At 38.5% G+C, this 72089-nt stretch overlaps 1 protein-coding gene across 2 annotated transcripts; it reads left to right on the plus strand.

Annotated features, from left to right (window-relative positions):
* Nucleotides 1-530: 530 nt before the first annotated feature.
* Nucleotides 531-54033, plus strand: LOC107966694 (arf-GAP with GTPase, ANK repeat and PH domain-containing protein 9). Of its 2 annotated transcripts, none has more exons than XM_054660111.2 (11): nucleotides 531-615; nucleotides 2143-2351; nucleotides 3250-3439; nucleotides 4713-4792; nucleotides 8453-8641; nucleotides 11759-11898; nucleotides 30667-30854; nucleotides 31224-31292; nucleotides 33421-33489; nucleotides 36150-36184; nucleotides 51941-54033. In XM_054660111.2, exons 4-11 carry the CDS (start codon nucleotides 4760-4762, stop codon nucleotides 51971-51973), a joined length of 756 nt encoding a protein of 251 aa, XP_054516086.1. In that variant the 5' UTR covers nucleotides 531-615; nucleotides 2143-2351; nucleotides 3250-3439; nucleotides 4713-4759; the 3' UTR covers nucleotides 51974-54033. The 2 variants fall into 2 exon arrangements, with proteins under 2 accessions (XP_054516086.1, XP_054516087.1); XM_054660112.2 differs by lacking the exon at nucleotides 51941-54033 and adding an exon at nucleotides 48209-51934.
* The last annotated feature ends 18056 nt before the right edge of the window (nucleotides 54034-72089 follow it).

Consider the following 72089-nt stretch of genomic DNA (forward strand, 5'->3'; position numbering starts at 1 on the left):
CCCTATGTTGCCCAGATTGGTCTTGAACTCCTGGGCTCAAGCAATCCTCCTGCCTCGGCCTCCCAAAGGGCTGGGATTACAGGCGTGATCCACCGCTTCTGGCCAAAAGAGGGCTATAGGGCACCCCCAGAACGCGAGATCTCCCTCGTCTGTCATCTTTACAGAGGAGGAAGTGGACTCCCAATCCAGCCATAGTCCATTCGCCCCGGGCACGGTGACTCCGGGGCGGCCAGAACCAAATGTGTCTCCTGGCTTTTGCACGGCATCAAGTAACCCGCGCCAGGCCGCACAGCTGCCCTGGCCTTCAGCAAGGACTCCGCGAGCGAGGTGCAAGCTGCTGGGGAGTGCCACAGCAGGAGCTGAGGCAGCGGATTCCGAGGGCGGGGTGGGGCTGAATCGGGAGGGACGCGGACCCGGTGGAACGCACTGCGCAGACGGCGCCGGCGCCAGCACTCGGCTGTTGACGAGTCTTTCTTCCAGCTGTCCCCTGAAAGTCGTCCAGGCGGCGGTCCCTTTTTTTCTGCCTTTTTGTTTCCCTCCGGCGAGTCGGCGCGAGGGTGAATTTCCGTTTCCGGCGGTGTCCAAGCGGACCTAAGGAGTCGCAGTTGTGAACAGGTTGGGTGCCGCGGGCTGGGGTAGGCGGCGGTTGGGTCCGTGGCTCTGGGGCACTGGGAAGATCGCGAGTCGTGCGCGTGGGAAGGTCCTCCCCCGGTCCTCCGGGTCATCTTTGCTCCCGAGGAGCGGCATATTTCGCATCTGCCTGAGGTGTGCCCGGGGGTCGTTGGGAGAGTGACGGGATGAATCCCTGCAGAGAGCCCGGACTGGGAGGGAAGGTGTCGGGGAGACGTCGTTTCCTGGCGACGTGGTCCCGGCAGGCGACTTAGACCTGAGCCGAATCTGTTGACCCCAAATTGTGCTTTTCCCACCAAGAAGAAAAGGGAGAGAAACAGTACAAGTTCGGCAGTAAAATATAGTAGAGAAGCAATATAACCTCTGAAATCACACAGCTATTCAGTTTCAAAGCGTTCCTAGTGCCCAGCTCTCCTAACTCCCGGCCAGTGTTCCTTGACATATGGTGATATATAAAGACTTTCTGTTTCCGCTCGTGTGTGTGTCTGTGGGAAGCCTCTGACTCACTTCTGTGCTCCAGTAGCACCCTGTGCAGCCTTGCAATGTAGCCCTTATTGCATGGCACGGAAGATACTAGTTTGGATTTCCTCTGCCAATCAGACCATAGCTATATCCATTTTCTGGCACAGTGGCTAGCACATCACAGACAGACACAAACGTTTATTAAACGGAATGAATACAGGACCTTAACTGAATGAAATGGCACCCTGCCCCGCTTTTTCTCAATCAAGCTGTCAAGATTTTATGCAGCCCGATATTCCAAAAAGACTCACAGATTCAGTGACTACCAATTTATTGGCCACAGATTCCCAGGTACCTCAGAAATCACTGGAAGGGTCTCTGTAAGTCCATGGGGTCTCCAGGCATCATCTAGAACCAGTCATATCTCACACATACAGATATTGCTATTTTTCAAATGTATGTAGATGAGCTGTAATTTAGAAGTTTTAGAGTCAACAGGTACTAAAAGTAATACTGCGATCCTATTGGAAGTTCATAAAAACGTTTTAAATTTTTTATTGAAATTTAACTTTTAGTTTAAGTTAGGAAACCACTTCGTTAGTCCAGTCGATGTCTAGGTCTGAGCTGTCCAGTATGGTAGCCACATGTGACTATTTAGAGTTAGAATGAAATTAATTAAGAATTCATTTTTTCAGTTTCTCTGAAGTACATTTTAAGTAACCACATGTGGCTAATGGCTAAATGGCTGAAAAGTACAGATATAGAATATTTCCATCCTTGCAGAAATAGGTACTGGTGATGTTGACACTTGAGATGAATAAAAAGTAACTTAACCATAGAATGTAACCTTAGCAGAGGTAACTCATCTAATTTATAGCATAACAGAGAGAAATGAAATTGGGGATGGTTAAGCAGTTTCTACCCTTGTTCAGTGAACAAATACATCATCTCTTCATAAAGAAATAAATGAAATTTAATGTTTTTCCCTGGGTATTGCCTGGATTGTAAAATGCTTCTCCCACCTCCTTACCCCAACCTTCTTCCTTGTAGGTTAGAGTTACTTGTTATTGGTAAATAGCCACTATGGAGACTAAGGACCAGAAGAAACACAGAAAGAAAAACAGTGGACCCAAAGCTGCAAAGAAAAAGAAGTGGCATCTGCAGGATCTCCAGCTAGGAGACGAAGAAAATGCCCAGAAGAGAAATGCCAATGCTTTTGCAGTTCAGTCTGCTGTGTGGATGTCTCGATCCTTTCACAGGTGTGTTTAGCTACAGTCTGATGGTTCTTCCATTGAATCTTTTTAAATAGTTAGGAGTCTCTCACGGGTGACATTTGGATTCACAAGTCTAGTCCAGCTCCAAAGGACATGGAGATGCATGCTGTGTGGCTTTTACTAAAACGTGAGAAGACTTGCCATAGAAGCTGCCTTGCCTCCAGCATCTGCACACTGGTTGGCGTTTCTTGCCCAAGATACAAGAATTTATAGAATTTGATTCTTCCTAAACTTTAAACTGTTTCTATGGTGATAAGTGTGCTTTTTCCCTCTGGATATGTTTTACAAAGTTGTAATATAAAATACAATAATTACAATATGTAATACTAACATAGCTTTATTTAGTGAGTCCTTATGATATTCTTAGCAGTGTACTTTAAACGTTATTCAACTAAATCCTTCCAGCAGCCTTACCAGAGTAGGAATCATTCTTGCCCTCATTTTATGGACAAGAAAACTGAGGTCAAGATAACAAGTTACCTCCAATCATACAACCAGTAAGTCGGAGAGCCAAATTTAACTCCAGAACCTCTGCTCTTATCTGTTATGATGCGCTGCCTCAGTATTTACCTTTTGGTTTTTAAAAAACTATAAAAATCACTCATAAAACAGTCAGATTTAAGGAGTGTTTAATTTTTAACTCTATACTATTGAAGTCATCTTGTTACATCTTTATTGAACAGCAATTGATTTGGATAGGGGTCAGAAGTTAATAATTGACAAGTTACTTATATTTTTATATTGTCTGTTGTACTCTCTATAAAATATACTAAAGTACTCATATCTGTAATTATACTAAAAAAAAGTCTACTTATAAGGTTGATACCTTTTACTCTATTTTAAAAGTGAGTTTACTTTTTTTTTTTCTTTTTTAAATAAATAGGACTCTGGATTTGAAGACACAAAAGCATCATATTCCAGTGGTTGATGGAACTCCACTAGAGCCGCTACCAATAGTGGTAGTGGTGACGGGGCCTCCAACGTTGGAAAGAGCACTTTGATATAATGCCTCATTCGGAACTTCACCTGGCAGAAGTTCACCGAGATCAGAGGCCCTGTGACGATCGTGTCAGGTAGGCGATGCCGCCACAGACACAGACTTGGCGTGGCTGTTGTCGTCTGAGGGACATGCGTGTGTTTGTTGTTTTCTTGAGTGGAACATGTTAAATATTGTCATATCATGTTACCTCTCTCTTACTTTTACTAAGTTAGCTATAACTTCATAAAAGGATAAGTTCCCAGAGATAAGGATGTGATACATACCTTATCCTGACTGCTCTATGGCTTTGCCAAGCATGTTCCTTGGAAGGGCCTGACAGGCCTGGTCACTGCGAACACACCATTTAACAGACAGCACGTACCTCCTATGTGCCAGGTGCACATGCTTGCCCTTATGAAGCCACATGCTGGTGGAAGTGCACGTTTTCTCTTTTTCCTATGAGAATTTGTCTGCTTTGGGAGATGGTGACCTTTCCAAGTTTGAGGGAAGATGAAACAAACGTCCAGTGGTAGAATGGCAATGTACGCTCTGAAATCTCTTATTATTGCAGTAATATAGTTGGATTGAGGCTTTTCTTTATCTTTGGCGCATCCATATTTTATTTTCCTTTTTTTGAGACAGAGTCTTGCTCTGTGGCACAGGCTGGAATGCAGTGGTGTGATTACAGCTCACTGCAGCCTCAACCTCCCAGGCTCAAGCAATCCTCCTACCTTAGCCTCCTGAGTAGTGTATGCCACCATGCCTGGCTAATTTTTCTTTTTTTTCCTTTTTTTTAATTTTTATGTTTTTGTAGAGATGGGATTTCCCCATGTGGCCCAGGCTAGTCTCAAAACTCCTGGGCTCAAGGGATCCACCTGCCCTGGTCTCCCAAGGTGCCAGGACTACAGGCATGAGCCACTGTGCCCAGCCAATATTTTCTTGATCATTTTCTTATTACCTTAATTTAGAAATAATTATCATTGTAAATATTCTGTTGCATTATGTTTGAGGATGTTTTTAGCGATAGTGGGAATACAGGAAATTTTGATAGAGGTGAAGACATTGGCCTGCAGCTGAACAGCAAGATCATGGTTATTGTGGAGCCTGTCTAGTCAGAATTTTCCCTGTTTTGAGCACTTTTATTCATCTGGGTAGGCTTTTGGTATTATCTAAATTTAGAACACAGGAAGAAAAACAGGATGGAATTTATTTTACCAGTTTTTGCCTATAAAAATGAACTTCTGGTACACTCCTGTAAACGTATGTGGTGTTTTACTGGATGCAATTAAAAAATGAAAATTAAGAGTTGATGGTTAGAGTTTTTTCAGGGTCTTTTTAAAGTAAAATTTTCATCTTTTCACTTATAGGTAAAAAGCGCAGACTCACCATTATTGAATGTGGGTGTGACATTAACATGATGATTGATCTGGCTAAAGTAGCAGATCTGGTAAGTCAGCAGGGGCAGCCTGGGGTGCTGATGGAGACTTACAGCATTGTGATAGGTTATTTACCCCGTGATGAAGGGAAGAGAATTTTATGATTATTAAAAGGATCATGGTCATTATCAGGGATATAGTAGATGTGATTGAATTGATGATGATAATAATAGTAATAAATGTTGTCATATTAATAATACAAATGGAATGTGCACAATGAAATGTGTTCCAAAATCTAAAAGCAAATCACAGGATGGAGAAAACCTTTAATGAACACAGCTAATAAGAGCTCATTTACATGCATACATATATATATACAAATATATCATAGTAAGTACCATTTCTTCTTGGATCCTTCCTGGCACTGTGCTAACTGCTTTCTACAAATTTAGCTTACATAAACCCTTGATACACCCTTGAGGTGAGTAGGTATTATCTATAGTTTACATAAGATGAAATAGAGCCTCCCAGCAGTTAAGTAACTTGTGTGAAGATGGGACCCTTGTTCCTGATGGTTCTAGAACCTTCATCCTTAATGATAATGCTAAAGTAAGTACATGAATTGCCTGAAGAAGTGGTCAGAGTTTATCAATAGAAAATTCAGACAGTACTCAGCGTGTGGAAAATGTACATGCTCTTGCATTTATGGAAATGATAATGTTCACTATTTCTGATATTCTATGAACTATCTTTTACATTAGCAAAAAAAAAAAAAAAAAAAAAAGGCCAGGCACAGTGGCTCATGCCTGTAATCCCAGCACTTTGGGAGACCGAAGTGGGCGAATCACCTGAGGTCGGGAGTTCGAGACCAGCCTGACCAACATGCAGAAACCCCGTCTCTACTAAAAATACAAAATTAGCCGGGTGAGGTGGTGCATGCCTGTAATCCCAGTTACTTAGGAGGCTGAGGCAGGAGAATCGCTTCAACCCAGGAGATGGAGGTTGCGGTAAGGCGAGATCGCGCCATTGCACTCTAGCCTGGGCAACAAGAGTGAAATTCTGTCTCAAAAAAAAAAAAAATTAGCAAAAAAATAAGCCATATTGATTAGGAAGTGTCGGGTGACAGATACCTTGTTTTTTTCAGTTTTATTTAGTTTTTTCTAGAGCTACAGATTTTATACTTTGGCCTAGGAAGACTCCTAAAATATAAAGGAAAAAGTAATACAGATTTTAAAGTTGTGCCATTGTAATGTCAGAAAACTAAATAACATTCAAATTTTGAACATGTAATGCTACTATTAGTAAAAATAAGTGTAATTAATGTAAAGTTGTGTGAAGATTACTAAACTTGTATACTTGAAATGATTGAATAGTTCATAGAAGTCATTTGTTTCTCTTTTATTTAAAATGTAGCAAGTTTCTAATTTTAAATACATACATATTAAGAGATGCATTTACATTTTTTTATTTTTAGTTATTATGGATACATAATAGTTGTACATATTTATGGGGTACATGTAGTATTTTGATAGAAGCATACAATGTGTGATGATCAAATCAGGGTAATTCAGAGATCCGTCACTTCAAACATTTATCATTTATTTGTGTTAGGAACATTTTAATTTCATTCTTTTAGTTATTCTGAATTATATAATAAATTATAGTCACCCTATTGTGCTGTTGGACACTAGAATTTATTCTATCTAACTGTGTTTTTGTACCTGTTAACCTTTCCCTCTTTGTCCCTCCCTCCCTGCTCCCCTTCCCAGCCTCTTAACCATCATTGAGAGAGATGCCTATGTAAATCTTAAGATTTTCAAAAGGAGCACACACATTTGGTAAAGCACTCTAACTGTAATGCACGGTACACACAATGCGCATTTTCTCTTTCCTTGCTGTAACCTCTGGTCTCTCAGGTCCCTGCAGAGCAGTATCCTTCCAGATACATATAAACACACATGCCACCCTTTAAAAACACAAACGGTAGCTTATTTTATACACTGTTCTATGCTTTGCTTTTTTCATGTAATATATCTTGAAGGTATATAATCAGTAAGTACTGTAGCTCTGCCTCCTTCTTTTTAATATAACATTCCATTCTGTGGATGCACCATAATTTATTTAGTCTAGCTTATGTTGATTGCTCTGCTCTGGGTTGTCAAAGCCTCCTGAGTACAGCAGAGGCACACACAATACGTGGATTTGGGTGTGTACGTGCGTGTGTGGATTAGGGGAGTAACACTGGCTTAGATGGCAAAGATTGGCAGCTGAGGGACTGTTTGCTCCCTTTTATTCCTGACCCTACAACCAGCTGCTTGTCCCTTGGCACTCTGGCATCAGATGTGGTGTGAGGATATTCCACCTGTTCTTTGAGCTGGTCCAGTGTTGCTGGAGAGCTCTGCTTGCTGCCTTGGTCTGCAGTGGCAGCTGTGCTTTCCTACAAGCCCAACTTCATATATTCTGTGGTTTTGGGTTTTGAATGTTTCCTAGTTTAATCAAGGATGGGCATTTCTGTTTCCATTTTGTGTTATTTTTAGTTATCCATGGAAAGATAAAAACAGAACTATCTTTAATATTAAAATTACAAGTTTCCAGGAATCAGTTCTGAAATTATTTTGCATCTTTGAAGTGTCTTAAATTTTAAAAATTGGTCTTGGCCAGGTGCGGTGGCTCACGCCTGTAATCCTAGCACTTCGGAGGCCAAGGCAGGCAGATCACGGGGTCAGGAGATCGAGACCATCCTGGTGAACACTGTGAAACCCCGTCTCTACTAAAAAAATACAAAAAAACTAGCCGGGCGTGGTGGTGGGCGCCTGTAGTCCCAGCTACTCAGGAGGCTGAGGCAGAAGAATGGCATGAATCCGGGGGGCAGAGCTTGCACTGAGCCGAGATCGAGCCACTGCACTCCAGCCTGGGCAACAGAGCGAGACTCTGTCTCAAAAAAAAAAAAAAAAAAATTGGTCTTATCTGCTTATATTTTCTTATAGACTACCATTCATCATAATCTTTCTGTTTTTTTACTTAATTCTAAACTGGTAGCTATTTCAAATATTTCTGAGCAATTGAGTTATACAAATTAACATACAAGATAGAGGTTTCCATTGCATACTTCCCAGCAAAAAAACAGATTTTTTTTTTCTGTGAGGAGATTGAAAGAAGAGGTTGGTTTTCTGTACCTATTTAATATATTTCATTGATTATCACTTTCTTCCCATTCTTTGGATGTCAGAGACCTGTTATTTGGCTTAAAAATACATTACAGAAAACTTCATTTCTTTAAATTAGGATTTCTTAGGTAAGGGCCAGGTTAGACCCAGCCTTTTCTGAGTTACTTCTCATGCATTAGAATTCTTAAAATGGATGTTTATATCCTAGTGGCCTTGTCTTATGGTTGCCTTTTAGAGCAAGTCAGAGGGTGGTGGTTTCTCTGTCTGGGTGATGCCTGTGTAGTCATTTGATTTAGTCTGGAGTGGGACTTTTCTGTCAAGGGCCAGATAGTGAATATTTTCAGCTTTGTGGATCATATCTTCTGCAGCTACTTAGCTCTGCAGTTGTAGTGCACAGGCAGCCATAGACAATATGTAAATGAATTAATGTGGCTATGTTCCAATAAAACTTTAGTTACAAACACAGGTGATGGGCTGGATTTGGCCCGTGGGCCAGTTGCCAACCCCTAGTGTAGGTGGTCTGTTTTGGTAGTTTCTTCGAGAAATAATGTGTTGTGCTTGTAGGTACTGATGCTTATAGATGCCAGCTTTGGGTTTGAAATGGAAATGTTTGAGTTTCTAAACATCTGTCAAGCACATGGCTTTCCTAAAATTCTGGGAGATCTCACCCACCTCGACTCCTTCAAGCATAACAAGCAACTGAAGAAGACAAAGAAGCGATTAAAACACAGGTTCTGGACAGAAGTTTACCAGGTAGGAAGAGAAATAATTGTTAGAAACTAACAGTATAATCCTTTAAAAACAGACTAAAGAGGCCAGGCACAGTGGATCACGCCTGTAATCCCAGCACTTTGGGAGGCAGAGTCAGGTGGATCACTTGAGGCCAGGAGTTTTGAGCTCAGGGCAATATGGCCAAACCCTGTCTCTACTCAAAAGGCAAAAATTAGTCGGGTGTGGTGGCATGCACCTGTAATCCCAGCTACTAGGGAGGCTGAGACGTGAGAATTGCTCAAAGCTGGGAGGCAGAGGGTGGAGTGAGCTGAGAGTGCACCACTGCACTCCAGCCTGGGTGACAGAGTGAGACTCCATCTCAAACAAACAAACAAACAAACAAACAAAAAGACTGAAGAGACATTACTAAATGTCTCTCTAGGAATTGCCTCCTGAATTCCCTTTGTGTATGTGTTCCCAGTCTCTGGAAGGTTCCCTCAAGAGAGTGGTTATTCTGGGCCTCTTGGTGTATCTCATTTGTCTCCGTACCTGCTGCACCAGGCAATGTCTGGGTGTTTTGGAGTCGGGACTTAATAGAGTACATCAGAAGTTTCTCCCAGTTACAGGACCAGGCACTGCCCCTTCCTTTCCATACTGCTGTGGTCCATCGGCCCCAGAACCGTTTCTGTGCTCAGAGGCCTCACCTCCCTCTCCTCACCATACTTAGATGGATGCCCCTGCTCGGCCGCAGAGCAGTCTGCCTCTGTGGGATTCTAATAAGTCCTGAAAGAATCCAGCAAGGCTCTGGAAGCCTCAGGACAGTAGCTTTGCTGGAAGTCTCCCTTCTTAGGATTGCTTCTTGTTTAGAGCTTTTATTTTGTTGCAGTATTGACGAGAATTTAATTGAAATTTAATTTTTAATTTTCCTTTAATGTTTAGGTTGCCAAACTGTTCTACCTTTCTGGAATGGTGCATGGAGAATATCAAAACCAAGAAATCCACAATCTGGGCCATTTTATTACAGTTATGAAGTTTAGGCCTCTCATGGCAAACTTTTCACCCTTATATCCTGGCAGACAGTTAAAAAGTGATTGTAAACTTTTTCTTCCTGGGCCATATATTTCAAAGCTAAAAAGGCTAGAAAAAGAACAGTGATAGGATTTATTTTGTGCCTATTTGAATAGTGGGGGTAGAAGTGTAGTTGATGGAAAATGTCTACTTATATCATTGCTCAAAGATGCTGTGCCTTTGGGAGTAAATTAATTATGAGATGTTTAGGAAAATGGGAGGACTTGGAAGCATTTAAGGCTACAGGATGTGGCCCCATCCTATGTTCAGCCTCAGTTTTCAGTGATGCCGCCTTCGTGCCCGGGTGCTGGAGTCCTTCGTGTGTGCCTTCAGTTTCCTTCCTTTGTGCTCTTCTTTGTGCTGTGATTTTCTCAGCCTGGAATACCCTTTTTCCACCTGCCAGAATCCAAGCCACAGTACAAATCCCAGAGCACAGGCTCACCCTCTTCCAGAAATGGATTTTCTGAATGTGTTCTTCACTCTTCCCTGACCCCAGGTGGACGTCATCTCCCATCTGGTGTCTTATGGAATGAATGTCACTTTCAGCCTAGAGACACAGTTGTGTGCCTGCCCCTTTTCCTCTGCTGGATGGTGAACGGTGCTTCCTTATTTCTGCACTTTCTAGTTCCTAAGTGATGTGCTTAGTGGACAAGAGTGTGATGAGTTATTGACACATGAAAGGAGGTATAGGAACTTTGGCATTCATTTCTGCTGTATGATTGAGTTTATTTTTCTAGGATGGAAGATTTGACAAACCCGGAGGATATCCAAACAAACATCAAATGTGACCGGAAGGTGTCACTTTATGGTTATTTAAGAGGAGCACACTTGAAAAAAAGCCAAATTCACATGCCAGGTATTCTCTTGTTGTAGAACATATGAGAATTGCACATAGGATTCTTGGGATGGCTTCATTTCTCAGGAAAAATGAAAAATGACCAAACAAGGGAAGATGGCCTTGCTGGAGGTTTTAAAAGTAAGCCAGCTATGTGTAGGCCTGCAAAGGTGTTATGAAATCCCTCTTCTCTGACCTCTTGTAGCTAGAGGGCCACTGTTCCAGTGTGGCACAATGCCCTTCTTTAGGGTCATGGGTTAAGCCCTTGGACTGTGGATCGTTTTTAACCCCCCAGTCAACAGTAGATACTTACTGACTTCTTGTCAGTTGAAGCTGGCTTTTTGGGTCCCGTCTTCCAGGGGTAGAACATTTTGCCATGAGTGACATCAGTTTCCTCCCAGACCCTTGTGTTCTTCCTGAATAACAAAAGAAGTGCTGTTTAAATAAGAAGGAGCAGCTGGTTTATGTGCCTGTTTCTGGAGTTGAGGGTGTGCTGTATGACAAAGACACTGTCTGTGTTGACCTTGGTGGCAGCCACGGTTTTCAGGCATCAGTGAGGCAGGAGTCTTTGCTCTGAACTCTCATTATTCTTTCCTAATCTATTTTTTAATCAAAAAAAGTAATGTACTCAGCCTTCATTTATTGAAGATTTTTCTCTTGTACTTATAATAAAGGCCCAAATGCATATTGTCAATATGTAGAATAAAAAGAATACCATTTTTTCCTTGTACCAAGCAGAAGAGTCCTGTCCTCCATGCCTCCTTGATCCGTGGCTCCAGCGCGGGCACTGCTGCCAGTGTGGCACCTGCACGGCTTATTTCCGTTTCTACAAAATCAGTGTGCTTTCCAGCTCTCGTTTGTCTTTTTCTTTTTCTCAATCACAGTGGTCTCCTCATTATTTTAAAGTGGATTTCCAATATTTATTTCTTAGTTCTGTAGTTGAATTTTATTGGGTTAAAAGCAGGGTTATTTAAAAATGTTAGAAAAGCTAGCACTGTTGTAGCACTGGAACTGAGGTTTTTCTAGCTAAGTGTTTAGGTTATCATGTTATATACTCACTGAGCTTTGGAAAAGTTTAATGGAGATGGGGATCCATTTCAAGTTTTGTTATAAGGATTTTCTTCTCTGGTGTCTGTGGCATTAAGAAAGGTTCTCAGGAAATGTGTCTAAGATAATTTTGAGAAACTGAGTGAAACCAGTATCTCTCCAGGATCTTTGTGCTTTCCTCACGTGCCCTTTCTTGGTGGCCTTGATAGGACAAGGTGGGGCTCACCTATGAGCTGGTCCAGAGTCTCATCTCCACCTACTCCACCATTGATGCCAAGATGGCTTCAAGTCGAGTGATGCTGCTTTCCAATTCCAAACCACTTGGGTCAGAGGCTATAGATAATCAAGGGTAAGTCTGCTTTTTTTCTATTTTTAATAAAAAGATATATTACAGAAGATCATATCACCCATAATTCTGCCATCATAACACATTTTGGTGGGATTCATTCTATGTTGTTTTGTTTTTCTTTGTGTGTGCATGTGTCTCTGAGGGCTCTTCACTTACCTGACATTACAAGGGAGTCTTATTTTGAAAAAAATACAGGATGCATTTTTCAACAGACTTCAAATATTCCTCAAATACCACGCCATCTTCCATAGGTTGCTTTTTTGGTTTTTCAGAGACCTGAGGCCACTTGGCTTTCTTTTGATGGCCGAAACACTAGAGCAGAGTCAAGGAGTTTGTGGCTGTCCAGAAGCCACATGCCTTGTCTCTGAAAGTTTTATTTAGATTATGTTGTATTATCTCCCATGGGTAGGTTTCCACTGATGTGTGGCTTATGTGAATTATTTTTCAGTCTGGGTTGGGAATTTGTATACCTTTATGCTTAGTGGATGTTTGCAAAACATTGATTTTGTTGTATTGATTTATGACTCCCAGTAAAATTTATCTGAAAATTTTGAGATAACGTAGTATGTAATTTGTTACAATGTGCATAAACTACCTACCACAGTGCCTGACATAATGAGTGTTATTAGCTATTTTCATTTTTGCATATCCTTCTAGTCATCCTTGTCTACAAGAATACTCTCTTCTAATATAGCTACAGGTAAAATACATAATTTTATTTCTATATTCTGAGGATTTTTTTTCTATACAGTCTTTATGTAATCATGATTTTATTGTTACCAGTGTTTTTTTGTTATTGTGGTTTCTTTGTTTTTGTTTTTGTTTTTGTTTTGAGATAAGGTCTCACTTTGTCTCCCAGGCTGGAGTGCAGTGGCGTGATCTTGGCTCACTGCAGCCTTAAACTCCCAGGCTCAAGTGATCCTCCTGCTTCAGCCCCGCAAGTAGCTAGGACTACAGGAGTGCACCATCACTCCCGGCTAATTTTTTTTGTTGTGTCCTAGGGACGAGTTCTCACTATGTTGCCTAGGCTGGTCTCGAACTCCTGGGCTCAAGCAATCCTCCTGACTTGGCCTCCCAAAATCCTGGGATTACATATGTGAGCCACTATGCCTGGCCTGGTATTCCTGTATTCTAACTTATCCATCTCTTATGGTATGATTTTTAGTTTTCTCTAATTTATGTTTTCATACTTTTATCTATTGTGCTATGTTAAAAAGCTTCATATAGTTTTCTTTCATCCAGTGATTTTAGCCCCCTGATAATCTTCTCTATCAGTTATGGCACTGGTGACTCAAAATGGATGTTATTCCTCTGTCATTCCTTCTAAGTTTGTTACCTGGCATTTTTAACAAAGAGCTTTCTCTTCTCCCCTTTGTTTCAGCATCACGGCTGACTAATGCACTTGCGTTTTATTCCATGGGTTATTTTCCATCACTGTCATTGTTCTTTCTGATGCCTATGCTGTCCCAGATTCAGCTGCGGGAGCCTTCGGCCTGTCTCCTGTGTCCCTTCAACTGTCTCTGTTAGTCTTTGAGCATTTCTTACTTTCTGACAGAACCAGAGGATCCAGGCTCATTTTGTCCTCTTCCTGCCTTGGGCCTGGACTCAGCCATTTCTCTTAAGGATCATGCGCTTTTAGCTTAGAAATTAATCAGCTTTCCAGAAGATCTACAAAACCCTAACTTCCCTTTTGAGCAATTTTTTTCTAAAATTAGATTTTTTTTTAAGGGTTATTCCTTTATTCTCTCTATAAGTTCTTTTGAAGTGTGGTGTTAGGGAACCATGCCTGAGTTTCCTTATTAACTCTTCCGGTGTTTATCAGATCATTTTTTCCCTACGCTATGTCATCTTAAACATCTTAAGCAATTCATTGACATTTTCTGTTTCTTTGTATTTTCACTGACTATATTGCCACTTCTAGATTAGCTGATTAATGTACAAATTGAATTATTTTGCATATCCTTGGTGATATAGGCTGTTGATGCCAAAGGAGGAAAAACAAATGGACTTGAAAACTGGTTGAATGCGTCAGAAAGCCATTTTTGGAGATGATTCTGTGCGAACGTCTTCTCTCCTTTCTCGATCTCTTAATTTTTTTTTCTTACCCAAATATATACCGGCTGATTTTGTCTTTGTAGAAGATCCAAAGTCTTTGGTTTAGAGATATATTCTCTTAATGTTAACTGGTATTAGAATACTCTTTTCTGTATTTTATTTCAATGCATTTAAAAAATAGAAATGATTGTATTTTCTTTTAACTTGTGAAGTAGAGCATGGCATACAAATGGTGTATTCTCATTATTTCAAAAAATTTCCTTCTTAGTGTACAAGTTGTATTCAGCACATAAAGTCCATCCAGCTTTGTTGTAGATGCAGTGTGATTATTACATGTTGATAAGGTGTGAATTGGAGATGGGATCCAAAAGTACTGTACTTATTGTAATTTTTATTGTAATTTTTAAGCTAATTGTAGATTTGGTGGTGAATATTTTACTACTGCAAAATGAAGACAGCATTTCATCAGAAGTTGTTTTATGGTCTTTCAGGCATTTTATTTTATATCTTTGATGCTTTTTGCCCATGAAGTATCTCTCTTGTGTGTTTGTGTGTATGTGTACTGATTTGCTGTAAATTTCACAGTGCTCATTGTCAGGGATCATCAGAATCAGGCCTAGGCAGAGAGCTGAGCAGTACTCTCAGTATGTCTCTGTGTCCTGGTTGCCACATATCTCTGTTGTTTATTTATAAATTGGAGAACTCTCTGATGTGTAACAAAGGTTGGATAGATCAGAGACAATTGGAAGATGAATCCTCTACTCTATTGTCACCTCTTCTTTTTCTATTCACACATGTCAGATGGAGACATGCGTGTTGTAAATTATTTTGTCAGAATGAAAGCCTGGCAGATTAAATGATTTCTTCTCTTTTTGCTGTACTTGATATCGATCTCTTGTTCATTTCTTGATAATATGTTTGGTTATTTTTGTTTTCATTGCTTTTAGTGTCAGAGATGGCTTTAGATTCCCTGTTCTGTGTGCTCCTGTCTGGCTCCTGAACCCAGCTGGAGAGGTATGTCAATCCCAACTGGTGAAGTACTGAGAGGAAGCTACACAAAAGGCAGCAAGGTGTTAATAAGTGTACCTCTGACATTTTAACCACCTCTGACTTTTCCATGGAATGGACAAGTAGTAGTCTCTGTCAGAGCTATGTTTTAAAGGAAAAAAAGAAACTTGAGGTCGTACACTGTTTATTAATTTATGCTGTTATTTTGTGTTTACTCAACTCATTTATATTGACGTGTAAATTAGTAATTTATGAACTACTATTCATCAATTCATTGCCTATATGTCAGCAAACAAGTTTTCTTCTTAATAAAGAATCCAGTGGCTGGGCACAATGGTTCACACCTGTAATCTCAGCATGTTGGGAGGGCAAGGCAGGAGGACTCCTTGAGGCCAAGAGTACAAGACCCGCCTGGGCAACATAGCAAGATTTCATCTCTACAAAAAAATGAAAACATTGGCTGGGCATGGTGGCTCATTCCTATAGTTCAGGCTACTCAGGAGCCTGAGGTAGGAGGATCACTTGAACCCAGGAGTTTGAGGCTGCAGTGAGCTATGATCCTAACACTGCTCTCCAGCCTGGGTGACACACCAAGAGACCATCTCTTCAAAAAAGGAATCTAGGGGCATCAGTGTGTGCACACAGCATGGCTTGTGAATGCGGAAGTGCCTGTGTGCATAGTTGTGCTCGAGAATGTGTTGATGATTATATCTTCTCAGCATGAAAAAAAGTTGTTTTTTTTTTTTTTGAGATGGAGTCTTGCTCTGTCACCAGACTGGAGTGCAGTAGCGTTATCTTGGCTCACTGCAACCTCTGCCTCCCGGGTTCAAGTGATTCTCCTGCCTCAGCCTCCTGAGTAGCTGGGACTATAGGCACATGCCACCACTCCTGGCTAATTTTTTGTATTTTAGTAGATACGGGGTTTCACCATGTGGGCCAGGATGGTCTTGATCCCCTGACCTCGTGATCGGCCCACCTAGGCCTCCCAAAATGCTGGGATTACAGGTATGAGCCACCGTGCCTGGCCTGAAGTTCACATTTATAAAGATCTCTCTATGTCTTAGATTTGATTCTTCCTTTAAATATTTTTCTCATTGACATTTGAAAGCACCTGACCTTATATAAAATGAAGAATTTTCATAACTCCATAAAAGAATTATGACATCATCTACTATTTATTTCTCTTGTCTCATAAATCTAAACCATCAACCTGCTTATTTTTGTATACTGTCACACTGTGTATTCCCTGCATTGAATGCGTTTCTATTAACATTGTCTGTAAAAATTGTGGGAAGTTTTCTGCACCCTAAATTTTCTGTTATGTGGATTAGATATCCAGTATCCATGTTTTTCCAAGTCTTACATCAGAAAGGGTAAATACAGCCCTCACAGCAGCCTGTTGTTTGTCCTGCAATTGTGTTTCCATCACATTACACAAAGCCTCTTTGTCTTCGTGGTTGTACCCTGCTAATAAGTTTTTTTTTTAATTATGTAATGTGTGTATATACAAATACCTATATGTATGTGTGTACACATACAGCTGATATCTACTGAGATTATGTATGCATGAACTATAGAATTAACTTGTAATTTTAAGAAAATAAATTATTTTGTAAAGATAAATCTCATGTTTAAGAAGGGGAATTACAATGGAATCATTTAGGGATGCCTCAGCCTAAACATAATATGGAAAAAGCCATAACCAAAAGTCATTTTAGAGTACTGCTAGGTTACTCAACCTATCATCACATTTAATTAAAATGTCAGTTTGAACCATGGCCAGTCGATTTTCGTTAATATGTTACTTAAATCAACTTGTGAAGTCTTCATTTTAGATATAGAATTTGTGTTAATGAACTGGAAAATAACATTCTATTGCTTGGAAGATGTGTTAAAGCCTAAATATTTATGACTTTGTAAAAGAAGAAAACCAGCTGGTGATCAGTTGGCATTAGTATATAAGGATGTACTCATATTTGGTAATAGCCATTTTTTTCTAACTAGAGTAAGGGAGTTGGGAATGGGAGGCAGAGACAGGGACACAGATATATAAAAAATCGTAGACAAAACTGTATTGCGTTCTGAGTATGGTTCTGTGATCCATGGTTCAGTTTGAGAGGTTCCTGTGTCCCTTATGAGAAGGGACAGGAAAGCCAGGAGGACAGGAGTATGTTTGGGCCTGTGCCTGTGCTTCCACCACAGAAGTCAGCAGCTCTACCTTTCTCTTTTCTCCTCTTTATCTAATAATTGTTTCCTCTTCAAATTTGGGAAATGAGCTTAATCAAAGATTTGTTGTGTTTTTTGTTTGTTTGTTTTTGAAATGTGGCCTCAGTGTGTTTGCCCAGGCTGATCTTAAACTCCTGGGCTCAAGTGATCCTCCCTCTCAGCGTCCTGTGTAGCTGGGACTACAGGCATGTGCCACCACACCCAGCTAAGTTAATGCTAATGTGTAGTTTATCTGATTCAGTTTTGAAGGGCAGGATATATATAGATAGTTATGTTGTGTGTGTGGTAGGGGGCGTAGTGTGTGTGTGTGTGTGTGTGTATATATATATATTTATATATTACTAGTCCATTGCTGCTACAGCAAACTACCAGTATGTCAGGGCATAAAACAAATTTATTACACTCCTGTATGTCAGAGTGTGATGTGGATCTCACTGGGCTAAAATCTAGGTGGTGGAAAGGCTACCTTCATCTCTAGAGGCTCTAGGGGATCTTTTTTCTCGCCTTTTCCACATTCTGGAGTCTGCCTGCATTTTTTGGCTTTGGGCTCTTCTCCACTCTCACCATTAGCAACCTTGCATCCCATGGACCCTTCTTCTATGGCCACATGTCTCTGTGGCTCTTTCCTTCCCCCTTCTCTTCCACTGTTAAGGACTCATGTGCTTACTTAGTCCTGAATGGAGACACCGTCATCATCCACATGAGCCCACTGTCCTAATCCATACAGGCTGCTACAAGGAAATGCATTAGACCAGGTAGCTTATAAATAACAGAACTTTGTTTCTCACAGTCCTGGAGGCTGAGAAGTGCAAGATCAAGGTGCCGGCAGTCTTGGTGTCTGGTGAAGGCCTGCTTTCTCATAGAGGCTTCCTTCTTGCTGTGTCTTCGCATGGTGAGAGGAACAAACAAGCTCCCTTGTGCCTTTAATAAGGTGCTAATCCCAGTCATGAGGGCAGAGTCTCCCGTAAGGCTTAACCTCCTAATGCCATCACCTTGAGGGTTAGGATTTTAACACATGAACATTGACGGAACACAGCGTTCATTCCATAGCACCAGGGTAGTCTCCTCATGTCAAGGTCTTTACCTGAATCACATGCATGAGGTACCGTTTTCATGTAAGGTTCTAGGAATCTGTGGACATCTTTGGGGGGCCATTATTTTGCCGATCACATATTACATATATTTTAATATTCTAGACTAGTATGAAAACAATGCTACTTCCATTGCTTTATATATGTATATATATACACATTGTCTAATGCTATAATTAAAAAAAGGTTGTAGACACAAATATACCCATTTAAAAAAAAAAATTTTTTTGCTATTTTACTTCATACTGCCAACTCCTTTTTCCTGAAACTGCTTCAACTCTGGAATTCTTTTTTGCTATTAGTTTTATTTTATTGAAATATTCATGAATGAGCATACACTTGTATATGGATTTAAAATTCACAGTAATGTTCTCATGAATTCATCTGTGAATAACATTTTATAGACAAAATGTCTGCACTAGGACAAGAGAAAGATCTATAATTCCTTTGTTCTAAGGTACCGCCATTCATTGTTATTATTTTAAAATATGAGTGTTGACTGATGTTAAAACCCAAAATGGGGCCGGGAGTGGTGGCTCCCGCCTGTAATCCCAACACTTTGGGAGACCGAGGTGGGCGGATCACCTGAGGTCAGGAGTTTGAGAACAGCCTGGCCAACATGGTGAAACCCTGTCTCTACTAAAAATAGAAAAATTAGCTGGGCATGTGTTGCACGCCCATAATCTTAGCTACCCGGGAGACTGAGTCAGGAGAATCGCTGGAACCTGGGAGGCGGAGGCTGCAGTGAGCCGATATCATAACAGTGCTCTCCAGCCTGGGTGACAGAGCGAGACTCTGTTCTTCCCCCAACCCCCAAAAAAACACAAAAAGGGATAATTGGCCGGGCACAGTGGCTCACGCCTGTAATCCCAGCACTTTGGGAGGCCGAGGTGGATGGTTCACCTGAGACCGGGAGTTTGAGACCAGCCTGACCAACATGGAAAAACCCCATCTCTACTAAAAATACAAAAATTAGCCGGGCATGGTGGCACATGCCTGTAATCCCAGCTACTCAGCAGGCTGAGGCAGGAGAATTGCTTGACTCTGGGAGGTGGAGGTTGCTGTGAGCCAAGATCGCACCATTGCACTCTAGCCTGGGCAATAACAGCAAAACTCTGTCTCAAAAGAAAAAAAAAAAAAATTTATAACTGGGCAGTGGAATTGAAAATCATTTTAAAAAATATCCAAAATACCTAAGGAACTTGTATAAATAAATAGGAAAAAAAAAAGAGAAAAACATCAAGAAGCCCACAAAAAAGCAGATTTGTAAATGGGCAATGGATTTGAATAGACATTTAGCCATAGAAGGCATCCAGTTGGTGAAAAGCCATATGGAAAGGTGCTCAGCATCACTGATTATCAGGAAAATGACAATGAAAACCGCCACGAGTGGTTTAGACCATAGTGGCATGCATGAAAGTTTTCAGACCTCCAGTTGTTGGGAGTGGCTGAGGAGATTGGGGAGCTTCTGTCTGAGTTGGAAGAGTGGAGTCTCAACAAGAACCAGTGTATTCTGGACATGTGTGCGCCCTGGAGTGTTCATGGCTGGATGCCTTGTCTACCTGTGCCTTACAGAGTGACACCATTGTGGTGTGGTCGATCAGAGGGGCAGGAGGCTTTCAGAGGGAGTGGGAAGTGGTGGGGCTTGGTTTGTTTGCCCATGGATGACAGCAAAAGTGAGTTGGCTTCCCAAGAACTTTTACCAGTAGCCTGTTTTGCTACAATTCTAGACCCAGACTGGGGTCCCAAGGCATCATAGCCCACAGCTTCTTAGCAAGTGCATGTTCAGTTGGATCCCCCAGCTCAGCCTGGGTCATCCCCACCTTCTGCCTCTTGGGCCATACATAGCTCAGCTCTGTACTGAGCCATCATCCCATGGTGAGCAAGACCCCATTCTTGGTCTTCAGTCTCTTTCCCTGCAGCATGCAATCAAGGTGGTGGCTGGAAGGGGCCAAGGAGCCACATGTCACAGTGCCCTGCTGCCTGAACAAGGACCAGAGGCCTGTGGAACACATGGCTCTCAGATTTCTCCCATTTGATGACTCATCAGCTGCCCCCACATGGCTTTCTAGCTCACAGCAGATCTAGCCTTCTCTGAGCAGTGAAGATGGGGATGTTTTATGGTCATTTTCCCTGGTGTGCAGAGCCCAAGTGGAGTTCTTCAGCACACCCTACACCATCCCCTCACTAACACCCCCACCTGTCCAGTCTTATCTGCCTTCATATCAAAAGCACTCACTTAACCCAGAGGGCTTCAGCCCTGCCCTGCCTGACTTTCTAGGAAATCCCTCTCTCCACCCACCCTAATCAGACACTGTCTGAAGGTTCCCCCTCATCATTTTAAAAGGAAGAGAAATTTTTCTGACACAGAGGTTCTGGTGAAGTGGCCAGCTCCCACATCACAGGGTGATGGCGGTTTGGACTGGACCAGGATCAGACAGTGCTGTCCTGGGGCTGGCCATCTGATAAGGGGCTCCAGAAAGGGCAGTGATGGACCCCTGAGAGGCTTTCTGATCTCCTGATCACAGGTTTTTGGTGAGAGGACCTATTGGCCACTAGGGTGTCTGCAGGTGTGTGTATGTGTGTGTGTGTGTGTGTGTGTGTGTGATGTGTGTTTACTTGGAGTGACTTCTTTCAGCATGAAGCCCACTGTTTTGCTGAATGTATCTCACTGTTTCCTGAAACTCAGTACATTCAGCTGGCTTAAGGGTCCTGGGGCCTCGCTGTGTCATATTTGCACAAGCCTAGTGTCTGTGCAGACTGTACACTGGAGTTCAGTTGTAAGACCCTTTTGATCCCTTATTCTGTTCCTGTAATAGAAAAGCCATTTCACTCAATGGAATAGAAACCCAGATCTAATGGAGAGATGTTCTAATCTGCCATACACTGGGGCAGTGGCCAGTGATTTGGACTTTGTGGCACAGATGGAAATTTCCAGGTTCTCTAGGTGGTAGGCAGAGGCCTCACTTTTTAAGAAACTCCCCCACTCCACCCCTGCCAATGAGGACGTTGCTTAGAGGTATTTCTATCAGTGTTGAGTAGAAGAGATCTTTTCTTGGTGTTGAATTTCAGGTAAGGATGCCAGCTTCTGCATATCAAGGGTGGTGATGTTTGGGCTGCGACAGGTCTAGACAGCAGTCTGAAAGGGGGCTCAAGGAAGTAGCTGTGAAAGGCCCCTGGGATGTTTTCTGCTCCCCTTTCTGCAAATCCCCTGGAGGGAGATCCTGTTAGTCACTACGGGATGTGTGTGTGTGTGTGTGTGTGTGTGTGTGTGTTCATCACTTGTTGCTTGGGGGTGGGAAGAGACAACAATAACCTACAGAATCCATAGTTCTCAGTTCATCTCCCATCCTAGTCCAATCATGGCCTAACATCCTTAGCTACCGATCGCAGAGGAGACTGCGCATTTGTGTTCATGTGGTCTTGGATGTTGGCAGATTCAGATTGGTGCCCCAGGCATCTGTGCCTGTAACTGCAGTTTCAGCGGGCTCAGGACCAGGCTAAAGGGCCTCCAAGCTTCCTCCAGTTTCCTGGTGCATGCATGTGCAATATGCTCCCCTGGCCTGGGTCTTTCCTGCTGCTTCTTGCCAGTTGGGTCAGAACTAGCTTATTAACCAGTTTTTTTTTCTGAGCTTTAATCGAACTGGCTCCAACCAGTTGGAGGCTTGAAAAGGGCTACATGATAGTTATAGATTTTTAAAGATATATTATTATTTTAGAGTAGTTTTGAGTGTACAGCAAAATGGAGTGCAGAGTCCAGAGATCTCATATGGCCTCAATTCCTGTACACTCTCAGGTCACTCCACCAACAACCTCCTACACCAGAGCCACTTTGAAACATTAGAAAATATATTTGAGCATTCAGAAATGTATAAACTAGGCAGCCCCAGACTGCAAGCAGCCCAGAGGTCCAACAAAGAGGCTTAGGGAGGGTGGGGGAAGAATTTTATATGGTGAATGTGGAAGAAAAAGAAAATACTTGATTGGGTAAAGTGGAGCAGTGGCCTCATTTGGAACATTACAGTGGAAGGTCTCCAGTTAGATGTTAGTTGGTGGTTTCTGATTGGTTAAGCTTAAGTTTCCTTTTATTATTTACACTGAGTCAAGTTTTGGTTTATTTAAGGAGGAATTGAGTGCACTGCAGCCACCTCAGCCTCATGGCCACCTGTTTATTTGATTATTTTTAACTGAGAAGATCCTTTTAAAAATATCTGTTACCCTGGCTGGAGTGCAGTGACGTGATCACGGCTCACTGCAGCCACAACCTTCCAGCTTAGGTAATCCTCCCACCTCAGTGCTCCCCACCCTGAGTAGCTGGGACTACAGGCATGTGCCACCACACCACCATGCTAGGCTAATGGTTTGTATTTGTTTGAGAGATGCAGTTTCCCTAAGTTGCTTAGGCTTCTTTTGAACTCTTAGACTCAAATAATCTGCCTGCATTGGTCTCCCCAAGTGCTGGAATTACAGGCCATCTAAACCTTTTATCTCAGATTTGCCTTGTGACAAAAGGAGGGGTACTTTTTCTGACATGATGAGGCAGAGAAAGGTGAGGTGGGCGCATCCTGTGCATGTGATTTTCTCAGGTGATGGGAATATGGTCGGCTCTTGCCTAATGGGATATATTTTCTCTTTGAATGATTTGGCAAGATATCAGATGAGAGAAGTTGAATACATGTTAGAAGAACATAGAAAAAATAGGTTATACACGTTGGGTTTCTGAAGAAATGATGTCACTGGAGAAACAAAACTTTTATTGATTTCTGGAAACATTTAGGGCCAATTTTTTGTGTAAGTAATTTGAATTTATGATGATATCTCTGACCACTTTTTGATATTTTTTCTGGTTCAGGTGAGTGGTGTCATTGAGCAAACACAAAGTCGGGCTCATCCAAGGATGAGATTTTGCCAGAGAAAGGACGAGCAGCAAGTTAGGGAGCTTAAGGTAATTATGAGAAAGTGACTATCTAAAATTGCTTAGGTAGAAGGAGACAGGTTGGATTTTTGTGTGTTTGGTATTTGGGATAAGAGGGATGTGGGTGTGTACTTGACATGGGTTGTTTATTCTCTCTCTCTTTTTTTTTTTTTTTTGAGAGGGACTCTCACTCTGTCGCCCAGGCTGGACTGCTGTGGCACAGTCTTGGTTCACTGCAACCTCTGCCTCCCGGGTTCAAGGGATTCTCCTGCCTCAGCCTCCCGAGTAGCTGGGATTACAGGCGCCTGCCACCACGCCCGGCTAATTTTTGTGATTTTTTTTTTTTAGTGGAGACGAGGTTTCACTATGTAGGCGAAGCTGGTCTCGAACTCCTGACCTCAGATGATCCACCCGCCTCAGCCTCCCAAAGTGCTGGGATTACAGGTGTGAGCCACTGCGCCTGACCTGTTTATTCTCTTAAGAGAGAAAATGAGGGGATTAGTGGACTGTAGTTCTGGACAAGGTGGAAAACTCTTAAAGTGGAAGTACTGGGGCAAGGGCTCTGACAGGCTAGGATGGTGCAGTCAGTCCCTTCCCCCCAGAAATCAGTAGAATGTTAGCAGTTCAGACTCAAACCTTGTGAAAAACAGGTGGTGGAAAGGAAATCCCTCACAGCAACTGGCACCATAATCAAGACAGAATTTTTGCAGAATAAATGGAGTTACCTGCTTTCAGCCCCAGGTCGTAGCTATTGTCTGCCCTGCTGATATGTGATAATAATTTGTGATCCTGTTGTCTTAAAATGGGGTCACTCATCTCCAGTAGAATTAAGTCCACAGTGAAGTTGTCCCCCCATCCCCAAAGAGATAAACATATATGAATGAACTCACGTGATAACAACTACTGCTGCCTGGGATCGTGAGAGACCTGAAATGAACTGATAGGAAGTGAAAAGTGGCTGAGATAATGAGAATAGACCCATCTGCAGAGGATCATAAAACCAGCAAAGACAAGATCTTGTCTAAGATGCCTTCACAAACTTTGTCCATGAGAACTCTTAAGGATTTCACCAGACCTGTTGGCTGCTGCTGTGATCTCTGCCCAAGAGGAGCCTCTGACCAACATCCAAAGGGCTTCTGGACCCACTGGACTCCTGGAGGTACATTGGTCTCCCGATCCATGGCTGTGGTTTTTTACTCCCTTTATCACTGCCTGTATGTAGAATGATAATTGCATAATTGATAGTGTGAAGACCTCTTGATAAATGGTAAATCTGAGCATATGTATTTGGCTGACATGTCATTATGAAACCTCACAGCTTCAGTCAGTGTCAACGCAGCTAGGGAGCATGTACCTAATGCACATATCACTGGGCATAGTCTACAGGCACCTAATAACTCAGGTACCTTAACAGTCACTAATGAGTGTCTCTCCAAGGACTAAACAATGGAAGACTGTAGAAGATGCTATTCATTAAGATATCTCAAGAATATGGAAAACTATTATTCGCTTCTCATGGGACAGGACTTTATAGGGCACCTGAAAAAACTCCCATGAAAAATCACTTTTACAAAATGTCAAGTTATGATATCCAGGATGAAACCAATGAGTCACAACATTCACATAATACAGTGTACAACCCTGATCTCTTGACTGTCATCAAATGTTTCTTACCTCTAAACCAAAGTTTCATTTTATAATTTAATTTTTCTCATTTTTTCTGTTCTCTTAGCTTAAGAAAAGATCATTACAAGCTTTTTGTAAGTTTTTCATATATGCTTGCAAAGGGTTATAAAACTTTATTGTGATTATTCTTGCTTTAAGCTGAAACTTCCCTAATCTTTAGAGATTGTGGCATAGCATGTTAGTTTCTTTTCCATATCCAATTGTTTTCTTTAGTGAATACAGAAATACGGGCTCTATTTTGTAACTTTAAGTAGATATCATCTCAAGTCTACAAGAATTATCCAAAATGGTATTTAATGACATTTCTAGATCTTCAGACACTATTAATGCAGATTGTAGCCTCTAGGTCCTGAAGATTTTACTAGATACTGGTTACTGAAACTGAGCTTTCTTGAATTATTTTTCCTTCCACTGTGGTTTCCCGCATTTCAACATATCACCTATTTTTGTCCTCAAACGTTACTTAAATTTTTTCCACAGAATTAAATTAAATATGAATCATCCCTCCTCTGATTTTTGAAATGACCCTTTGCTTCCTATGATAATGATTCTTCTGGTCCGTTTTGTAGTTATATGTTAGAGTTTGTAAATAGTCACACATTTTGCAACTGCATATAATTTTCTTATTATTTTTTCCTCTTCCTCTAAAACTGCTGTTATTTCTTTTAACTTTTTGTGGGAAAAATTAAACCCATCTTTCACTTTGTTGATATACTTATTTATAATTGAACTCCTTGATTTTTGCTCGAATTGCTTTTCAAGTTACCCACTTTTAGGGAAGACATTATTTGGGTTTTGTTTAATGTATCAGGCTTTTTTTAGTTAGTTGTATCAAGAAGTGTAGACTTTTCTATACATAATATCCTTTTTCCCAGAGTATTTTTTTTTTTTTTTAAGTCTGTAGCCGGGTGCAGTGGCTCATGCCTGTAATCCCAGACTTTGGGAGGCCAAGGCGGGCACATGACGAAGTCAAGAGATGGAGACCATCCTGGCTAACACGTTGAAACCCTGTCTTTACTAAAAATACAAAAAATTAGCCGGACATGGTAACGGGTACCTGTAGTCCCAGCTAATCAGGAGGCTGAGGCAGGAGAATGGCATGAACCCAGGAGGCAGAGGTTGCAGTGAGCCGAGATCGTGCCACTGCACTCCAGCCTGGGTGACAGAGCAAGACTCCATCTCAAAAAAAAAAAAAATTCGGTTAAAATAAAGGTCATCAAAAGATCTTTTCCTAAACCTTTCCTTTACCAGAAATATCTCTAGTGTCACATTGTCCTTTCTCCCTTCTTGCTTTTGTAGGAATCCAAAGCTAATCTGTCCCTGATCCGGATTGCATGCACCTGTGCCTTTTGGGGCCCTTCTGCGTTAGTTCTTCCTTCTCTTCTAACCTCAAAAATGTGTTTTCTCTATTGGCTCTTTCCCTTTAACATAGAAGTATACTCACGCTTTTGTTGAATCTTGAAATAAAAGTCTTCCTTTACCACATATCTCCCTTTAATACTACATCTCTCTTCTCAGCCAAATACTTGGGAAGAGAAGCCCTGAGTTTGTGTCATTGTTTTCTCACCTCCAGTCCACTACTTTACCCACTGCCTGACATCCAGCTCGCTCACACACACACACAAGCCCAATCACTAAGTTGCCATAGCTAATTTGTAGCTTTCCTGCCTTCCTGGCAAAATTTGACTCTGCATTGGGATAATACATGTCGAGTACCTATTGAACAGGCACTGTGCTAGGTGCTACTGTTATAGATATGAAAAGAAGGCATCATCTCCTTTCTAACAACTCACAGGAGCAGCCATTCCTGATTCATACATGTCTCTTGACTCCCAGTGCTCACTTTTGCAAGCTTCACTTAATGCCGTGTAAATCACCCTATTCTCCAGGTCTTCTTTCTTCCCAGTTCTCCTTACTATACACAACTTCTCAAGGCAGTCACCTCCACACCCATGGCTTCAGTTGCTTTCTCCATTCTCTGAGAACAATAGAATTTTAAATGGTTTTATTTCATGTATTAGCTTTATTTTATACAAGGTGCCTCACTTGCTGTAACCATAGATTCAAAGTTGCTCCATGAAAGTAATAAATGAAAAATGGTGATTTTTTAGCATGTAAATTTTAGGAAATTTCCCCAGTTATGCTTAATGGCTTGATTTAGTGTGTATGTTATTTTTGAAAACATATGTTGGGATGTCACAAATGGACTTAGCCTACAGAGATTTATATTCAACTTTTGACCAGAGAGTTCCATTTTAATGTGACACTGAGAGTAAAAAACTATCTTTTCCTCCTTACCTATTTCTCTTCCTACATTCTCGGCCAGGAGGAAGGCACTGCTACACACCCAGTCTTCCCCAGCAGAGCCTGAGCAGCTCTGTTTTCCTTCTACTTCCCCTCTTCTTTCACATCTCATGACCAAGCACTTCCTATTCTGTCTCCCAAATGATCACAGACTTTTTCCTCCACTTTTGTCACTGCCACTGCCCTTAGCATTACTCTGCCTTTAGAGAAAGTCTCTTAATTGGTTGGGTTGCTTCTTTCAGTCTTTATTATACAGACCACTACACGCACATCTGACAGAGACTTTTCACCTTTTTATGGTTGAATGACTGAAATTCCCAGAATAAAATTAAAACCACCCCAGCATCAAATTTGAGGTCAAATAGAGGTGGGTTTGTATCCCAGGTTCATATACTGTCCAGCAGTATGGTCTCAGAAAACTGACCTCCTTAAGCCTTTGTTTGTGTATCTGCCTACACTCATTGAGAGTTGGGACTATTTCACACATACAGTGCCTGGCATGTAGAAGGGACTTAATCAATGTTGAAAGAAGGGGAGGCATTTTAAAATCCACATCAAAAAAATGTTGTTCTGTTCGGGAGTGGTGGCTCATGCCTGCAATCCCAGCACTTTGGGAGGCCAAGGCAGGTGGATCACCTGAGGTCAGGAGTTCGAGATCAACCTGAACAACATGGTGAAACCCCATCTCTACTAAAAATACAAACATTAGCTGAGCATGGGGGCGGGATCCTGTAATCCCAGCTACTTGGGAGGCTTAGGCACTTGAATGAGAATCACTTGGACCCAGGAGGTGGAGGTTGCAGTGAGCAATGATTGTGCCACTGCCTGGGCAACAGAGTGAGACTCTGTCTCAAAAAAAAATAAAAAGTAAAAAAAAATTCTTTTAAAAATATACGAATCTGGCTGGGCACGATGGCTCATGCCTGTAGTCCTAGCACTTTGGGAGGCTGAGGCGGGCCTGACCAACATGGAGAAACCCCGTCTCTACTAAAAATACAAAATTAGCCGGGCATGGTGACGCATGCCTGCAATCCCAGCTACTCGGGAGGCTGAGGCAGGAGAATCGCTTGAGCCCGGGAGGCGGAGGTTGCAGTGAGCCAAGATCACGCCATTGCACTCCAGCCTGGGCAACAAGAACGAAACTCCGTCTCAAAAAAAAAAAAAAAAAATAGTGTTCAGCAAGGTTGAAGCATAAAAGGTTAATAGCCAGAATCATTTATCAATTGCATTTCTATACATCTACAAGACACAATCTGAAAATGAAATTAGAGAAACAATTTCACTGGGCAACAAGAGCAAAACTTCGTCTCAAAATAATAATAATAATAATAATAATAATAATCTACAATGTCATTTCCCATCCAAGCTTGACTTCTACCTTTACTTTCTGATATGGTTTTGCCATGTCCCCACCCAAATCTCATCATGAATTATAATCCCCATAATCCTGATGTGTCGAGGGAGGGGCCTAGGGGGAGGTGATTGGATCATGGGGGCAGTTATCCTCATGCTGTTCTTGTGATATTCAGTAAGTCCTCATGAGATCTTATAGGGTTTTGTTTTGTTTTTTGGGATGGAGTCTTGCTCTGTTGTCCAGGCAGGAGTGCCATGGCATGATCTTGGCTCACTGCAGTCTCTGCCTCTTGAGTTCCAGTGATTCTCCTGCCTCAGCCTCCTGAGTAGCTGGGATTACAGGCATGCACTACCACACCCAGCTAATTTTTGTATTTTTAGTAGAGACAGGATTTCACTACATTAGCTAGGCTGGTCTCAAACTCCTGACCTCAGTTGATCCACCTGCCTTGGCCTCCCAAAGTACTAGGGTTACAAGTGTGAGCCACCGTGCCCAGCTGAGATCTGATGGTTTTATACGTGTTTGACAGTTGCTCCTTCACATGTTCCCACTCTCTGTGCGGCCACCATGTAAGTCGGACCTGCCCTTCTGCCATGATTGTAACTTTCCTGAAGGACTTCCCCCTCTGCCATGATTGTAAGTTTCCTGAGGCCTCCCCAGCCTTGTGAAACTGAGTCAATTAAACCTCTTTCCTTTAAAAATTACCCAACCTCAGGTGTTTCTTTATATCAGTGTGAAAACAGACTGCTATACTTTCTGATACTCATGCTTAAGCAATTGGGGAATTCAGACTACCTGGGATCAAACTATGGCCCCACCCTTAGCAGTCATGTGACCTTGGGGAGGTTGCTTACCTTCTCCATCTCAACAACTTCTGTAAAATCTGTAACATGAGATTGTTTCTGAGGGTTAAATGAGCATAGCACAGTGGGGACACTGTCAGGCACACACTACTTGCCAGATGTCGAGTATTCATCTTTATTGAAATAGGACTGTGGTAAGCCACTTTATGGCTCTCGATTTTGTATGAGAAAATCATGCTTAGTGCCTTGTTAGTAAAAGAAAGAAAACCTGAAAGTCCCTGCCATGGAAGGAAGAAATAGCAGGGAGAAAAGGGAGTTGGTAAGTTTCAGCATTTCAGAGCTTGGAGGGGCAAGTTAGGTTTCTATTTTATGGAGAAGGAGGTGGAGGCAGGATGGGTCCTAAGGTGTCATTCAACACACACAGCCATAACTCTTTATTGAGAGTAGAGCTAGGGCCCCAGGGATTGCTGTGGTCAAGTTGCGGACAAAAATGACCACTCGTTGGAAGACAGGAGAGGAGTGTTTAGTTACAAAAGCAGTCAACAATTCAGGTGTATCTATATTCAGTCAGCAAATAAAAGTTGTTCAACTTGGTTGCTAATGGGACCCACTCTACTGAGGCTTTGTATAGAACTCATAGAGGAAGATGGCTTCAAGTAATGAACTACCCTGTGCTTTTCTTAGGACTAAAATCTCAGGAAGCTGGTGATGAATGAAAACCTTAGTCCCACTGGCACTGCACGAGGGGCCAGGAGAGCAGCAGCATCATAAGCCACAGGGTGGGGCAGCCAAGGCAGGGGCATTCTGAGCTGTTGGGGAGGGGTGGCAGGCAGGGTGGGGCACTGTGAGCTGTCGGGGAGGGCATTGTGAAGTGTGGGGTGGGGCATTGTGTGCCACATGCCTGGGCTCCCACCTGGGACCAGTGGGCTTCAGTCTGTAGGTGACTACAGAAGGAGGAGGAGCTCCGTCTGTTCTCTCTTCAGGCAGTTGTTGTGTCTCTCAGCGCTTGTTGGGTTCACAACCTATTAAATAAGCCGGCTGGTCTTCACCCTCCCAGACAAGTCAACTCAGGGGAGGCAGCAGGGTGCGGGCCTTGGCCCGCAGCCCTAGCCGGGGCCGGGGCTGGGGCCGGGGCCAGGGCTGGTGCCCGGGGCTGCGCTGTGAGGTGGGCAGGCGAGGAGCAGGAAGACCATCTCTGCAAGTGCAGCATAGCCTCGGCCTAGGACAGCGGGAGTGCGTGGCCAAAGCTGTGAGCAGAGGCACAGGTGGTGGCAGACAGTAGAGGCGCCCCATGGGGAACATACTGACCTGTCGTGTGCACCCTAGTGTCAGCCTCGAGTTTGACCAGCAGCAGGGGTCGGTGTGTCCCTCTGAATCTGAGATCTATGAGGCAGGAACTGGGGACAGGATGGCAGGAGCGCCCATGGCTGCTGCTGTACAGCCTGCTGAGGTGACTGTTGAAGTTGGTGAGGACCTCCACATGCACCACGTTCGTGACCGGGAGATGCCTGAAGGTAAGGAGGTGATAGGTGCCATCTACCCTCGGTTTGCCTCTGGCTGCTGCTGTCCCCAAGGTTCCCTTTGAGGCATCCCCCACTTCGAGCTCCTTTCTGCTTGTAGCCAGCTTTCCCGGGGGCTGGCCAGGAATAAAAGCTGGCTCTGCCTTGAATTCCCACCCCTTAGTCTTTCCCCACCGAGTCCAGTCAGTTTCTTTTCGCCTCCCCTCCCAATCGCCCAGTTCTTGCTCTCTCATCTCATTCTCCCAGGCTGGCATGGGACCATTTATTTATGGCTCTTGTCGAATAAGCAGCAGTTGAATAAATGAGTTGATAAATTTTTATAAATGATTATATCTTTTTTCTTTTCTCCCTCTATACATATAGCTTTGGAGTTTAACCTTTCTGCCAATCCAGAGTCAAGCACAATATTCCAGAGGAACTCTCAAACAGATGGTGAGACAACAGTGTCTGTAGCTCTGTTTATTATCCTGTGGGACTTTGTTTAGGCTTCTTTGAGCTACTCTCTTCCTTTTCTCAATAAAAACTCAAATATCCCAACTTTTCAGTACCCATCTTATTTTTTCTTTGTACCTATCCAGATGGTACCTAAGTGAAGAACCAGGTAAGTGCCTAATTGTTTCCTTTGTTAAAGTAGCCAAATCTCAGGACAGTTCCTATTCAAATATTTGGGGATTTCTTATTTAAAATCAGAATGGAGGTTGCCACGGGAGAGGCTATATGGTATTCTTAATGGGCCGCTTTATTACCTATGAGGCTCTGATTACTTTAAAATTCTTACTTTAACAGAAAATGTGTCTCCAGATTTATTCTGGTGACTTAACAGACTTTATTTACCTCCTTGTTCTAAAAGAGAGGTGGGGATTGGTTCATGGTCAAAACTTTCAAAAGACATGAAACGTCAATGTAGACTTTTAATGTGTAATATAAAGATTGCAGGTTAAAGTGTCAGACCTTCCCTGTAAGAGTGTTTGTTGCCGTGGCTCCCCCTTTGTCCCTTCCCCTCCTGACAATAGCATCTTGTTCAAAGATAAGAAAGTTACAGTTTTGGCTGGGCTTGGTGGCTCACGCCTGTAATCCCAGCACTTTGGGAGGCCATGGCAGGCGGATCACCTGAGGTCAGGAGTTCGAGACCAGCCTGGCCAACATGGTGAAACACTGTCTCTACTAAAAAAAAAATATAAAAATTAGCTGGGCGTAGTGGCGCATGACTGTAGTTCCAGCTACTCACAAGGCTGAGGCAGGAGAATTGCTTGGACCTGGGAGGTGGAGGTTGCAGTGAGCAGAGATCACGCCAATGCACTCCAGCCTGGGTGACAGAGCGAGACTCCGTCTCACAAAAAAAAAAAGGAAAGAAAGTTGGAGTTTTTTAGTCTCTACACTGCTGGCAGAGGCAGGGGATGGGAGCTGGTAGAAAACAGAAAACAATTAGTTGGTTTGCCTCTAAAATTTTGCAAAGAGATGAATCTAAGTAAAAGTAATTCTGGGTAATAATATGGTTCTTGAATAAAAACTGAAATTTTCAAAATAGAAAACATTGCATCATAAACATATTAAATCCAGTTGGCTTATTGGTTTCATTTAAATGCCAGAGATTTCATTACTGTAGAGGAAATGTCTTACAGCTCTTCTATTTAAACTTTGGTTGGGCTCTTAATTTTTAAAGAGGTAGGATAATTAAGACTCATGAGTGTGACTTTGTAACTTGGAAGTACTGTCTTCACATTTCAAGATATTTAAGGATTGCTTTAGAATAAACAAATGTATTATGTGAATTAATTGATTGTACCTTTCTACACAAAGCATGTAAGTACTTGTGTAAACTTATACTCTGCTTGGTGATGTTAGGAAAGCCTGATGGATGTCACACACGAGTTAGTAGATGGGTAGTGTTGGATGAGAGCCCAAAAATGGCTCTTTATTGTCATTCTTTAGGATTACAACACAGTTTATGTATGTCTCACTTGGCCCTTTCCAATACAAATAAGGCCTGTGTATGTTCTCCCTATGTATTGCTAATGAAGAAATGAAAACTTAGAGATATCACATGACTATGGAAGACAGCTACTCAAGAGAACTAAGGTTCTGTGTCCTCAGAATGAAATGGAAGTGACAGATATGATGGATTTACTTTTTAAAAATTTTAAAAGCTCTAGAATACATCTTATATTTTGCCTATAAAATAGACCTGTCTTTTAAAACTTACTGCCATCTTGATTTATTTTATGCAAAGTTGATTTTACACAACTCAAAGCCAAAATTTACCTCTTCTTTTTTTTTTTTTTTTTTTTTTAAATAAAGGAGGGTGTCATTGTGTTACTCATGCTGGCCTCAACTTCCTGACCTGGGTTCAAGTGATTTTCCCATCTCAGCCTCCTGAGTAGCTGGGACTACAAGCATGTGCCATCTTGCCTGGCTCTATCTTATGTCTATACATTGATTTCAATGGATAAGAATCAAAGTAGAGATAGTGAAATAGCCTAAATGCAGCAGTCGAATAAACGAGTTGTTAAATTTTTATCAATGGTTACATCTTTTTTCTTTTCTTCCTCTATGCATATAGCTTTGGAGTTTAACCCTTCTGCCAATCCAGAGGCAAGCACAATATTCCAGAGGAACTCTCAAACAGATGGTGAGACGACATTGTTTTTTCCGCCAAGAGAAAGAATAAAAGCTCTTGTTTTATCAGGTTATAGAAAGTGTTTAGAAAAACTCATATTGGTTTAAATTTTTCACCTTTTCACATGTTCACTTGTCTTATTTTAATATGTGATATACTTTCCTTTAGTTATGATGTTAGTGAAAACATGTAACCTTTTTGTTTATACATTTTGCCATCTTTTTATCAACACAATTAATTTGTCATGTGATGGAGGAGTCATGGATTTCTCTTTATAATTCTTGGATTTATCTTTATTTATAATTAATGGATTTATCTTTATTTATAATCCCTTTTCCCTTGCTCCAAAAAGTACATTTTAAAGATGAATGATAGAACTTAGGCTTCAGCTTGGTTTTCATTTAAACAAATTAAAAAACATAGTTGTTTATCATCAGGGATTGAATCTGTGATTTGGGCCTCCTCTTACACAGTCCTCTGACCACATTCATTTACCACATCCAAGTTCATGCTACTCAAAAGTTTTAGGTTATTAACTTTTTCATTTGATGTAATGTAAATTTAAACATGCCCTACTCCTGCTTATTTCCCTTAATGTTATGTTAAATCCTCATTTATTTGCCAACAAGCCATACACAGCCAAGTTTTCCAGTTGACTTAAACAGCAAGAATACAAGTGAGGGTTCTATAATAATATGTGAAGTAATGCAGCACAGTAAAACACGGGAGTTTGTAACCTTTGTTTTTATAGTTTGAGTAGACTTTGCCCATCTTGAGTCAGTTATTTCTGGTTAGAATTTGTCTTCATTTTTTACATTACTATAAAGAGATACCTAAGGCTGGGTAATTTATAACAAAAAGGTTTAATTGGCTCAAAGATTTTCAGGCTGTACAAACATGGCTTTAACATCTGCTTCTGGTGAGGGCCTCAGCAAACTTACAATCATGATAAAAGGCAAAGGGGAAGCAGGTGTTTCCACACGGTGAAAGAGGGAGGAGAGAGGGGAAGGGGGAAGGTACCACACTCTCTTTTTTTTTTTTTTTTGAAATGCAGTCTCACTCTGTTGCCCAGGCTGGAGTGCAATGGCACTATCTTGGCTCACTACAACCTCCATCTCCCAGGTTCAAGCAATTCTCCTGCCTCAGCCTCCCGAGTAGTTGGGACTATAGGTGGGCACCATAACACCTGGCTAATTTCTGTATTTTTGGTAGAGACAGGGTTTCACCATGTTGGCCAGGCTGGTCTGAAACTCCTGACCTCAAGTGATCTACCCGCTTCAGCCTCCCAAAGTGCTGGGATTACAGGCTTCAGCCACCGCACCTGGCCAGTACCACAGTCTTTTAAATTACCATAATGAGAATTTGCTTATTACCATGGGGATGGGACCAAGCCATTCATAAGGAATCCACTGCCATTACCCAAACACCTCCCACTAGGCCCTATCTCCAACATTAAGGGTCACATGTTAACATGAGACTTGGAGGGGCAACATATCCAAAACATATCAGAATTGTATTTCCCAGTTCCTTCCAGAGCCATGGGCTTCTCACACCTAGAGAGCATGGAAGCAGTAAAAGAAAAGCTATTCCATGTCCCTCACTCTTCAGTGGTAGGAACTTTTGCCTACAAGGCCCTTCCAGCATCAAAGGCAGAGGCAGTGTAGGAAACAAAGCATGGCCCAAGTCCCTCTTGGGGCTTTTATTATTCTGGCCTCTTTTTAGGGAAAAAAAAAAAAATGATTTTTTGTGCTGCAGACACCATGTCCAATTAGGTTTGTATACTCATTTTAACATCAAAATTTAGGCCAGGCTCTGTGGCTTACACCTGTAATCCCAGCTCTTTGGGAGGCTGAGGTGGGTGGATCACGAGGTTAGGAGATCAAGACCATCCTGGCTAACACAGTGTAACTCTGTCTCTACTAAAAATACAAAAAAAAAAAAAAAAAAAAAAATAGCTAGGCATGGTGGCACATGCCTGTGGTCCCAGCTAGTCAGGAGGCTAAGGCTGAAGAATTGGTTGAACCTGGGAGGCAGAGGTTGCAGTGAGCTGAGATCCCGCCACTGCACTCGAGCCTAGGTGACAGAGTGAGACTCCATCTCAAAAAAAAAAAAAAAAAATTAAGATAGGTTACTTTCCAGTTGTGTAAAGACCGTTTTTTAATTTTGTTTTGTTTTTAGTGACATATTAGTAGATAACCACTAAGTGTGGTTCAAGATGCTTACAGGGATTCTGTTGCATCTAGAGATAGGTGTCTGGTCAGGAAGTAGTTCTTAGAGCTGTTAGCTCTTAGAGTCTGATAATTAAAGTAAGCTATGTGTAAATGCAGAATGAGAGAATACTAATGGATCATGGCTCATATATGCAACAGTTAAACTTTTTATTAGCTAAATTTTTCATCTGGCCTAATTTTTTTGCCCTTTTCTTTTGTACATGAGGATTCTTTCATTTGTATGTAATAGAAACAAAAAGTAAACTAAATGAAAAACTAAGTTTTTAGATTTGACTTATGAAATTAATCATGCCAGGTAATTTAAATTATAAATTATTGAAAATTATTTTTTAAATGGAATTTTGTCTCATTTTACATAGGAGTAATCAGTAAGATGTTAACAACTACTTTTATTTTATGGTATTTGTATCAGAAGTGACCAGTTTTTTTTTTTATCCTTAGTTGTAGAAATAAGAAGAAGCAACTGTACAAACCATGTAAGTAAACACTCAAATAGTTAAGAAATTGATAGTTTGACATAAAAGGATGTCCTCTTGATTTCTTTAAATTACAATGTGGACCTGGCGGTGGTAGCATGGACCTCTTTTTGTGGATTTTCTAAATCTCTTCTATTTTCCTGAGTATTAAATTTATCCAGAAAAGTGTTTAGCTTAGCGTGTCCACCTTTTAAAGATTTCTGACATTTAAGTTAAATTTCAATAGTCTGATTCAAAAGATCTGCCTTAAGGCTGGGCATGGTGGCTAACGTCTGTAATCACAGCACTTTAGGAGGCCGAGGCAGGCTGATCATCTGAGGTCAGGAGTTTGAGACAATCCTGACCAACATGGTGAAATTCTGTATCTACTAAAAATACAAAAGTAGCCGGGCGTGGTGGTGCATGCCTGTAATCTCAGCTACTCAGGAGGCTGAGGCAGGAGAATCACTTGAACCCAGGAGGCGGAGGTTGCAGTGAGCCAAGATCGCGCCATTGCACTCCAGCCTGGGCGACAGAGCGAAACTCTGTCTCAAAAAAAAAAAAAAAAAAAAAAGTGCCTTAAATATTTAATCTTATTTTTAATGAAAGAACAAAAATAGAATAGCTAAGTTAATTGCCAGCACTGTCTATTGACTTTCTATCACAGCAGGTAAAAGCATACCTTCCCCGCTACACCATGATCTTATGTTTCTCCCTGTGTTTCTTCCAATTGTAGCACACTTTTTAATTAAATCAGTAATATTTACATGATTATGACTCTGCAAATATTATTCACTGCTAAGTCATATGGTGTTTTCACTGTGCCTCTGCATTCCATGTCCTTCATCCTGTCTCTGAAACAGTTCTGAAATCTGAGCACTTCTGCAATTCTCCTGGATCTTCTTTTTTCCTAGCCTACGTTAGTTTATCTATCCAAATATCGTTAAGTAGCCTCTGGGTGCTCTGTTTGCTTTCACATCCATTATTTTTTAGCATGAAGCTAATTTTCTGACTATATTCTTTTGCCTATTTTCTAACAGCTGTTTTTCCCCCAAGTATTGTAGCATTTATCACATGCCTTTCAAAGATATTTTCCATCTGCGAAAACACATCTGTTCCTTTTTATGTTTGTGTGGGGGGCAACTTTCTTTGGCCTTTTGTCATCCTAGTTCAATATAGCGTGGGTTTCCCTAGATATGCTCGATGTCTGCTTTTCTGGGCTAACTCCTTAAAGTCTTTTGGGATCTCACGTAACTGCTGTCTTGTGTGGGATCGCCTGAGTCCTAGATTCTGTGTTTCCTTCTGTCCTGTTATCGTCTCTAGTTGTACTTGAACACATTTTCCTAGGTGGAGATGTTAAAATCCCTTCTCTTTGATAGAGAGTACACCTCTAGGTTGAATCTAAATTGTATGGTTCTGAAGGCATTTTGCAGTTGTGCTCTTATTACAGTGTTGTTCTTGAATCTATTGCCAGTGTGTGATACGTTATTTACAACCAGGTTTTAGTTATCTGCGGAAGCTTTTTAGAATCTCTCTCTCTAAGGTTCTGAAATTTTATAACAGCTTGTTGGGGATCTTTTCATTTTATTGAGGCTACTAAACCTGCAGACTATCTCTTCTTGAGAATTTTTTTTTATTTTCTCTGTTACTTTTTTACTGATAGTCTTGTTATTCAGATGCTAGGCTGCTTAGACCAGTACACCTGCATTGATTTCTAATTTTTCCCCTTCTATTTTTTTCAGTTTGTCTTTTTATTCTAGTTCTGGGATATTCTGTGACTTTATCCTCTACTATTTCTATTGAATTTTATATTTTTTGAGAGTGTTTTAAGATTTTTTTTTAAAGTTTTGCTCCTGATTTTGACTGGTCCTATCAATTCCTTTTTTCTATTGTTTTGATCTCTTTTCTTGGAGGCTTCCCTCCAATGTGTGGTGGTCCCTGGCCTGCTTTATTTGGAAGCAGGATTTCTGTTAACTGATAGCACTCAGTGTGAGGCCTTAGAAGCCTGACTAGCTTTTCATTTGGGAGACCTCAGTGTATTATCTGGGGATCTTTATTGAAGACATTTCAGTTTCTTCTGAGAAAGATCTCCCAATTTTCTGCCTGGAAAGTAAAAGCAGGCCTGGAAAGGAAAAGCAGAGTTAGCGAAGAAAGTTGGAGTTCCATTTTTGGTGTACAGTTTTCTTTATATCTCAGGTTTAAGCCATGGTATCTCTGAGCCAGAAATTCTCGGGTTTGATATATCCAGAGAACACATATCTAAGTTTCTTGTCAGATGGAAGGACAGGTGGACTTGGGGCTCTAGTTAGAGATTTGCAACTGACCTTGCTGGCTTTTTTTTTTTACATTTTACCCTACTTTCCGAAGTGCCATTTGCCTGTAAGTTCACAACCTGCCTTTAGTTCTGCAAGACAAACTGGCTTGCTTCTGTTCCAGTCACTTTCTGTACTCACCAAAGTTGTGTTTCTGTGTTATTTACCACTCCTTTATCTACTTTTTATGTCTCAGCATTTATTAAAAATTATCTCTGTCAACCTTCTGTGCTGGTCATGGGTGTAACCTTTATTTTATGACTAATGAGGCTTCCGGAGGGAGACGAAATAAATTTGTGGTCAATCTATTATATTTAATCCAAATTTAGGACCTATGTTTAAATCAAAGTCTAATTTGAGTATAATGTTATCAAGCCAGAAAATTTTTTAAATTAATGTATCTATAATGAGCATATTACACTTTTCTCCTAAGGCCTTGTTTAATATTTTCATTCAAAGTTTATCCACTGCCATATGCTTCCCATTACTTCACAACATAGATGGAGCTGTTTTCCTGAATGCCCAAAATGTTAGAAATATTTAAGTTAATTAAGATTTGTTCATTTTTAGCCTGGTCAACATAGCAAGACCTCATGTCTACAAAAAGGTTAAATAACAAATTAGCCAGGCCTGGTGGCACGCGCCTTTCGTATTACCTACTCAGGAGGCTGAGGCATAGGATCGCCCAGGAGTTTGAGGCTGCAGTTAACTATAATTGCACCACTGCACTCCAGCCTGGGCAACAAAGGGAGACCCTGTCTCGGAAAAAGGAAAAAAGTTACTAATTCTTTAAAAACATATCTAAAATTTGTCCTGCCCAAAAGGAGACTGAAAAATATGAACTTTAGTCTTTGTTTTATTTCATGTTTGCTGAGAAAAATGCTGTACTTTAGTTATTTATTTATTATTTCCATAGGTTTCTGCGGGAACAGGTGGCATTTGGTGACATGACTAAGTTCTTTAGTGATGATTTGTGAGATTTAGGTGCACCCATCACCTGAGCAGTATCCGCTGAACCCAATTTGTAGTCTTTTATCCCTCACCCTCCTCCCAGCCTTTCCCCCAAGTCCCCAAAGTCCATTGTATCATTCTTATGGCTTTGCATCCTCATAGCTTAGCTCCCAGGTATGAAAGAGAACATGATATTTGGTTCTCCATGCTGAGTTATTTCACTTAGAATAATAGTCTTACTTCCATCCAGGTTGCTGGGAATGCCATGAATTTATTCCTTATTATGGCTGAGGTGGTATTCCTCATATATATATATATATGTATATCACAGTTTCTTTATCCACTCATTGATTGATGGGCATTTGGGCTGGTTCCATATTTTTGTAATTGTAATTTGTTTGAGTTCCTCATAGATTCTGGATAATAGCCCTTTGTCAGATGTATAGACTGTGAAGATTTCCTCCCACTCTGTGGTTGTCTGTATACTCTGCTGATTGTTCCTTTTCTTGTGCAGAAGCTCTTTAGTTAAGTCTCACCTATTTGTTTCTGTTGCATTTGCTTTTGTGTTCTTGGTCATGAAGTCTTTGCCTAAGCCAGTGTCTAGACGGGTTTTTCCAATGTTATCTTCTAGAACTTTTATGGTTTCAGGTCATAGATTTATGTCCTTGATCCATCTTGAGTTGATTTTTGTGTAAGGTGAGAGTTGAGGATCCAGTTTCATTCTCCCGCATGTGGCTTGCCAATTATCCCAGCACCATTTGTTGAATAGGGTTTACTTTCTTCACTTTATGTTTTAGGTGGCTTTGTTGAAAATCAGTTGGCTATAGGTATTTGAGTTTGTTTCTGGGTTCTCTATTCTGTTCCATTGGTGTATGTGCCTATTTTTATATCAGTACCGTGCTATTTTGGCGACTATGGCCTTATAGTATAGTTTGAAATCAGGTAATGTCATGCCTCCAGATTTGTTGTTTTTGCTTAGTTTTGTTTTGGCTATGCCGGTTCTTGTTTGGTCCATATAAATTTCAGGATTGTTTTTTCTAGTTCTGTGAAGAAGGATGGTGGTATTTTGATGGGAGTTGCATTGAATTTGTAGATTGCTTTTGGCAGTATGGTCATTTTCACAATATTCATTCTACCCATTCATGAGCATGGGGTGTCTTTCCATTTGTTTGTGTCCATGACTTCATTCAGCAATGTTTTGTAGTTCCCAATGGCATATCAAAAAGATAATCTGGCCAGGCACGGTGGCTCACACCTGTAATCCCAGCACTTTGGGAGGCTGAGGCGGATGGATCATGAGGTCAGGAGTTCGAGACCAGCCTGGCCAACATGGTGAAACCCCATCTCTACTAAAAATACAAAAGTTAGCCGGGCATGGTGGCGCTCACCTGTAATCCCATCTACTCAGGTGGCTGAGGCAGGAGAATCGCTTGAACCTTGGAGGCAGAGGTTGCAGTGAGCCAAGATCACCGCACTGCATACTCCAGCCTGGGCAACAGAGCGAGACTCCATCTCAAAAAAAAAAAAAAAGATAATCCACCGTGATCAAATGGGTTTCATACCAGGGATGCAGGGATGGATTAACATACACAAGTCAATAAATGTGATACATCACATAAACAGAATTAAAAACAAAAAATCACATGATCATCTTAACAGATGCAGAAAAAGCATTTGACAAAATTCATTCTCAAGAAGAGGTAGTTGTCCATATCTCACCATGTGGATGAGGAGGTGGTCAGTTCTCACTTCTTTTGCCATTAAGTGTACTCACCTTTGAACTCCAGGATGCTATTTTCTCTCACTTTGCTTCATTACCAAAGTGGCTATCAAGATTCCCTCCCCTACCTTCTTTTTCTTTTTTCAATGTTTAAGAGCTATAGTTAATTTCTTGACTCCTTTAGTAGCACATGCAGATATATACCACTCAAGGCCTTTGGATTAAACTGTTAAGTTTGTCATCTAGCTAATGTTTTCTCAGAACCAGACAAATTAAACAGATTCAATTGTTGAAATTATTTCAAAAGATAAACAATCACAGAATGGAAATAAACTACAGAAAGTAGGGAACATGAGTAACTAAATCTCCTAGGAAACATTTGCAGCAGATGGTAAAGTATCCAGTCTTGTTGTTATAAATGAATTTCAAAGAATCTCAGAGCAGCTTTACAAAATTTTGCTGCTCTAACAAATGGCAGCCATCCTCTGTAGTGAACACAAAATACTGTACCATCCTTTGTACCTCCTTAAATTAAGCCAATTTCTGCTTACACAGAAAATCTTCTGTGGAAAACACTGCTTAGATTATGCAAGCACATTAATCTCAAAGCCACAAGAGAAGCTTGCTTCAGAAAACTATTTAATATTTTTCTTGTGAGTTATTCTCTTTACGCTTTTCACATTACAATATTACCAAGTTATCATAGCATATTTTCTTCACTCCCAGAGCAAGATAAGACTCTAGTTGTTGCTGGGAACTATACATTGTCTAAATATGGGTTCACATTCTCTCACAGTGATTCTGGAATCATACACACAAATGAGATCACTGCTGTCACATCACTGGAATTAAGACAACCTCTCTACTCACTGGCCATGTAAATATAGATACAGTACTCAAATCCTCTGAGGCTTAGCTAATTATTGGTTGATTTGGTCTACACTTACCACATTAACTATTTGAAAAGATTCATTGATATAACATGTACTAAGAACAGTTCCTGACTCATAATCATTATTAAGGCAATATTTACCAATATGTGACATTAAAATAGATACTACTATTAGATAATAATTCATACTATACATTCAATATTTTAACACAGTTAGGCACACCAGCTGCTGCAGCTGGGACAGGCAGCTCCAGGTGCCAGCATGAGTGCTAGCTCACTATTAGGCTTTGGCTGGACCAGACACACCACAAGCAGCTTCCATGGCTGTTACAAGGGAACACAGTTGTACCTGGAAGCTTGCAGACTCCAGGAACCACAGGGTCCCATAGCGGGAGTCACAGCTCTGGCCTGGGGAGCTCCCAGGTCTGGGTTCCCATAGAGCCACAGCTCTTTTTTTCTTCTCTCTTCTTGTCATCCACAACATGGTGAGCAAGGGGCATGCTTCACCCTTGTTTGTGTTACAGCATTTTTAGTCCTGTCATTTGGCAGGTCCCAAGTTCTTGTGCTACCTCCAGGAAGAATGAGGTATATAGACAAGTGGAGGGTGAGCAAAGAGGAGCTATATTGAGTGACAGAATAACTCAGAGGATGTCCTGGAGTGGGCACCTCCATTCTGCAGCTGGGCATCCCAATATCTGCATCTCTCAGAAGAGATGAGGCCCTGGAGTGGGTAGCTGCTCTCTGTAGCTGGTTGTCCCAATGTCTGCTCAGTTCTGGCTGAGCCTGGGGCTTTTATGGGTCTCAGAAAGGAAGAAATGCACACTGATCGGTCGATGAGAGGCCATGGATGGCCCCAGAAAAGGCATCACAAGTTTACACTATGGTTCACGGGACTGGCAGCCCAGACCCCAGCCTTCACACCCATCCTGGCCTGAAGGAAAGGCCTCACCAAGGACCCACCCCCTTCTGTGCAGGAGCCTGTCTGCCTCCTGCTGCCATTCATGGCACCCAGGCTATTTGTGCCAAAGGATGCCTGCAGGCCAGTGCCAAGCTGCCCTCAGCATCTCCTCAGCTTCCCTCCCATGCTTGTCAGTGCCCAAAGCCTGGGCAGGGGCCAGAGGCAGTATGGTACTGGTGTATCAGCACTGCCTCAAGCATGTGCACACCCACCAGGCTGCAACAGCACCTGAGCCTACCCACAACCTTGCTTCAAGATCAGAGCAGATGTCAAGAGTGGGGAGGAGCCAGGCAATGGGAGCAGAAGATACCTCCAAGTCTGCAAGGGCCTGGGTTTTTTTCCTGTGCCCCCAAGAGTGTAGAGATGCCTGACTCTGCAGCCGTGGGTTGGGTATCTGTAGTTGCATCTTGAAGGACAGGTGTCCTGTGTGCTTCATGGAATGGGAGGCCCAGGTCTGCAGCCACTACTTGGGCTGCTGCAACTGTTCCCAGGAAGCTCTAACTCCACCAACTCAGAAGGGGCATGTTTCCCACTTGTATCCAGCTCCTTACCATGTTTCACCGCTGTAGCTGATGTGACGGCAGTGGCTGCTCCAGATGGGGTGCCACTGCCATCTTTATAGCAGTAGATAATTATACTACAGTGTATTTTTACCAGGTAAAGTAAGGTTTTTATGGTTCACTGAGGACAATCAATGCCTTCATAAACTAGAACCTGAAGACTGATCTTCTGAGAACATCAAAGAAAGACTGTCATTGGCATGCACACTACAGCAAAACTTCAGGACCTTGAACCTTGGGTTCATAATCTCACAACTGAGAAGGCTCCCTTTACACTCTTGGAACTGTACACCCATTAGAAGCCTTAAAGAAAAGCTAACCAGGGGGGTTTCTCCCCAGAAGATGGTATCCTTGATGTGAACAGGTTTTCCCAAGATCATGGATCAAGAATTCTCTACTATCATGAGACTCTTATCTTTGATTATTTGTCCCTTGCTTATGCTTCTATGAATAATAGAAGTGAAAGGGTTCTCTTGTGTGCATTTATGGGGTATACTTTTATTTGTGAAGGATTTTGCAGCCAGCCTTATACATGGATAACCTTATACCTTAATAGACAAAAATGAAAGCCCAATGTAGATGAGAAACTTTAATGGTACGTACATTGCCTCATAATCAGTCAGAAACAGAACATTGATTTACTCCTCTTAACCCACATCATGGGTTAAGGAGAACATCGCTGGGAGGCTTTCACTCTTCTAAAAGGGCATCATTTGTTAGGTCCTTTTTCCATAGTTTGGAATAAAAGCGGCAAAGATTAAAAATGTATTCCTCATGATAGGCTCTAAAGCAGATTCTACTGTAAAGGCTATGGTTACACAATAAAGTTTAAATTCTCTTGTGAAAGTTATGCTAAATAATAGAATTGATCTGGATAAGTTACTAGCTAAACAGAAGTATCTGTACAGCTGCTGGCACTTATGGCCTATGGGGAAAACATCACATATTATAGATTTAGTTGTAGGGGATTAATGAAGAGACTCCTTAGTTAAGTGAGTAGACTCTTCATGTAGCTCATCCTTTGATCTATTTAATTTTAGGTGGTTTGGTTTATGGGGACCCCGGGTAAGGAGCACACTCCAAACTCTTGGTATTATCCTACTGATAGTCATAATAATAGTCTTTCTGGTGTGCTATATTCTCTTTAAAAGTGTTAAATGTTTGCATGCAGACATCTCTAGAATGTCAAATGGTCTCTCTTTAACTGGAATGACAAGAGCTGAAAGAAATGTGCAGCCATGAGGACACCGTAACTTATGAATGACATGCTGAGACCAGAAATCCACAATGATGGTAACTGAGAGTGGTGCTAAGGCCCTAAGTTTGGTCACACTCTCACCTAAGTGAGAACATGACCTAAAAAAAAGGGGATTCTTTTAAATGAAATTATGGGAGGCCATTGTTTTGGACTGAGCTCATGCACTAGGCCCCAACAGACCAAACCAGACAAAACTGGGGTTGCTTGTGCTAAATGTAACATAATCAAACTACATTTGATCATGGAAAACATAGCAAACAGATTCTAGAACAGACCAGGTTTTGTTTTTCTTCTGTAAACAGAATGTTCCAACATATGGACATACCCTCTACTCGGTCCTTGTTCCCATCTTTGCCAAACTCAGTGTTCTGCTCTTTCCCAGTAAGTTTCAAGAGCCATGGTAATAGTAACATCAATAACTAAAGTTTTGGTCAATATCTCAAGATTGAGAAAATGACCCAAAGAGGGAAATTGTTAAATCAAGTTTAGCCTAAAGCTGCCTCCTTACATATTAAAGTTCAACCTAAAGGTTTTTCTATACATCGTGAACTATAACAAGTGAAGTTGTAAACCAACTGTAGCCCACATCTGTACCAATCACTGAGTTTTGGCCAAATGTAGCTAACAGTTCCAACCATGTTCGAATAAGGCAAAGACCCAGCTGCAACCAATCCAGTTGTTTCTGTACCTCACTTTCCTTTTGCTGTCCATAAATCTTCTTCCACCACGTGGCTGCGCTACAGTCTCTCTAAATGTGCTGTAATTCTGGGTGCTGCCTGATTCTCCCATCATTCATTGCTCATACTACTTTACATTTAATTTGGTTGAAATTTTTCTCTTAACGACAATCATAGAATCAGTGTAACAATCTGTCTTGAAAAGTAGTAAAGTGTGTTACTTCTATAGGAGAAAACAAGACATCTGTAATGATAAGCCAGAATGGTCACTGCAAACAGCAAGATGTATATTTAACTCAGCCTATTCTTTGTGTAAAATATATATATATATAAAATTTAAAGTAGTTTGAGCAATGAACGATGGGAGAATCAGGCAGCGCCCAGAATTACAGCAGATTTAGAGAGACTGTAGCGCAGCCACGTGGTGGAAGAAGATTTATGGACAGCAAAAGGAAAGTGAGGTACAGAAGCAACTGGATTGGTTGCAGCTGGGCCTTTGCCTTATTTGAACATTGTTGGAACTGTTAGCTACATTTATATATATATAATCTATTTATATATTATTAAATATATTTACATTTTTATATATTATATATTATTAAATATATTTATTTTTATATATTATATATTATTAAATATATTTATATTTAGATATATTATACATTTACATATATATTTATATCTTTTTATATATAATTTTAAATTTATAAATATTTATATATAATATATATAATATATTTATAACTTTAAATTTATAAATATTTATTTATATATAATATATAATATATTTATAAATTTAAATTTATAAATATTAAATTTATTTATATTTATTTATATATAATATATATTTATTTATATATTATATATATTTATATATATTTATTTATATATTATATATATTTATATATGGAAAACACATTTTTACTAGCTTCTGCACTCTCTCTTTTATCACTTTTTTACTTAGATTTAGAACAATGTGAATAGTTCATGAGCTCAAATGTTCTCCCAAGTTCAGTTAATAACACCAGCTTGAGGTTGCTGTACACACTTAATGAAATGTGCTAATATTTAATAAAACTAATAATAATTACCTCATAGACCCTCCACTCTTTCTCTTTTTCATAATAAGCAAATCTCCTCTTTTTATAAGACTCACATTGGAGGGTTTGTGCCATATTTATTTTAATACACCGACTTTGTGAAGATATCCTGCGTTCTAGAATTTTTTACATCAACATTTTTCAGATTGATTTGTCATGAATGTTATTCCCTGTCCATCTTTTTTTCATCTGTAACTGTTTATTAGGACTTGTTATGTACCAGACATTTTGCTAGCAACTTTATAAGCAGTATCCCATGTAATCCTCAAAATACTCTATGAGGAATTTTTGTTATTTATTCTCCTTTACAGGCAAGGGAATCTAAATCTCAGGGAAGTTCATTACCTGTTCCAGTGTTACAGAGGAGAAAGGTGATGGAACTGGGATGTTAGTTCCATCCAGGCAATCCTACATCAGCTCTCACTTTTAATCTCTTCCCAACTTTGTCTCTCTCTATTTCTTTTCAGCTGTTAATGATTTCATATGTATGATTGATTTTGCCTGACTGAGCCAAACTATATTAGCATGTTATTAGATTAGAATAACTTAATCTCTTTACTTGGAGAAAAAAAAACAAATCAATTAAACAACTGCACTGATGAGACAGAGGAACTGTTTTAGGCATAATGTAGTCTAGAAGTTTTTTAAGTGTGATCAACAGACCAACAGCATCCACATCATACACAAATGTATTAGAAATGCAAATTCTTGGGTACCATTCCAGCATGAATGAATCAGAAACTAAGGAAACAGCAATCTGTCTTTTAACACATCTTTTAAGTGAATTTTAAATTCTAAAATATATTAACCACTGCCATAATAAAGGGGTCAGCAAATTAATGAACATGAGTCAAGCTTAGGCACCTCCTATTTGTTTGCTTTTTAAAATTTCAATATGATATACATACATCATTTAAAAAATTTTAAGTGTATAATTCTATGGTAGTAATTACATGCAAAATGTATAAACATCAGAACTATCTATTTCTAAAATTAGCTCATCACTCCAAACAAAAACTATACTCATAAAACAGTAACACCTTTTAACTCTCCCCTCACATCCTAGTAATCACTAACATATTTTCTATCTCTATGAATTTTCCCATTCTAGATATTTCATATGTTTGGAATCATACAATATTTGTCCTTTTGAGTCTGGCTTATTTCACTTAGAAAATGTTTTTAAGGTTCATTATGCTGTAGTGTGTATCAAAACATCATTCTTTTTTATGGCTGAATAATAATCCTTTGTATTTATGTACAACATTTTTGTTCAACTATTCATTGCTTAAAGATTCATCTGTTAGGGTTTTTCTACCTTTTGACTATTGTAAAAAATGCTGCAAAAAAAAAAAAACACTGGTGTACAAGTATCTGTTTGAGTCACGCTTGAATTATTTTGGGTATATACCTAGAAGTGGAATTATTCTATGTTTAGCTTTTTGATTAACCTCCAAATTGATTTCCACAGTAAGCGCACAATTTGATATTCCCACCACCAATGTAAGTGTCTTTAACTTTATCCACATCTTGGCTAACCCTTTTTCCTCCCCCTATTCTCTCTCTCTATTTATGTATTTATGTATTTATTTATTTTTATTACTGTCATCATAATAGTTGTGAAGAAGGCCAGGTGTGCTGGCTCATACCTGTAATACCAGTACTTTGGAAGGCTGAGGCAGGCTGATCACCTGAGGTCAGAAGTTCGAGACCAGCCTGGCCAACACAATGAAACCCTGTCTCTACTAAAAATCTGAAAAACAACAACAACAACAACAACAACAAAATTAGCCGGGCGTTGTGGCATAAGACTGTAGTCCCAGCTGCTCGGGGGGCTGAGGCAGGACAATTGCTTGTTGAAACAGGTGTCCTTTCCTCACTTTGTTTTTGTTTACTTTGTTGAAGATCAGTTGGCTGTAAGTATTTGGATTTATTTCTGGGTTCTCTATTCTGTTCCATTGGTTTATGCTCCTATTTTTATACCAGAGCTTTTGCACTGCAAAAGGAACAGTCAGCAGAGTAAATAGACAACCCGAAGAGTGGGAAAAAATATTCACACTCTGTACATCTGAGAAAGGACTATATCCAGAATCTACAGTGAACTCTAACAAATCAACAAGAAAAAACAAACAATCCCATCAAAAAGTGGACTAAGGACATGAATAGACAATTCTCAAAAGAAGATACACAAATGGCCAACAAACATATGAAAAAATGCTCAACATCACTAATGATCAAGGATGGGTACACCAGAATCTCACAAATCACCACTAAAGAACTTACTCATGTAACCAAACACCACCTGTTCCCCAAAAAACTATGGAAATTAAAAAAATAGGTTCTTTGTCTTCTGTTATTGAGTTTTAAAGATTCTTTATATATTTTGGATATTAAGTCCTTATGAGATATATGATTTGCAAATATTTTTTCCATTCTGTAAGCTATCTCTCACTTTCTTCATAATAATGTCCTTTGATGAACCGATGTTTTCAACTTTGATAAAGTTCAACTTATCTAGTTTTTTGTTGCTGTGGTATTTTTGGTGTCATATTTAAAAATCCATTGCCAAACCCCAGTTCATATTTATCCCTAAGAGTATCATGGTTTTGGCTCTCATATTTGAGTCATCGATTCATTTTGAATAAATTTTTGTATATAGTATGAGTAAATTTTTTACGCATGGTGTGAGTTAATTTTTGTATATGGGATGAAGCCTAACCTTAATTTGCCTTTGGAAATTCAGTTGTCCCAACATCATTTGTTGAAGATTTTTCTTTGCCCATTGAATAGACTTGGCAGGCTTGTTGAAAATAAATATTTCATATTTATATTATGGAAATATAAATATTTCCATAAATATATGGTTTATGTCTGGATTCAATTCTATTCCATGTATCTATATACCTATCCTATGCCAATTCCATGCTGTTTTAATTACTGTAGGTTTTTGATAAGTTTTGAAATGGTAGAGTTTGAGTCCTCCAACTTTGTCTTTGTTTTTTAGGATTTCCATGTACAATTCTAGGAATTTGAGAATTGGTATTTCAGTACCAATTCAGTACTGTTTCAGTAAAATGACTGTTGGAATTTTACTAAATATTGTATTGAATCTTTAGACAGCTTTGGTAGTTCTGCTATTTTAGCACTATTAATTTGTCTTCAAATCCATCAACACAGGGTTGCTTTCAATTTGTTTAGAACTTGTTTAATTTCTTTCGGTGATGCTTTGCTCTTTTCAGTGTACAAGTGTTCACATTTTTCATTAAATTTATTCTTAGGTGTTTTGTTCTTTTAGATACTATCATAAATGGAATTTGTTTCCTAATTTTGTTTTTGGATTATTTATTTCTAGCATATAGAGACATGAATGAATCTTGTGTGTTGACCTTGTAATATGCAGTTTTGCTGAATTTTTTATTAGCTCTAGTAGCTTTCTGATGGATTTTCTTCAGTTTTTAAAATATATATAATTATGTAATCTGAAAGGAGAAATAATTTATTCCTTTCCAGTTTGGATACCTCTTATTTGTCTTTCTTGCTGATTGCTCTGCTAGAAGTTGCAATGTTCACTAGTGATTAAAGCAGACATCCTTGTCTTGTTCCTGATTTTAAAGAAAAGTGTTCAGTCTTTCACCACTGAATAGGTTGTTAGCTGGGGGTATTTTTAAAATGTCCTTTATTAGGTTAAGGAAATTCCCTTCTATATGCTCAGTGACTTTTATCATGAAGGTGTGTTGAATTTTGTCAAATGCTATTTCTGTGTCAATGAATTGATCTCTTTTTTTTCTTCTTCTTCTTTGCTCTATTACATTGGTAATTTCAGTGTGCTTCTTTACATTGATTGGTTTTCTTATGTTGAACTACTCTTGCATTTATAAGATAAATTCTTCTTGGTCATAGGGCACAATCCTGTTTAGGAATTTGGTTTCCTAGTATTTGGTAAAGATTTTTGCATTTATATGTGTAAAAAATATTCTCCTGTAATTTTCTTTACTTGTGATCTCTTCATCTGAACTTACACTAGGGGAAATGCTTGTCTCATAGAATGAATTAATAAGTAATATCTCCGTTTCTGTTTTTGGAAAAGTTTGCCAAGCAATTTCTGCCAGTTCATCTCTAAATGTATCCTAGAAGTTACTATTAAAACCATCTGGTATTCGCGGTAGCTCATGCCTGTAATCCCAGCACTTTGGGAGGCCAAGGCAGGCGGATCACGAGGTCAGGAGATCGAGACCATCCTGGCTAACACGGTGAAACCCCGTCTCTACTGAAAATACAAAAAATTAGCCGGGCGAGATGGCGGGCGCCTGTAGTCCCAGCTACTTGGGAGGCTGAGGCAGGAGAATGGCGTGAACCCAGGAGGCGGAGCTTGCAGTGAGCCGAGATCGCGCCACTGCACTCCAGCCTGGGTGACAGAGCAAGACTCTGTCTCAAAAACAAAAAAACAAAAAACAAAACCATCTGGTAGGTATCATACTTTTCTTGATTGGGTGGGTTTTTTACTACAACTTCTATTTCTTTACCTGTTATTGGTCTGTTGACATATATTTATTATTTCTTCTTGAGTGAGCTTAGGTAATTAGTGTGTTTCTAGAAAATTCAACAATTTCATCTAGGTTATCTAGTTTATGGCCTAATTTGGTCACACAATCATTTTTATTTCTATAAGGTCAGTAGTAATAGCCCCAGTTTTATTTCTGATTTCAGTTATTTATTATCTCTTTTATTCTTTATCAGTATAGATTTGTTAATTTTGTCGATTTTTTCATAGAATCAGCTTTTGGTTTTATTATTTCTTTCTCTATAATTCCTGCCCTGTATTTTATTTATTTCCATTTTAATTATCATTATTTCCTCCCTTCTACTTGTGTTTAATTTGCTCTTCTTTTCTGGTTCATAAAAGTTCGAAGTTATATTATTGATTTGAGATCTTTTGTACATTTTTAAATGTAGGCTCTTACAACTATAAATTTTCATCTGAGCACTGCTTTTGCTTCATCTCATAAGTTTAGTATGTTGTGTTATTACATATCTTCAGATATTTGTAATTTCTCTTCTTCGATCCATTGCTTGAAAAGGCACTCATGGTTTAATTGCCATATATTGTACATTTTTCAGTTTTTCTCCTGCTGTTGATTTAAAGTTCCATTCCATTGTGTTCTGAGAAGATGCTTTGTATAAGTTTAATGTTTTTAAAATGTATTGAAGAATTCTTTGTTGCCTAACACATGGGCTATCAGAGAGAACATGTATTCTGCTGTTGTTGGGTGGAATGTCCTCTGTATGTCTATTAGGTATAGTTGATTTATATAAACACTATACTTTAATTCCCCTATTTCCTTGTTGCAGATTTTCTATCAAGAATTTGAAGTGGCCTATTGATGTCTCCAACTATTATTGCAGAACTACACATTCTTTCCCTAAATTTTGCCAATGTTTGCTTCGTATATTTTGGGGGCTCTGTTGTTTAGTGTGTGCATATTTATAACTGTTATATCTTCTTGATAAATTGATCCTTTTATTAGTGTTTAATGCCCTTGTTCCAATTGTAACAGTGGTTAAATTAAAGTCAATTCATGTCATATTAGTAGAGCCACACCACCTCTCTTTTGGTTACCATTTGTATGGAATATATTTTTCTGTTTTTCACTTTCAATTTATTTGTGGCTTGCATCTAAATTGAGTCTCTTATAGAAAATATGTAGTTGTATGATTTTAAAAATCCATTACACTGACTTTTGCCTCTCAATTGGAAAGTTTACTTCATTTGCTTTTATAGAAATTATTGATGAGAATTACTACTGCCATTTTGCTTTTTGTTTTCTATAATTTTTTGTTCATTTCTTCCCTTAATACTTTTTTTGTGATTAGTTGATTTTTATAGTGAAATGTTTTAAAAAGTTTTGTCATTTTCTTATGTGTGCATTTTAAAAAAATTGTCTCTAACTGCCATAAGGATTCTGTTTAATAACTTAAATTTATAATCATCTATGTTTTAATTAATGCCAACATAATTTCAATAGCATGAAACACTCCATATCTATGTAGTCCCCTTACCCATTTCATGTTGTTTCACAAATTACATTCATATACATTCTGTGCTGAATAACATAAATTTATAATTATTTTTATAATTTTTTTCAACACATATAGAAAATAAAAATGGAGTTATAAACTAAAAATAAAATAATGCTAAGTTTTATAATTGCCCATGGACTTACTTTTTCCAGGAAACCTTTATTTCTTCATTCATCTTTAAGTTATTGTCTAGTGTCTTTTCATTTCAACCTGAAGGAATCTCTTTAGCATTTTTCATTGGACAGGTCTGCAAGTTATAAACTCCTTCATCTTTTGTTTCTCTTTAAATGTATTAATTTTTTACTCATTTATCACAGAATGTTTTGCTAGATAAAGAATTCTCAGTAAGTAGTTGTTATTGTTTTTGGTCTTTCTTTCAGCACTAAAACATGTTATTCCACTATCTTCTCACTCCATCATTTATAATGAGAAATCAGCTATTAATCTTATTGAAAATCCCTTGTAAATAATAAATTGATTTTCCCTAGCTACTTGCAAAATTGTCTGTTTTTAGCTTTCAATAATTTGACAACTGTATGTCTCAGTGTGGATCTCTTTATCTTACTTGATGTTTATTCATGTTTCTTGAATTTTTATATTTATGTCTTTCATCAAATATGGAAAGTTTTCAGCCATTATGTCTTCAAATATTTGTCCTGCCTTTTCTCTCTGTCGTCTTTTTCTGGGATTCTCCTTCATATGTTGGTCCCCTTGATGGCATTTCACAAGCCCCTTAGGTGCCATTTACTTTTCTTTATTATTTTTTTTCTACTTCTCAGACTTGATAGATAGAATAGATAATTTCTATCACCCTATTGTGAATTTCCTGATTTTGCCTTTTGGCTGGTAAAATTTGTGTTGAATTTCTCTATTTAATTTTTTTATTTCAGTTTTTATACTTTAAAGCTCCAGAATTTTTGGCTCCTTTTATAGTTTTTCTTTATTGATATTTTTATTTTGTTCACTTATTATATTTCTGATTTTTCTTATTTGGTTGTTCAGGTTTTCCTTCAATTATTTGAGCATGTTTACGATAATTTTTAAAAATAATCTTTTTGCTGGTAATTACAATATCTAGACATTTTTAGGGATGGTAGTTGTTAATTTATTTTGTTCTATTAAATAAGTCTTATTTCCTATTTCTTTGTATGCCTTGTGATTTTTTTGTTAAAAAAATGGACACTTGAATATTACAGTGTGATTCTGGAAATCAAATGTTCCTACTTCTCAGGGTTTGCTCTTTTGTAATTATTGAAGGCTGTAGTAAACTCTTGGTATAATGACATTTCTCTATTGTTTTTCAGCAAATATATTTGTTGCATATATTGTGAATAAAGTTTTTGTTCTTTAGCTTTTTTTGTTCAGCTAATGTTTGACAGAGTTTTCTTGAACACCAGGAACTAAAAAAAACAACAACCAACCAAACAACCTCTCTCTGTCTTTACTGTTTGGCTCTGTCTGAGTAGCTCTTTAAACACTTAGCCAGACTTGCATTAAGGTTAGGGATATGTAGACTAAATAAAGAATATGTGGTACATATATACCATGGAATATTATGTAGCCATAAAAAGGAACAAGATTATGTCATTTGCAGGGACATGGATGGAGTTGGAAGCCATTATTCTCAGCAAACTAATGCAGAAACAGAAAACCAAACACTGCATGGTCTCACTTATAAGTGGGAGCTGAACCGTGAGAACACATGAACACATGGGGGGAAACAACACACACTGAGGCCTGTTAAGGGTGGTAGGGGGTGGCAGGAGTGAAAACATCAGGAAGAATAGCTAACGGATGCTGGGCTTAATAACTAGATGATGAGTTGATCTGTGCAGCAAACTATCATAGCACACATTTACCTATGTAACAAACCTGCATATCTGCACATGTACCCCAGAACTTAAAATAAAGTTTGAAAAAATAAAAGTTTAGGGATCAGTATCAGACAAAACAAAGATCCAAAACACTATAAAACTTAAGGACTTCTTAGGTATTTTTTGAACATGCACTGTATAATTGGCATGTATGAGGCTTTTCAAATCTCTCCTAACTCATGGGTGTTTTTTATTACCCTAATTTTCCAAGGAAAATCTCTGTTCTTATTGTGTTTCCAGGCCTTGGATGTTTGTTTATATATCTTAAATGTCTTTTGCCTCAAGCTTAGGTTTCTTAGGAGTCCAACAATATATTTAAGCAACTCCCACCACTTTTACCGCTTGGATATGCTGTGCAATAGACAAAACAGATGAAAGCACCTTACATCATTCCTCCAGGTAGCCCCCATATAGGTTAAAACGGGCCAAAATAATTTGCAAATGAAGTTGTCTCTTCTACCTCTGGAAACAGGGACTATTCTCTCACACTGGGAACGTGGGCTGCTGTCTGCAAGACTGCTCTTCAACTGGGGAGTGGTTATAGAAAGGGAAAGTAAAACTGCCACAATGATTTTTTATTATTTTTACATTGACATTTTATTGCTTTAGTGTTCACTGTGTTGCTATAAACCTGTCTGTTTTCCAGTGTTCTGACAATGTTGATTCTGATGGCTTCTACTCATTTTTCAATATTGCTATGGAGGGACAGAAGCTTGGAGTTGCCAAATGCGACATCTTGCTTATGTCACTCCCTCCTATCTGTTTTAGTAAACTTTTTTTTGTGTGTGTGACAGTACAACCATTTAAATTTATTTGCATATACTCGTGGCTGCTGTTTTGCTACAATGAGTTGAGTTCAACCAAGATTATATACCCTACAAAAAACTAAAGCACTTATTATCTGGCCAATTGAAAAAAAAAAAACATTTTCTGACCTCTGCTCTAGACTGGTAAAGTTCAGATTTCACAAATTTCAAATAGATAACTTCCTTTATAGCCACTTTGTTTTTATAGTCTACCTTCACATTTAATGAGTCTACATTTATTACTTAGTACTTGGTATATACCAAAAATTCTTGATCTCTTTCCTGAAATTTTACATCTATTTTAGAGTTAAAAAATAACTAGAACTCAGAGCATCTCAGAAATGTTCAGTCTCAGCAAGCTAGTGAATGTTTCACTGTGAACAGATTCACAGGCTTTACTGATTCCAGAGCCAAAATGCTAATAAGTTTAAACATATATTTTGGATAAAATTGATCTGCCTCCATAACAAAGGCACTGGTCTTACAGTTAACCTGTAAATCAGTTGTGGATGTAAAGGCATTATTGCCAATTCAATTTGGTTGAGACGAGCTTTAGTATTCAATCCTATTGTTCTGAGTGTCAATTAGAGCCAAGAGTGAGCCTACAATGTTATCGATGTTATCGATTCTCCTCCAGCTGAGAACAAAGTTCTAGAATGGCCAGCTCATTTTTCTGGTCTTTATTAACCTAGGCAGCCTACACCTGCATTTATATTTAATTATCATAATGAGCTTCTTTTTAAAATAGTATCACAGAGGGGGATCAGAGTGTTTGTTCATTAAATCTCTAATGAAACATTGTATGTAGCATAAATGTATTATTCTGGATTATATTACATCACATCAAAGTACAGAATTTAACAGAATGTATCCCAAACTCCATAATAGTTTGGCCAGATACAGAAACAATTTCCTTCATCCCTGCTGAGAGCAGACTGAGTTGTGGAATTCCCAAATATAGCTTTCGTTGAAATGGATGGGACTTCTAAGATCAGTAGTAGCATTTATATGATGTTATTCTTCAATTGTAAGCCATTAATTTGATTAGTTATCTATTTGCATTTTTACTTGTTATACTGATTTCATTGCAAACTGGAGAAAAAATAAAGGAAAAACAAGCAAGAAGATTTAACTTTACAAATGTTTCATTTCCACTAATTTCTACTATTTAAAAAAAGAAATGTAAATTGAAGCAGCATAACTTAGGCAAAAAGCATTGGATTCATATTTGGAATCCTGGATTCTACTCACAACTCTGATAATAATTAGCTGCTGCTTCTTTTTTTTTTTTTTTTTGAGACGGAGTCTCACTCTGTTGCCAGGCTGGAGTACAGCGGCACAATCTCTCCTCACTGCAACTCTGCCTCCCAGGTTCAAGTGATTCTCCTGCTTCAGCCTCCTGAGTAGCTGGGACTACAGGTGCGTGCCACCATGCCTGGCTAATTTTTTTTTTTTTGTATTTTAGTAGAGATGGAGTTTCACCATGTTGGCCAGGATGGTCTCGATCTCCTGACCTCATGATTTGCCCGCCTCGGTCTCCCAAAGTGCTGGGATTACAGGTGTGAGCCACAGTGCCTTGCCTAATAATTAGCTTCTTAAGCTTGGGCAAGTAATGACCATTGTGTTTCACTTTAAAATTAATGATAAAATTAATCATTTTATCAGTGATACAATTAATCATTTTATCAGTGATAAAATTAATGTGTAAGAAGGTATTGTCTCTGCTTCAGAAAAATATGTGCTGTATGTTATCGTTTTCACTGGGAAAGAATTGGCAAATTCCATATTTTATATTAAGCCGCTCAAATTTTATGTTCCTTATTGTGGGTTCATTCTGTACTTAACCTTGTATTATAAGACTTGCTATTGTGGATGCTGTGGATGCCAAGGCCCTTGTCCCACTGTGGTTTTCCAAAAAATCTAGTTGCAAAAGGCAGATTAGGAGGAAAAAAAGACTTAGAAATTCATTTAATGAGTATACACGGCAGCCTTCCAAATGCAGACCCTAAGATACAGGGGAAATTAACAAAGTATGGACAGCTGTGTAGAAATACTATTGGAAGAAAGGTATATGACCTAATAATGCTAATAGACTGGGTGGGGAAACCCAGCAAGGCCTGTCAGTCTAGATTTTTCTTGACATTTCTAAGCATGTGTTTTTTCTTCTTCTGGTTATGGGGCAGCAACATCTTTGGAATGGGGGTCTTAAGACGTTCAGTCAAACGAGGTAAGTCAGATAATTTCTTTATGGCCAGTTTTCACACAGATAAAGTGGAGGAAAAATCAGAGTAATATATTTAGGTTTTATGGCTAGCTTTAAAGAAAAGGGGTTCTAGGGGTTCTGTTTACTATGACCCACTGTTGTGGAAGAGAGATTCTAGTTTCCATGGCCAGCCTTATGGGAGAATAAAACTGAGAGACAAGAGGACAGGAGAAGGTCAGAGAAAAACGTTTGTTTCTGAGGCTGCTGCTGAGCCTTTCATTTGGGGGTTTTGTTTTCTGATCCCCAGAACTAACCTACATTGTAATTGCCTATTTACTTGTCTGAGTTCCCTAGTTAGACCCTGTGCTCCTTGAAGGCAGTGAGTAGTTTTTAAATACTATTTTACTCAATTGCAATTGCTTAATATCTGGCACACAGCAGGACCTCTACAAATATCTGTGCATGAAAGAATATAATTTTCATCACTCATTCCATTCTGAAATGCACACACACACATACACACACTGATGAAGCAATCAATGGATAAACAGACAGGTAGATAACAGCTAATAGGAAATAATGACTGCAGGTTGTATAACACAATCAGAGTGTTTGTTGTTGTTTATTTTCTTTGAAATTAACTGGCATGCTGGATCTCATTGACACTAGCATCAAAATACCTGATATTATTAGCCGTGACATATGTTAACTAGTGGTTTCTATGACTGCTTCCCATCACTACTCCCCACCTCAGTGATCCTTAGTGATCCATTTGCTCATCAAATCGAAACTAATTTCCCCAAAGCAAGGCTATTATGAATTTGAAAAAGTTGATTATTTCCGAGCAGATAACTTTAAATGTCATGGAGCCTATTTAAAGACAGCTTTATAGCACAAACCTTCTGTTCAAGCCTTAATGTACAACCAAATGGACCAAATAAGGCAAACAGAATCAGGCTTCCAAATATAATCATAATTCTAGATTAGCTCTCAAAATAAGACTGCAGTTCATATATTCTACAAAGTATGTTTTAACATTAAATGTAATATACTGAGGATTATTTTTCTGATTTCAACTTGCTTTGGTTTCTACCTTTGGGTAGGTGGCTCTGACTATGAAAAAGTCGCTGTGAGCCTGCCAGGCTACATCTCCCTCCCAGAGGTGAAATCATGCCCTATTCTCCACATTGCCTTTTCCTTCAGATTCTTATTTACATACGAATGTTTCAGAATGTTTTTTTTTTTTTCTCTTCCTTCTAAAACTAAGCAGAGATATTTCCTCTACCCAGGGTTATTCATTGTGAGGAGAGGAATTTTTTCTTGCAGGTGGGAGAGTATAGATAAGGGTAATAAAATTCCCATAGTTTTTTGTTTTGTTTTTGTTTTTGTTTTTCTGGGCATGAACTAGTAGTATTTATTTTCTTTTAAATCACAAAGTATGATTGCTGTAGCACTTCTTCTCAGTTCTATTTTCTTTTTTAAAAAAGAACTGTAAATTCAATTGTACAGGCAGTTTCAAGTAATCAAAACGTAATGTATTAATCTTGACATCTGTGGTTTGTGGATTCAAATCCCTACATTCTCTAGCTTGTAATGTTTATGAGGTAGTGGATGTGAAGAGTTCATAAGTCAAATTCACATTTAATTTGTACTGGTTTCATCATTCATCACAAAATATGCTACTGAACAACAGTGAGTATGCTGTTGATATGTAAATGCACAAATATACATGCACACAACATATAACAAAGCAGTTTTTATGATGTACCTCTTGCATTACAATACTCTTATGTAGCTATACAACTCCTACAAGACATAAAGTAAATACAAAAGCTATTTTCTTCACTTGCCTGTATGTAGATGTATCCTAGAGAAATGCTATTGTCCCTCAGAAATGGTATTTGTAAATGAATTTTTTTTAATTAGACAAACCCAAAGTACTATACTATGGAGTAGGTTTGTCTTATTTTGTTTTTAATCAGTGAATATAGATGACTAGTTCATTCACTTAGTCTTTCAGAAGAGTTTTAATATCAAAACTATCATATGGTCTGATTTTTTTTAAAGCCCAGTTCCTACAAAACAATAAAATCAGACCTGGTGAGGTTCTGACAACTACGAGGGAAACTTAGTACCAAATACATATGCTATTTCTCCATTTGCACAAGACAGCTAATTTGTAGAAAACAGAAGACTAAAAGTTGGTAAATCAAATGTGTTTTATAATCACATCTGTGAGAGAAGAATCCTCTTATGACTTCTGGAAATATCAAAATTTGAAATGACTAAATAACTGACATGCCAAGGAATTTGTATTCTCTTGTTCTTTTACACATTAGGGGAGAAAATAGTAAAAACTAGCATAATTGTGTGGCAAAATATCCATGAAATAATATTTTGAAAGTTAAAATATGGATTTAAATTAAGACAAATGGATGTGTTTCTTAGATGTGTATGCCTAAAAGATGGATACTGTGGATATCTGATGGCTTTCTTGATTAAGCCACAACCAGTGGACCTCACAAATGTCAAATATGTTATTCCAAAATGTCAGTTGTTTAGACTCATTTCTCAGCTTGTTATTGATGAGTTTCCTTTCACATTTGGAGGCATCCTGTTGGGGAAACTGAAGAACAGATGTTAAGTGTGAAGTGTCTCCCTCCTTAGTTCATATTCATATCACATTGTTTGAGCTGCCACATGTAAACAATATAGACACTAAGCCAACTGGTCCTCTGCCTACTGCTGACGTGGCAGAAAATATCTAGGAGGTAGCCAGAGGGGCATATGTATACCTGTTAAGTGGCCTGGTTCTCCAATAGTCGTGCAAGTATTGCTAAATTTGTTTCGCTCCTGGAATTCAAGCTTCTATTTCAGATTCCTAATCCACAGCATTAATTATCTTCTTTGAATACCTGAAGCAATTTATGTTGCTTAACATATAATAAAGTTAAGTCCATTATTATTCCTGTTTTATAATTGAGGAGACTAGAGTCTAGATTATTTAAGCAACCAAAATCACACAGTCAGTCAATGACAGAGCCCATGACTAAAATTCTGTCTGTCCCCAGATTTGTGCTCTTCAGATAATGACATTTCTGCACAGTTACTAATCCGAGTAAATAGAGTCCATAGTGAATTATTAGCTGATTTCAGGAGATTCCATGCAAATAAAAGTCTGTCATATCATGCTCTGCCAGTCTACGTTAATACAAATCACAACAACAAGGCAGTTTATTTAAAAATATTAAAAGTAATAGAAGATTGAATGGAAGGATGAATGGATGGATTGATTAAGAGATAGATAATAAATAAATTGATGAGAGAGAGAAACACACAGAGAGATAAAATTAACCACACTAATAAAAGTATGATTTGGTATATAACAGAAAAAGTTCTTTAGTTTGTTTGTTTGTGTGTGTGTTTGTGTGTGTAGGTATTCTGTCATAAAAACACAATTATCTAAAACATAAAGTCTCAATCTTTTTCTTAAGAAACATTTTCAATTTAGGCTGGTTACAACTGTGAATTAAATTTTATTTTTATTTTTTATTTTATTTTATTTTGATTTTTTTTTTTTAAGATGGAGCATCGCTCTATTGCCCAGGCTGGAGTGTGGTGGCGTGATCTTGGCTCACTGAAACCTCTGCCTCCTGGGTTCAAGTGACTCTCCTATCTCAGCCTCCCAAGTAGTAATTTTTGTATTTTTAGTAGAGACGGGGTTTCACAATGTTGCCCAGGCTGGTCTTGAACTCCTAACCTCAGGTGATCCGCCTGCCTCAGCCTCCCAAAGTGCTTGGATTATAGGTGTGAGGCACCATGCCCTGCCCTATTGTGAATTAAATTTATATCTAGAAAAGGTGAGAAATATTAACGAAGACATTTCTTTCTATGATACTTAAGTTATACATGTGTAGAAGGTGCAGGCTTATTATATAGGTATATGTGTGCCATGGTGGTTTGCTGCCCATCAACCTGTCATCTACATTAGGTATTTCTCTTAATGCTATCCCTACCCTTGCCCCCCACCCCCTGACAGGCCCCAGTGTGTGATGTTTCCCTCCATGTGCCCATATGTTGTCATTGTTCAACTCCCACTTCTGAGTGAGAACATGTGGTGTTTGGTTTTCTGTTCCTGTGTTAGTTTGCTGAGAATGATGGTTTCCAGCTTCATCCACGTCCCTGCAAATAACGAGCTCATTCTTTTATATGGCTGCATAGCATTCCATGGTGTATATGTGCCACATTTTCTTTATCCAGTCTATCACTGATGGACATTTGGGTTGGTCCCAAGTCTTTGCTGTTGCGAATAGTGCTGCAATAAACATATGTGTGCATATGTCTTTATAGTAGATGATTTATAATCCTTTGGGTATATACCCAGTAATTGGATTACTGGGGCAAATGGTATTTCTAGTTCTAGATCCTTGAGGAATCACCACACTGTCTTCCACAATGGCTGAACTAATTTACACTCCCACCAACAGTGTAAAAGTGTTCCTATTTCTCCACATCCTCTCCAGCATCTGTTGTTTCCTGACTTTTTAATGATCACCATTCTAACTGGCCCGAGATGGTATCTCATTGTGGTTTTGATCTGCATTTCTGTAATGACCATTTCTGTAATGATGAGCTTTTTTCATATGTTTTTGGCCACATAAATGCCTTCTTTTGAAAAGTGTCTATTCATTTCCTTCGCCCACTTTTTGATGGGGTTGTTTTTCTCTTGTGAATTTGTTTAAATTCTTTGTAAACTCTGGATATTAGTCCTTTGTCAGATGGATAGATCGCAAAATTTTTCTCCCATTCTGTAGGTTGCCTGTTCACTCTGATGGTAGTTTCTTTTGCTGTGCAGAAGCCTTTTAGTTTAATTAGATTCCATTTGTCATGGGAAGACATTTCTAACCAGCAACAGGTCCAGTATCGGAGCCTTTATGTCTTTGTCCACAAAGTGAGTATGTTCTGCACAGGGCAGCAGTGTTTAAGGATATATTCTCTTCATGGAGTAACACCCAACTCAAACTTTAATGGTAACACTTTAAATCTTTCCAAGCTCTAAAAGCAATTTCTTCTGCTTAATTGCTTTTTGGGGACTGTAATACATGTGGGTATTCTTACTCTAAATATAATTCTCTGCGTTTATTTTCAACATTTCTTTTATGGCCACTTAAGTGACTTTTCTCTGGTTATTTATGCAATATAGGTGACAATCCTATTTGGTTTTCTATTTGAACATTCTGTAAAAGCTGAATAACAACTCCAAAATACAACACAAACATGCAGATACATATACAAACACTTACTGTATTTTATTCAATTAACAAGTGTGTTCATTTTAATTCACACACAACTATACCTATAGGCATGCCCACACATACAAACACACATACACTGTTTCTCATTCCTATTTCCTTTGTCTGTACTTGATTTAGTTATGGCACTTTTGTTTTGCCTCTAACATTCTTATTTTAAAAAGAAAATTAAAATAGGTTATTGGGATCAAAGATATAAGCTTTTTGTTACTTTGAATGATTTTTGTAATTCAGAATATGCACTTGTTATTTCAATTCTTATTTTTATAATTATTGGAAGAGTTTGTCTAATTACCCTATAAATCCCTAGAGAAAGGTAGCCACCATATACTTTATTTCTTGGTTATATGTATAAAAATCAGTAGGCAATGTAAAGATGTTTTTGTGTGAATTTATGTGAGTTATAATTCTAATTCTATGTCAATATTCACCTCAGATTACCACATGAAAGCTTAGTCACCAAGTATGCCTCATACTGAAATACCCACTGATTAAATCAGTTGACAACCAGCTCCTATCTTACATTCAAATCACCAGGATCAATAGAATATTTTCTTATTATCCAGATTCTCAATCCATTGCTTCTACTCACAAACTTCTCCCCATGATAAACATACACACATACATACACATCTCCCAGATAAATTCTTATGGTCATGACAAGGTAATCCCACTGCTTCCATTTATTAAATAATTGATTGAAAATATTTAGGTGAGAGCAATGGTTGTGTAAGAGTAATATTGTTAGCAATTGCTAAAACTGAATGTCTATGTACCTTCAAAATTCATATGGTGAAACCCTAGTCCCCAGTGTGATAGTATTCAGTGGTGGGCCCTTGGGAAGTAATTAGTTGGTGAATGAGATTAATACTCTTATAGGAAGAGACACCAAAGAGATAATCTCTTTCTCTCTCTCAGTCTCTGCCATGTCAGTATATAATGAGAAAATGGCCATGTGCAAACAAAGAAATAGGCCCTCATCAGTCACTGGATGTGCAAGCACCTTTATCTTAAATTTTCCAGCCTCTGGAACTGTGAGAACAAGCGTTTTCTGATTAAGTCACCCAGTCTACGGTAATTTAACAGCCTAAAGTAACTAAAACTGCAATTATCTCATGAATTTGGAAATGGTCTGTGTACACATTATTAGTAATTAATTTTGGAAAATTTACTTATTTTTTTTGTAAATCTTAGTTCTCACTAAAGAATAGGGATGATAACAATACCCTATCCCCAGCATGTCCGTGAAAATTAAATGATAGAATGAATCTAAAAAGCCCGATGTATAATGGGTATAAAGTATTCAATACATGCTGATATTTACTTCTTTTCCCCTTTACGAGTACATGCAATATGGTCTGATGAGGTCTTTTTAAAACTGTTCACAATAATTGACATTTTACAAGTCATATCATGTGATACTTTTTGCCAAACCTGGTCTCTGGCTTGATCAGTTTTATTTTACACTTGAAATTTGTACTTAGACTTATGGGACTACTTTCTTCCATGAAAGATCTAATACCCTACAACCAAACACTTCATTATTTGGAATTAAAAAGTGAAATTCTTTGATTATATCTAAGCTAATTTAAGTATTTTAAGTATATAATGTTTAACTGTTAAGTAGTTTACTTCAATTATTAAAATGACTGAGTCAGAGTAACTGATTATACTTCCTAGGCACACTAGGCCAGATGTCAAGAATCAAGGACTTCATTTTCAGAGCTGGCACTCATTAGCTCTGGGTTTGGAGAATTCACTTATTCTCTTCATTCTTTCTGAATAGTTTAGCATTGTTTTCTAGATGTGATTGAGTTTAAATGCACTATTTGGAGGCTTATAGGTTCCATTCTTTTAGGGAAAATAATTTTGAAAAAGAAAGAATAAAAAACTCTAGGTCAAAAGAGATCTATGGCTGTCTCACAGCAAGAGTGAAACACTGAGATGCCTACATGGTATATAAATATTAAAATAAAGAAGGCAAGCTGACTATGAAAAACAACAGCTAAATTATGGCAACAAATGAAAAATGTCAGTAGTATCTCTACTGGGGACACTATGGAATGGTGGGGACTGAGGATAATTAGAGAAGACAACCTGCCTACACATGGCAGCATCTACTAAGACTTATGACTCTGTTTATGAAGAATATGAGTAAATGTCCTGATATTTAAACACATACCAAAAATTAAGATGTTCATCTATTTTGCTAATTTGATTATTTTAAAGTAATAATATTTTTTATTCAAACAAATATATTGTCAGCTTAAAGGCCACTGTTTCTTACCTATTAAAATTTGCTTTTTGATTTGATGCTTGAATTTTTTCTATGACATCACAAGAAAGTTATTGGTTATACATGAACAAATGCATGAATGGAATTATTATTACTTTCATTGACAAATGCTTTTACATATGTAAAATTTTCATCTTAGAAAGTTATTTTATGTGTTTTTAGAGAACTATCCTCTCTTCCATGACGCATCTTTGTTAGTTCTATTTCTTTAAGTAACATTGAAGTTATTTATTTTTCTGTTTTCGTATATCACATTCTTATTCCACTAAAATACCTATATTTTCTTCAGTTATGTATGATTGGATTTTTTTAACCATCCAGATACATGTCTTGTGACATAATAGAATCTTTTTTATTCTTAGAATGAAAGAGCTAAACCATAGTCAGAAAACTTATTAATTTACTATATCACAGCTACTATGGTGTGGTATGTAAATTATGCTTATGAAAATTTATGATTATTCAGATTAAGTCCTGCATATGTAATGTTAAGATTTTTTTACTTTATTTTTTCTGAGAACTTGATTTACTAAAAGGTAAATAAATCACACTAGGATGATTATAAATATATCATTATTATTTTAAAAGGTATGCCCCAGTCCTCTTCTTACTGTTGGATAAGCTCGTTCTGAAACCACAGTTCCAGACTCTTCTCCTGAGTAAATAAACATATTTTAAAGCAGTGGTAAATATCTGTTTTGTCTGCAACTCCATCTCCAACAAGTAATTTGTTCAACAATTGTCAGTATGAAGTGGATGTCCTTTACATCAGCTCCCTAGATTTTTTCAAGGCCATTGGTGCTTCACAACATTTTTTCAGAGGTTATATTCTAGTCACTTTCTTTATTATCCATTCAAAACACTTGCTGAGACCTAGGGTGTCAGATTCTATTTTGCCTGTTATTTGACATTCCCTTCTCTTCCCAGGCCATTTAGCTACATATTTCCTATTGGACTATCTGCTTTGGCATTTAGTAAATAAATACCGTAAGTCACTGAGGGTATGGGAAGAAATACTGAGTCATAGATACCATTTTCTCTTAGGGAATTTTCCTCTGAAGGCTTGCAAGTGTGGTATAGTTCAGTGTAGTGCTACCAGCTTCTGTTCTAAGGACACAGCTAATTGGGTTCCTAATCCAAGATAATTTAAACAGATTATTTAACCTTTTTATGTTAGTGTTTCTATTTTGTATAGTGGTTATAATAAAACCATTTACTACTTAAGATTAAGATCTTCATAGATCTGAAGAAATATTGTACTAGAATGCTTAGTGAAAAATGTCTGACACATAATAAATATTCCATACATTTTGGCCTTTGCTCTCATTGTTATTTTTACCATCAGCTCTCTCACCCTTGAAACCTGGCTCAGCCCCTGTGGAACTGTAGTATATCACCCCTGTCCCAAAACGAAGACCTAGAATATTTACCCTTACATGGTTCCTATATCCAAGGTCCCAGAAAGGTAGAAGGGGGAAATGTCACAATAATATTCAAAATATCTGAAAGCAAACTGTTATTGTTTTAGTGTGAGAATAGAGCTTCATAGAATTTGACATTGTATTTCCCTAAAATATTAAACTTGTATATTCTCAACAGTTATATTATAAATATTTATTCAGGTATACTCAAAATTTATCCATGTTAATGATAATTATTTAAATACTCTTTAGCTGTTCATCACTATTAATACTAGGAATAATGACAGCTAATTTTAATTGAGTACTTCCAAACTGTGGCCCAGTTACAGTAAAATAAACACTATTAGATACACTCCATCAATTATTACAGCAAGTCTATGAAACATACTGTATTACTAAGCCAGTATTAGAAATGAAAAACTCATGGGAAGGATATATATAAAACTTGCTCAAAGTTACCCAGCTAATAAATGGCTAGGACACAATTAAACACCTATGTAGTTTTCTTTCCTGAGCTGAAATCCTCAATCCTTGGCTGTATGGCCCCTCATTCAAAAGCGCTAAATTGGCTAAAATTTATATAACAGAAAATTCACAGCATCATTTCCTTCTACTTTTCCACTACCAGGGCTGTTAACAGTCCCAAGTAAAAGGGCAAAATTTTTTCTACTTGAGATAAGAAAAATACAGAGTGTGACAGAAGGTATTCCACCAATATAAAAACACTTTACCAGGAAAACTGAGAAGGGGGCTGTTAACCTTCGGGGAAATGTAGGTCTTCAGTGGATTCTTGCTAGAAACATAAAAACGTAGAGAGAAGATTTTCATTTAAAAGCCTCCTCCCTTCAGCAAAGTATATTCTGATTCCATTATTGTGTTAGGCTCCTATATAGTTATAAGTAACCCCATGTGGTTTTAGAATTCTTAAATATTCACACACATAGTCATCTGAAGAATGAATAAATCCATGAATGACTAAACCAAGTTTATTCCTATATCATTTTCAATATCCTTAAATTATGCTTACATCCTTAAATCGGTTGCCTCATTCTCAAAGCACATAGTCTGTAACTCGTAAACACCTGTCGGCCGGGCACGGTGGCTCACGCCTGTAATCCCAGCACTTTGGGAGGCCAAGGCGGGCATATCACCTGAGGTCGGGAGTTTGCGAACAGCCTGACCACCATGGAGAAACCCCGTCTCTACTAAAAATACAAAAAATGAGCCGGGCGCCGTGGTGCATGCCTGTAATCCCAGCTACTTGGGAGGCTGAGGTAGGAGAATCACTTGAACTCAGGAGGTGGAGGCTGCGGTGAGCCAAGATCATGCCAGCCTGGGCAACAATAGCAAAACTCTGTATCACAAAACAACAACAACAACAAAAACAATAACAACAACCACCAAAAAAAAAATATATATATAAAATTCATTTAGTACGGAAGAGTGTGAGGAAACAGAAAGTTAAAAAAAAAAAATTGAAAGACCAGCAATAATCTCACTTTTTCAAGAATTTGTTAGCTCTTTCTGAGCTCCACTTAACAGTTACTTTCCCATTCTTCCCTGCACACCGTCAACACATAAGGACTCAAATTAAGATGATGTATATGTTTACACTCCAAAATTTTTAAAGAAAAAGGAGAGAGAGAGAAAAAAGTAAAAGAAAAGAAACCCAAAAGGGAAAATATAGCTAAGGTGAACTGGTGAGTTTCTACTCAGAATCCTTATTATTGAGCATGATGTATTTTGTTTTCTTAATTTATGTATAATGAAAATAGAAGAGAAGAATTATAAATCATAGTTCATTTTTATGATCAGTACATAAATAAAATTTGAGTCTTTCTTGGCATTCATTACTTTACCTTAAAAACACAAGAGTATTTACTTTTTGTGTGGCAAAGGAGGCCTAATGGGGAACCTTGACCTTCACTTCAACTTGACAGTAAAAAAGAGCTGCTTCCTTCCCCTTTTGCTTGCCATGTGTCTGAAAAAGACTAGTAGCAAGAATATATAAAGAACTTTCAAAACTTAGGAGTGAACAAAGTCAAATTAGAAAGTGGGCAAAAGACATGAATATACATTTCACTGAAAAGAATATATGTTTGGAAACTCAGAGCATGAAAAGATGTCAACATCATTAGCCATTAGGGAATGAAAAATTAAAACCCCAATGGGATTTCAATATATACCCAATGGAATAGTTACAATAAAAAATAATGACAACACTGAGTGCTAGCAAGGCTGCAAAGAAACTACATAACTGCTGCATGGTTGATGGGAATGTAAAATAACAAAGCCATTCTCTATAACAATTTGATACTTTCTTTAAAAAGCAAACAAACAGTTAAACAGGCAATGACATTATGACGCAGTAATTTCACTCCTGGGCATTTACAGCAGGGTAATTTTTAAAAACCATGTTAATTCAAAAACTTTGTACAAATATTCAGAACAGCTTTATTTGTAATAACCCCAAACTGGAAACAACCCAGACATTTTTGAAGGAGTGAATAAGTTTAAACAAAATGTATTACATTCATGCAATGAAGCACTACTTAGCAACAAAAAGAAACAAGTTATTGATATAGACAACAACCTCCATAAATCTTCAGAGAATTATGCTGAGTAAATAAATCTAACCACAAAAGATTATATGATATAGAATTTCCCTTGTAGAACATTACTGAAGTGATAAAATTATGAGAATGGAGGAAAGATTAGTGGTTATCAAGGGTTAAAGATGAGGTGAAAGAGGAAAATAGATGTGGCTAGGAAAGAACAACATGAGGGATTCTATGGTAATGGAAATATTCTGTATGTTGACTATATCAATCTCCACATATTGCTTATGATATTGTACTATACTTTTGCCAGATGTTACCACTGGGAGAACTGAGATAAGGTTACAAGAGATCTCTCTATATTATTTCTTGTAACTGTAAGTAAATCTACAATTATATCAAAATTTAAAAGTTATTTTAAAAAGAGAGTTCTTAAATTAATAATTCATTCTCCCAACCTTAGAAATTAGAAAAGGAAGACTAAACTGAGCACAAAGCAAGAAAAACGAAGAAATAATACAGATTAGAGCAGAAATCAATGAAATAGAAAATAAAACAAAAAACAATAAAGAAATTTAAAGATCCAAAGTTTGAATCTTTGCAAAGATAAACAAAATTGAGAAATATTTAGATGATGAATAATAAAAAATGCCGGGCACAGTGGCTTACGCCTGTAATCCCAACACTTTGGGAGGCTGAGGTGGGTGGATCACTTGAGGCCAGGAGTTCGTGACTAGCCTGGCCAACATGGGGAAACCCCATCTCTACTAAAAATACAAAAATTAGCCAGGCATGGTGGTGAGTGCTTGTAATCCCAGCTACTTGGGAGGCTGAGGCAGAATTACTTGAACCCAGGAGGTGGAGGTTACAGTGAACCCAGATCCTGCCATTGCACTCTAGCCTGGATGACAGCAGCGAAACTCTGTCTCAAAAAAGAAAAAAAAAAGAAAGAAAAAAGAGATAATGTGTTGACTACCAAAATCAGGAACAAAGGTTACTACTACCAATCCTCCCCCATCCCATCCAAATATATTAATTATAAGGGAAATACTATGAAACACTTTGTGATCACAAATTATACAACTTATATTTAAGGTAGAAAGTCTTAAAAACATATAAATTACCACAGCTGAAACAAAAATGAATAGAAAATCTGAATAAATATATCGAATTAGCAATTAAAAGTCTTTCATAAGGAAATATACAGGACTTCACTGGTAAGTTATTTCACATATTCAATGAAGAAATGATACACATACTCAGAAAATAGAAAAAGAGAGAAACTTCCCAATTCATGTTATAAGGCCTATATTCAAAGGCAAAAATAAAAAAAGAAAGAAAAAGAAATTTAAAAAATAAAAATTAAAATTAAATTACAGATCAATATACCTCACAGATATAGACACAAAAATCTCCAATAAAATATTATCAAACTAAATTCAACCATATATAAAAATGATTGTACTCCATGACTAAGTGAAATTAATCCCAGAAATGCAAGATTGTTTTTGTATTTTAAATATAAAATGTAATGTAATATACTGTGTTATAAAATAAAGAACTAAAATGAAATGATTATCTCAATGATGCAGGAAAAGGATTTGACAGAAACTAACATGAATTAATAAAAAAAAAATAGAATGGAAATTCTTCAACCTGATAGAGGACATCAACAACAACAACAACCAAAAACACTACATTTTACAGCAATATCTAATGATGAAAGATTGGATATCTGCCCCTCAAAATTGGCGACGTGCCAAAGATGTCTATAATGTTTACTCTCACTAATTCTATCCAATATTGCACTGGAAGTTATAGCCAATACAATGAAGAATACATTGATAAAGCCCTGAGGAAATGGAAGTGGCTGGGCTCAATAGCTCAGGCCTGTAATCCCAGTGCCTTCGGAGGCCAAGTCAGGAGGCTTACTTGACGCTAGGAGTTCAGATCCAGCCTGGGCAACAAAGACAAATCCTCTTCTCTATGAATTTATTCATTTTTTTAAATTAGCCAGGCATGGTGGCATTCACCTCTCCGTCTTAGGTACTCAGGACGTTGAGGCAAGAGGATTGTTTGAGCCCAGGAGTTCGAGGTTGCAGTGAGCTATGATTGCAAGTTACTGCACTCCAGCCTGGTAGATAGAGAAAGACACTTTATCTCTTAAAAAAATTAAGAAAATAATTATATTCACAATACTATACAAATAAACCCTTGGAAATAAATTTAGCAAAATGTGTGTAAGGACAGTATGCTGAAAACTAATAATCTAAGCAAATGGAAAATCATTCCATGCTCATGGATTGGGAGACCTACTATTGCTTTTCTAGTAATTCTCCCATCATAGAGCTATAGATTTAATACTATTGTTACCATACATTAGCCATATTATATGAACATAAATATTTCATTTGTGAGCCTCATATCTAATTATTTGTTATTTACATATAAAATAATTATTTTAATATGAGCTCTTTGAAAAGCACTTTAAAAATGGTTCCCTGAGACCTTGGCTTTCAAGTTCTACTTAAACTATTCAGTATGAACTAGAAAATTTAGTAAACAAAGTGTCATCTTCTGCCTCATTATCTTTTTATTTGGAAAACTATGTTAGACTCCAAGGTATTCTCTCTTTACTTCAATGTAACAGAAGTAACCAGTTTAATTGTTCAGAACCTGACACTTATTTAATCATGTCTTCTTAGTGTTCAGGTTTATTGTCTTCAATGACTGGATGCCAGTCTGCTTCCTTTTTGACTTTCCTAGGCTCGGATTCATCAGATTCTCTACTTGTGTCATTTGGAATGGAAAGACCCTCCCACAGGGTAGAGGTTATTCATTCTCTCTCTCTCTCTCTCTCCACCACAATTTTTGCCAAGAGCAAGTCAGGTTTTTGGTCAAGCTAAATTTTTACTGCATGCTTTCCTTCAACTAAGTGTGAAAGAAATCT

The sequence above is a fragment of the Pan troglodytes genome, chromosome 8 (assembly GCF_028858775.2).
Source record: "Pan troglodytes isolate AG18354 chromosome 8, NHGRI_mPanTro3-v2.0_pri, whole genome shotgun sequence".
NCBI lineage: Eukaryota > Metazoa > Chordata > Mammalia > Primates > Hominidae > Pan > Pan troglodytes.

Excerpts from the sequence above, each read along its gene's own strand:
- LOC107966694 (XM_054660111.2), top strand. The coding sequence starts at position 4,760 with ATGATGATTGATCTGGCTAAAGTAGCAGATCTG. Across the intron at positions 30,855-31,223 it reads TGACCGGGAGATGCCTGAAG|CTTTGGAGTTTAACCTTTCT; the intron begins GTAAGGAGGTGA and ends CTATACATATAG. Across the intron at positions 31,293-33,420 it reads GAGGAACTCTCAAACAGATG|CTTTGGAGTTTAACCCTTCT; the intron begins GTGAGACAACAG and ends CTATGCATATAG.